Raw genomic sequence first — 72,089 nt, forward strand, 5'->3', positions numbered from 1 at the left:
TTTATAACAATCAAAATTAATGGAAGTTTATTTTAAATTAGTTAGCTTTCTCTGCATTGCAAGACAGAATAATCAAGAATTGGTAAGAAAAAAGTAATCTCTGTAAAATTACCGGGGGTGCATTATAGTGTTCGGTAACCGATCAAACTCACAATTTGGATTGAATGGCAAGTGATTTTTAAAATCTGGAACTCATTGTCAATTTTTTTTCTTCATTGTGTATTAATAAATTACTATGTTCATTTGCATGGAAGTGAAGAAAAATGCATGACATTTCATCTCAACACTAACACCTTTAACTGGCAACTCTGAATGTACTTTACAGCAGTGTAACAAAGTAAAGATCACTGATGTTTCATGAAATATTTGTTATAATTCTCAAGGAGTTAGGGAGTTTGTGCAAAAATGCAAATCACTTTGCGACTAAACACATTGTTTATTTCAGCTAATTTTAAGAAAATATGCTGAGAATCTCTCAAAAAAGGAAGCAATGATTTAGGTTTGCCTTCAAGCTCCTTATCTAATCCTGAACCAACAGCACATAGTTCAAAGAGCAACTAATTTGAGTAGCTCCAATTTACACATTTCCTAACAATGCTTAATTTAGTGGAATTTCTGTCCAATTATGGTAATTTGATGTAATGAAAGACAAAAGTTCAAAAAGATCATCCTTAATTTATATAGATGCCAAACTCTGCATTTTCTGAATGACGCCCAGGAACGTATTTTCAAAAACAAACAAACAATGCCAGAACCACTATTAGGTCATCTCTAGGCAGAAAGTGACTCAGAGCTTACATTACTCTCTCCCTGAAAGTATACAGTAGGCAGTGAAACTACTACCCTGAGTCTGTGCTATCAAATTCCTTAAGTTAGAAAGTTTTAAAACCTGTCTGTGTGGGAGTATTTCATTTACAGATAGAGATTTGGTTGTTTATACATTTTCATACTTGATTTTTAGGATGTAATAACTATGTTGTAAAATTCATGGTGGTTTTGAATACTGTTGGATAATTGTGCTAAAATGGTATATCGATTCCTCCTAGGAAACAGAAAATATACAAAGGTAGTGCTTTTCAAATCTGACATCTTTGAGTCATTGCAGTATCATATAAATGCAATAGGAAAAGTGTCATTCATGTTTATGATATTTTCTATAAATAAATTAGAATGTACTGGAGGCCTGATATAAAGTGGGATGCCTAAACTTCAGTAAGATCTTGTTTTCAATTCAAAATAAATTTTATTTTTTATTTTTTTATAATGTCCCTCAATTTCAGATAAGCAACCCCATAAGGTCCACTCTGTTTTTTTTTAAGAATTTATTTATTTTATTTGACAGATAGAGATCACAAGTAGGCAGAGAGGCAGGCAGAGAGAGAGGGAAGAGGAAGCAGGCTCCTTGCTAGGCAGAGAGCCCGATGCGGGGCTCGATCCCAGGACCCTGGGATCATGACCTGAGCCAAAGGCAGAGGCTTTAACCCACTGAGCCACCCAGGTGCCCCCAAAATAAATTTTAAATTGAATTATGCACCTCTAAGTTCAGAGACAATAAACATCAACCAACACAATTAATAAGTTCTATTTCTTAAAATTTCGGGAACATTGATAGTCTCATCTCCTGGAAGAACAACAGCTAAAATTTTTGGTCATGGATTCTTGCTAAAATATCACTTTCCCAAAGGAAATTAATGTTATAAATTTTTATTGATTGTTATTGATCATGAAGAATATAACAACCACGATAAAAAGAGTAGGAAAAACATGATATCTCATCTGTAAGAGCATGTGGAAAGTAGGAAATGATAATAAAAATAACTACCATTATTTCCTAAGTTAACATAATATAACAGAACAAAAATATTTCAAAACAATGTTTTCTTTTTTTCTTAAGATTTTATTTATTTTTTTGACAGAGAGAGATCACAAGTAGGCAGAGAGGCAGGCAGAAAGAGAGGAGGAAGCAGGCACCCTGCTGAGCAGAGAGCCCAATGTGGGACTCATTCCCAGGACTCTGAGATTATGACCTGAGCCGAAGGCAGTGGCTTAACCCACTGAGCCACCCAGGCGACCCCATAACAATATTTTCTAGGCTCATTCTGATAACTCTTTTCTACATTCAAATTTAAAGGTTGAGGCATGTGATATATATTACACAAAAAACATCCCAAGGAATTCGTTAAAAAAAAACTCTTAATAAAGTACAAATCCAAAGGAATTTCTTTTCTAATTTAATTAACAAATTATGAATCGACTTACCTATTTCATCACAGCGTATCAGGCACCAATAATATTTTTTAATCGTCACACCTGATGCAATAGTTACCATCTTTCAGACATACTGATCACGAACAAGCAAATAAACAAGAGCACCATAGCTTAAGATCTACCTGCATAAATATAGGCTACTTCAGACAATCTCTTCACCACAACATAGAAATGAATAGAAATCATACATGCTCTGTATGGACATACAGATGAGATAGAAGGGGATGGATGTTAATATATGCAGAATCTTTATTAATTACATTGTAAACCATAATATGGAAAAACAGAATACAATTTTAGAAATACCCAGGTCACCATCATTGTTTTATTTTTATATGTGTAGATAAGGAGTTTAATAAACAATCCATGACTATTCAACTCCTTATATTTTGAAAATTTTAGTAAAAGTAACAAACCTAGCACCTAGAAAATTATACTTATCTGCAAAATACAGCTTTGCCAGCATGGTAGAGGAAAAGCAAAACAAAATAAGTAAGAAAAGTTTAACATTTCACAAGAGTTTTACTTTTATTTTTTATTTATTATTTTTTATTTTTCATTAATTATTTACTTCTATTTTCTACTTTATTTTAATGAAAATGTCATGACCATAACATAAGAGTAGAATTAAACCAACATGAGAAATTATTTTTTCATAAGTTAAAATATACTAGCTTGGTGATTAATTCAAAATTATATTACAAACTTCAGTGTTCTTGTAGTAAGTATCACTGCATAAACAAATGAGTCAGGAGTCATAAACTAATGATGATTCTAAATGTTATTTAGAGAGACATTCTGTTCTTAATATATTTCAAATATTCTACACAAGGCAAAGTGGATCCAAGTAATCTGTAGGCAAAATAAGATTTTAGAGAAGTATATATTTCCAACAGTATTTATAAAATATTACCTTTATGTAAGGCATCATCCTGGACTTTGTGGAAAACACACAAAGGAGTAAGAAGTGGCCCTTCAAGAAACATATACAATATCAAGGTTTAACATGAAGCAGCATGTCTTCTCTAAGTAAAAAAAAAAAACATTGTACCAACTGACTTTACTGAAACTTTATATTTATTGCTCTCATTTTAGGTCATAGTGTCCTTCTGCATGCAGGCTGCTATAACGGACATGATATAGACTTAATAGCTTATAAAGAACAGGAATTTATTTCTCACAGTTCTAGAACGGAGAAGTTCAAGATTAAGGAATGGGCAGATCCAGGGAGAGCCCACTTCCTCATAGATGGCTATCTTCTCACTGTAAACGTACATGATGAATGAATCAAGAGAACTCACTGGGGTCTCCTTTAAAAGGACTGTAATCCCACTTATGACATAATCACCTCCCAAAGGCCCCTATGTTTTAATACTATCACTTCCAGAGTTAGATTCCATAATATGATTTTGGGAGACATAAACATTCACACCATAGTATATATAAACAAAAAAAGACACAAAAACAACAAACAAAAAAATTATTTTAACTACCTATTATTTTCAACTACATAAACTTTTAATTTGTTTCTATATAATATTAAATAACTCATTTGAGTGATTCACTTATATCCAATGCATCTGAGTGCAATTAAATTTGCTTACCCAGCATATCCAGAAGCATATTTCTTCAGACTATCCCATTCCCCACCTTACAGGATTTACCACAATTAGAAGACAGGGGATAGAGGATAGATAGATAGATTATACATAAACACACTTGTACATACACATATGCATATTTTTTCCTGTTAATGATACTCATGCAAATAAAATTTAAGCTCAAGGAAACCTGTCTTGTGTGTTACTTAATATCCAGTTTTTAGTCAACATCCAAAAACAAATAATCCAATAAAAACATGGATAGAAGACATGAACAAGTGTTTCCCCAAAGAACACTTTCAAATGTTCAGTAGATACATGAAAAGATGTCCATCATCATGTATCATCAGGAAATTGCAAAGCAAAACTAGAAAGAGATACCACCTCACACCTGTCAGAATGGCTAAAATCAACACTACAAGAAACAAAAGGTGTTGGAGAGGATGTGAAAAAGTAACACTTGTGGGGGCTGCCTGGGTGGCTCAGTGGGTTAAGCCTCTGCCTTCAGCTCAGGTCATGATCTCAGGGTCGTGGGATCAAGTCCCACATCAGGCTCTCTGCCAGGCATGGAGCCTGCTCCCTCCTCTCTCTCTCTCTACTTGTGATCTCTCTCTGTCAAATGGATAAAATCTTAAAAAAAAAAAAAGAAAAAGTAACAATTGTGAACTGTTGGTGGTGATTCAAACTGATACAGCCATATTTGAAAACAGTATGGAATTTTCATAAAATTTAAAAATAGAAGTCCTTTGTGATCCAACAATCCTGTTGGTGTGTATTTACCCAATGAATATAAGAAAACTTATTCAAAGGGATGCTAGCACCCCTATGTTTATAGCAGCATTATTTATAAAGCTAAGATATGGAAAGCGCCCAAGTATCCATCAATTGATGAATAAATAAAGAATAATTGGTATGTATATAAAATGGAATATTATTCTGCCATAAAAAAAGACTGAAATCTTGCCATTTGCAATAACATGGTTGGAACTAGACAGTATAATGCTAAAAGTGAAATAAGTCAGTCAGAGAAAGACAAATACCTTTACTCATATATGGAATAAAAGAAACAAAACAAACAAGCAAAGGGGAAATAATAAGACATAGAAAGAGAAACAAAGCAAGAAACAGACATTTCACTACGGAGAACAAACTGATGGTTACTTGAGGGGATCTGAAAGGAGTGATGGATTAAATAAGTGATGGGGTTAATTAGAGCACTTGTCATGATGAGCACTGAGTGCTATATGTTATATTGTACACATGAAACTAATACAACCATGTATGTTAACTAACTGGATTTCAAATGAAAATTTTTTTAAAATCCCAGTTTTTAGCTCACATTCTGGCTTACAAAAGGGATTTAGTCAGAAATTTGGAGATTAGTTAATGAACAAATAAGGGGTGAACAGGCAGTTGTTAGATAAAATTATTATCCTTTCTGGCATGATCTTATACCTTTTATCTAGAATTATTTTTAGCACTTTAGACACTTCCTATTTTATTTTGAGTCATTAAACAAAAATTTCCTCAAAGGACCTTAGACTCCATCCAATTTGAGCAACAGTGTGAGAGAGGAAATGGTGTCCAGGAGGAAAAAAAAAAAGATGAAACTACTTTTGCTTACTAGTGAATGCATAGTTCTTCCACAGAAGAAACTCTAAATGGTCAGGGCTCCAGCTTTATATGTTTTTGTCTTTTAGTTGAGACAAAAACAAACAAACAAACAAACAAACAAAAAACACTAATGAGCTTACTCTTAAAAGGAGGTAAACAAGAAACTAGCAAAGATTGAGTGTTAGGTATTGTCCCCCTCCTTTTTTTTTTTTTTAATTATGTTATGTTAGTTACCATACAATACATCATTAGTTTTTGAAGTAGTGTTCCATGATTCATTGTTTGTGTAAAACACCCAGTGCCCCATGCAATATGTGCCCTCCTTAATACCCATCACCAGGCTCACCCATCCCCACATCCTTCTCATCTTTAAAACCCTCAGTTTGTTTCTTGGAGTCCATAGATTTTCATGTTTTATTTCCCCCTCCAATCCCCCCACTTCATTTTTCCTTTCCTTCTCCTAATGTCCTCCATGCTATTCCTTAGGTTCCACAAATAAGTGAAACCATATGATGATTGACTTTCACTGCTTGACTTATTTCACTTAACATAATCTCCTCCAGTCCCATCCATGTTGATGCAAAAGTTGGGTATTCATCCTTTCTGATGGCTGAGTGATATTCCATTGTATCCATAGATCACATCTTCTTGATCCTTTTGTCTGTTGAAGGGGATCTTGGCTCTTTCAACAGAATGGCTATTGTGGACATTGCTGCTATGAACACTGGGGTGAATATGGCCCTTCTTTCCAGTAAAATAGAGCTAGCCTATGACCCAGCAATTGCACTACTGAGTATTGACCTCAAAGATACAGATGCAGTGAAAAGAATTAGGTATTGTTAAAGCACAAATGCAGGGGATAGAAGTTATGGTACAGAAGAGGGAAGGGCAACCATATGGCAGAGTAGAATAAAGTAGCTCAGGAAGAAATTAGTCATATCCAGATATTGTAAGGCATGTGGGGTTGGCAGGGAGAGCATGAGAAATCATGAGAGAAGAGAGAGAAAATGGACCAGGCAGGAGAGGTTTATAACATTTTAACATCTAAGGTAAGCATATGCAAAGCAGAATAGGGAAAGAAATAAAAGTTTTTATAAGACTCAATACATAAGGAATAACGTGGAGGACACTGGGAGATGGAGAGAAGTGTGCTGGGGGAAATCGGAGGGAGAGACAAACCATGAGAGACTGTGGACTCTGAGAAACAAACTGAGGGTTTTGAAGAGGAGGGTGGCAGGTGGTTGGGTGAGCCCAGTGGTGGGTATTAAGGAGGGAATTTTTTACATGAAGCACTGGGTGTGGTGCATAAACAATGAATTTTGGATCCCTGAAAATAAACTAAAAGAAAAAAAAGACTGACTACAGACATGGACCACAGTGTAACACAGATATGGAACTCACTGTAATACCAGCCACTTCCCACCGACACACACAGACTATGATAATAATAAATAATAATGCAATTAAGAAAATTTCCTGCCAAATAATTTTTCCTCTTTTTTATTTTTATGATTATTATTTTTATTTTATTTTTAAAGTTTTTATTTAAATTGTAGTTAGTTAAAATAAGGTTAATATTAGTTTCAGGTGTACAATATAGTGATCAACACTGCCATACAATGGCTTAAATAAAAAAATGAAAAAAATTTTTTTTAAAGATTTTATTTTTAAATAAAAACTCTACACCCAAGGTGGATTTCAAACATACAACCCCAAGATCAAGATTTACATATTTTACTGACTGTTCCAGCCAGGCACCCCAACAAATAAAAATTTTATAAAATTGTTGAGTTTGTGGGAGTCTCATTTGCTTAGTCAGTTAAGTGTCTGCCTTTGTCTCAGATCATGATCTCAAGAGTCCTGGCATCGAGCTCCATATTGCTCTCTCTCTCTCTCTCTCTCTCTCTCTCTGGCTTTTGCTCTTAAATAAATAAATAAAATATTTTTAAAAAACTTGTTGAATTTGTTTAACTAGTTTTAAACTAGTAGACAGAGATGAAGATAAAGTATGATGTCATGGGACGGAAAAATACAACTTACACGTTTTAAAAATAAAATGTGTAATGCAGGGGCGCCTGGGTGGCTCAGTGGTTAAGCCCCTGCCTTCGGCTCAGGTCATGATCTCAGGGTCCTGGGATCCAGTCCCGCATAGGGCTCTCTGCTCAGCAGGGAGCCTGCTTCCTCCTCTCTCTCTTCCTGCCTCTCTGCCTACTTGTGATTTCTCTCTGTCAAATAAATAAAATAAAATATAAAAAAAAATGTGTAATGAGAGTTACCTCACTTATTTTATCACCACACTGGGACTTTCCCTACTGAGTTGTTGTAATGTAAGGACCTATTTTATATTTTTATATTTTAGCAAGAGGCTTTCATTGAGATTAACCCTTAAACTGTCCTTGTTCCCCTTCCCCCAGGAAATTCACTTAAAAACAAGTCCTAGAAATCAGCTCCAGGTAACAAAGCCCATATACAAGGGTGGGTCAGGCCAGGTGGAGACATCAATCAGCGGGAGCGGGGGCGGGTTTGCATATTGTCTCCCTAGATACTAAGGAGTATGCCCCACTCCTCTGCCCTTTGGGAACCTTTTTGGCACTAATCCTAATCAAGGTGTAATAGGCTGGGTCAAATGTCTATACTAGGGTAAATTGAACCTCAATTGGTCACCTAGCCTCACTGTGGAGTTTCCTGTGTGTGTTAAAATCTCATTGGTCACCTGTGCGTGGCCAGGCCTGACTGCATGGCCTTTGCCCTTAAAAGCTAGACTGTGAAACAGCGAAGGGTTGCCTTCTCTCATAAGAGGTGTGGCCCCAAACGTTCGGTTAGATTCTTGATGCTTGGCATGAAATAAAGCTTTGCTTGATCTTTGCTTTACATCAGTCTTGCTCCTTTAATCATAGACCCATTATTGGGGCATAACAGTATTAATCTTAAAGTTATAAGTCCACAATGCATCCATCATCCATTCTACCCCTTAACATTCCTATTTGGACAGACCCATGATCTAGAACAAGCCTTATTTTATAGTGCCTTGTAGGAGATTTTTGCTGCTGCCTAAATTGCCTACTTTCCTCTCACCATTACCACGGAAATTGGGTCCACTGAAACAAAGGGGTAGTGTAAGAAATTAAGACTTCCATAAATCTCTTTAAATAATAAAGTATAAGATAGTGATACCTTTTTTTCTGCCACATAACCAATTCTTGCAAGAATAAAGTCATATAAGAGAATTTACAACACATGCTAGCATTATCCTACTGGACCCAGACCATTTGTATGTTTCTCTGTCTCTGATAAATGTAGTTATTTACATGACTGAAACCTAAAAATTGTTTGATATGACTACTAATATCACCTACATTATTTTAAAGCCTGTTTAAGGCTTCTGTAATACATAGGCTTTGTAAACACTTATTAAGCATCTTGTATATATCAAACACTTTAAAAATCTCTGCTTTAAAAAAAAAACTCTACCTCAATGGAACTTTGAGTCTGAAAAAGATACAGGCAATATACAAGGCAACAGATAGAATAATTACATATTTGATTATATACTCTGAGGATGTCACCTTAAATTGATATGAAAACGATCAGAAGGATCTGGATTTCTTGTCAAAATATTTTGCCTTAAAAAGAAATTGATATTTAGGGAAAGTTGTTACTGAAAGAGGTCCTGTGTCAACCAAAAATGTTCAACCATGATCTCGCTAAATTTTCCAGTTGTGATCATTGCTTTGTTTAGCTGTCTTCTATTAAGACTGAATTTAGTAATTCAGTCTCAGATTTCAGTAAGTCTTTTTTTTAAAGATTTTATTTATTTATTAGAGAGAGAGAGGGAGGGCCAGAGGGAGAGGAAGAACCAGACTCCTTGCTGAGCAGGCAGCTGATGCAGGACTGGATCCTAGTACCCTGGCATCATGACCTAAGCTGAAGGAAGACACTTAACCAACTGAGCCACCCAGGCACTCTAGACTGTAAACTTCTTAAAGGTAAAAAAGTTTATTCTTCTAGTAGTTCCACAGACATTTCTAACATCCATAAGAAAGCATGTACTGATGTAAAATGCCAGCAAATCAAATTATTTAAAAAAGAAAGAAAGAAAAGATATATCTGGATAAAGAGAAAAACAGAAAATCTAATAATACATTGAATTATTAGAGCAAAGAGTGGAGGAAGAGAAAATAAATATGAAATAGAGATTTTCACTAAAAAAAATTGAATAAGGCAGGAGATTTAGAAAATTATTATGACAGACTTGAGAAAAAAATAAAATAGGAATTTTTAGAAAATAGCAATGAATGAAAAGGTCAATTGTTCCTACCTTTATAATATTAGCTGTTTGTTGTTGTTGTTGTTGTTGCTAATTTACCTATTTAAGCTAATAAACAAAGAAAGGTTTCATTTAGGAATAAGGTTTCTATGTATATATATATATATTTTTTCCCCATTTAGGGATAAGGTGTATAATTATATATATATATATATATATATATATATATATATATATATTAATTTTAATTGTTAGAAAATGTGTCACATAAAGTGTTGAAACTTTAAGATACAGATGCAACATGTAACAAACTGCATTTTTTGAACGTCTAATTTTTAAGTGCTGTTAGAGGAAACTTGGTGGAAATGTTCTTATGTGATTGTGTTTCTGGAACTAAGTATATTTATTAATAAGGAATAGTCTAAAACTATGAAATGACCAGGAGTGGACAATTTCCCTAATCCTATCAGCTCTTTGCAGCTCTTTTAATAGCCCCCTTCAGGAATATCAGCTTTATTTATCTAATTAAATTTTATATTAATGTGCTTTTGACTTTTGGCCTGTCTCTTCCTTCTGTTCTTTTTTTTCCCCTAAATTACATGTTTCTGTTTAACAGCTACTATCAATTCTTTGATATGAATACTCAACATCAATTTACTAACTCCAGAGATGAAGGAGCATCAATATTTAGAAGCGAAGAATACAAAGCCTTGGGCATCTGGATGGCTCAGTCACTTAAGCATCTGCCTTCGACTCAGGTGGTGATCCCAGGGTCGTGGGATGGAACCCCAGGTTGAACTTTCTGCTCAGCTGGGAGCCTACTTCTCCCTCTCCTTCTGCCTGCAGCTCCCTTTGCTTGCGTTCTCCCTCTCTTTGTCAACTAAATAAAATATAATAAAATAATGTAAATAATACATTTATTTATTTATTAAAATGCAATTATTACACAATACATAATGTATTGCATAATTATAATAATGATTAAATAATTTATTAAATATTTATATTAAATATATCAATTTAATTAAATAAATATTTTTAGAATTTAAAATATTTCAAATTTAGATTATTAAATATTAAATCATTAATTTAATAAATAAATATCTAAACATAATTAAATAAATTAATTTATTTATTAAAATGAATAAAATAGTGTTGTCATTATCTGAGCATGTAATTTTAAATAGTCTAAAAAAAAACCATGTAGGGGCACCTGGGTGGCTCAGTGGGTTAAGCCACTGCCTTCGGCTCAGGTCATGATCTCAGGGTCTTGGGATCGAGTCCCGCGTCGGGCTCTCTGCTCAGCAGGGAGCCTGCTTCCCTTCCTCTCTCTCTGCCTGCCTCTCCATATACTTGTGATTTCTCTCTGTCAAATAAATAAATAAAATCTTTAAAAAAAAATAAATAAAAATAAAAAAAACCATGTAATAAAGTCTAAATACATTGAGTTTAGATATTTATACAAGTTAACCCAGACACTCAACCCACAGACAGTTTCAAAACTTTTGTTTTTATCTACTACTCAAAATACGATTTTAATGTATTTATTTGTAACTTTGACATAGCAAGGAAACTTGGAGGAAAAGGAGACATTTGCTTTTAATATTTGAAAATTATTTGGTGATTTAAAAAAAATAAAAACCTTAACACGTGAGCATTTCTTCTTAAATAACACTGTGAAGTTTCTGAGTCGCATTCTATTAAAAGTGCTGATAAAATGGCCTCAGTTACTCATTTAAATTATCAGCTGAATCGGTAACAAATGAAGTAGAGAGCTTTTTAATTATTTATGAATGTATTGCTTGTGGAAGGAGTGCCACATAGAGTTACCTCTCTTTTTGGCTTTGTTTTTTGAGCAGTAGTGGAATCTATGAATGAGATTAAACATAAGGACATTCACAGAAATTCTTAATGAACTTCTGGGGAAGGGCAATAAGTGCAAGGAAAAACTGCAGCAAGACTAATTACAAATTTCAAGTGGTCATCGCTTAATTATAGAAGCTTTTAAGTTCAAGTAATATATCATTTTTATGAGCCTATCATATTGTATTAATTACCACAAACTGCACTCTTGAACACTTATCTTTTCACATATTTCTTATTCTTAGTACTTAAAATTACCCTTATGATTGATAAGTAAATGGATTTTACTGACAATGCATTTATTTAAATAAATAAATAATGCTGTTTATATATATAAAAACAATTGAATATGTGTATGTGTTCAACGAATTTTTTTTTCAAATTAACATCTTAATTCTACCACATTAGTTACAAATAAATATAGACTTTATAGATTCATCCAATATTTTATTCTCAAATTTATATGTCCTTTGTGAAGTAAATGAAACTGTATATATTAAATATAATCCTATCACATGTAACAGTTACTAGTGCATCCCAGGACATACATAGGTCAGGTCCTACTCAAGGCATCACGGATAACTGGATTTAACTTTCTATCCTAGGAGTCTTCTGTATATTTCTGTGGCTTTTATACTACAATCAGGAGGAAGAATTCTTTTACTAAAAGCTTCGAAATGACTATGCGAGTAGATTATTTGGAGACTAGTGATATAATATTATTTAATATGTGAAGCATGATAAAATAAAATGCTATTGCCATATTTAATTTGTTCAGTAAAACATTCATTTAGTTATCAAGCATTCATTTTCTTTTTTTAAAGATTTTATTTATTTATTTGACAGACAGAGATCACGAGTAGACAGAGAGGCAGGCAGAGAGAAAGGAAGGGGAGCAGGGTACCTGCTGAGCAGAGAGCCTGACGTGGGACACTATCCCAGGACTCTGGGATCATGACCTGAGCAGAAGGCAGAGGCTTTAATGCACTGAGCCACCCAAGAGCCCCAAGCATTCATTTTCTTTATACAGAAGAGATAGAACAATATTATATAGTAGAAAATACAGTAAATAATCTAGAAACCTTGATCATGTTGTTTTGGCAATTTTAGAACATAACATTAGCTAAAGCTCAAGTGCAAGTTATATTTGGATCATAGTTGGAAAAGTTAATTAAATGTTTGTTTATTACCATAGTTTAACACTTCAACAAAATGATAACGAGTCCAAAATCAATGAATATATGAAGTATACAATAAAAACAATAATCTTGAGTGTATGTGACTCACTGTAGGTATTGATAGGCTAGAAATCAAAGGGAAAGTATCTATAGGGTTTGTTCAGTTCCATGCTCATCAGATTAATAGGCTTTCTCATATTGCTTCCTTCACCACATTAATTTGTCTAATGAAGTTTTCAAGAGTTAAAGACAGTGATAGGTTCATGGCTGGAGAGAAGGTACAGAATCTAAGATAGTTCAGCAGTGCTTATTATTTAAGAGAAAGACAGCATGGGAGGTGAGGGGTATATCATGCATCCTGTTTTCACTCCCTTTGTGGAGCACCTACCCTGGAGGTCATGTAATAATAACCAATGACCAAAAAACAATAAAAAAACCCAAACATCCATGTGGAAGTGCCATCCCTGCCTGGAGATGAGTAGACTGCTCAAACAGATCCTGGGCAGGCATCTCAGCCCAGGCCTGTGCTGGGGAAGCTGGTTCCTGGCTTTGGGCTCAATCAGGAAGCCAGCAAACTGACGGGAGAGTGCAGCCAGGGTTAACAGGACTGATGATCTTTTTGCAGCCAGGCCGCGGGTGGACACCCGCTCAAGGAGCCAGGCTAGGAGGCTGCCCAGCTCCAGCGCTGGCAAAGCTTGCAGCCCCCGGGGCTTCCCCCGCGCCCCAGCCAGGGCGTGGCCTCAGGAGGGAGGGGTGGGGAGGGGCAGATAAGGGCTTTGCTAATTGCCAAAGCGAAAAGTGAGCTCGCGGAGGACTCAGGAGGGAGGAGGGCGGGGGCGGGTGGAGGGCGGCGGGGAGAAGGCGCTTTGCTAATTGCCGAAGCTGGAAATGAGCTCACAGAGGATGTGGCTGAGAGTCTGGGAGGAGGTGGAGGGGCTGGCGGAGGAGGGGCGCGCAGCGCCGTGGTGCTGTGCTGCGGCCCAGTCGGGATGGCAGGACCCACCGGACTCGGCGCCCGTGCGCTCCCTTGTGAGTCCCTCAGACCTCCCTGGCAGCAAGAAGGGCAGGGAGGGATTCTTGGTTTTCTGCCCTGGCTCCTCCTCTCTCCCCATTCACAAGCCTTCTGGCTTCCCTTTCCTCTCCTCATTGTCAGTTTTCTGAAATGGTTTTCTTCTGCATGTTGACCCGAAGAGCTATTTCATGAATGAATATACACGAAACTGAGTCGGAGCCCACCTGTGAGAGCCCACCTATAGAGGCCTTTCATTAGAATGGTCTCTGGTTCTAGCCTCAGTTCAGAATACTGCATGTACCTGAGGATCGAGTCCAGATGTTTCTTTCATCTCTGACTTGAATTTGACATCCTCCTCAGACTTCAGCTTCCAGGATTTCTCCAGTCCTTGCTCTCCCACTGTCTTGGTGGGGATCCGCCATGAGTGTTGAACACAGGAATGAATGAATGATATATACCCCAGATTGCTGGGGCTTTGTCATGTTTTGCTGAGGTTGGAAAGGCTTGGTAGAGACCCCCTGTATGCAGATAGAGAGCTGCATGCAATTGCTTAGATAAACGTGTTCCCCACTTAATTGCTTGGGCATTGAACATTTCGCCCTTAACCTGTGGCTTGAGCAGTTAGGAGGAGACAATTTGGAGGTGAATCAGAAGATGGCTGAATCCACATGGTGGTGGTCTGAGTTTGGGAGATTTTCTTGGAGATTCAAACGAAAGATCTAAATTCTTCCAGTGGGGAGTGGTAAACATTTTATCGATGGGAGATGGAAAATAAATGGTCTGGTTAACCTTTCCCTCCCCCTCAAAACCCATTATTTAAAAATGCAAAAAGGGAAGTGAAGGGAGAAAACCTCCCACTCCCATCCCCACTCACCTCCATAGCCACCTCCTCTTCCAAGAACCTAAAAGACAAGGTGCCAAGAAGTGTTAGGTACCAGCAGTGGTCAGATCTCATTCAAGGATCATGGTGAAAGGCATTCAAAGAGATTGTGGGGGAACAAGTTTAAGGTTTGCCTGGTCCCCTAAAAATTAATGGCACTAGAGAAGATGAGCTTTGGGAACTATAGCTTAATGGATACAATGTGTAAAAAGCTTCAGTGAGTCATGGTGGGAAGAGGCTATGAGGGCAGCAAACACAGTCTTAGATGATGTTATTAATAGCACTATAGGCTCTAGATTTCCTGTGGTGGTGGTCTTGGCAAGACCAGCCCGGCCAAAGTGGATACTCTCAACTGGAACAGAGGGTCTTGGAGATGCCAGCACGTGAGGTATGATGAGAGGGTAAAATGATAGGAGGTGTCCTTTGGAAGGACTGACTCCTTGACTTTAAAAGGGAGAACCCAAATCTGTAGGTGAAATCTTTCTGGCTAAAAAGAGGGCCAAGGCCTCCTAAGGCCAAGGTCTCCTCGTCACTTGCAAAGATGTCGAAGAACATATTCAGACATTTCAAAGATGTCCTCATATCATTGGATCCCACTCTGGAATTCTATCAATAAGGTGAGAGTTCCTCTAGTTGAAAAAGAGATCTAAAAAGACTTCTCTTTCTCATGTAATTTCTGTAACCTCCAGGACACACCCACCTCCCCCTTCCAGCTCTGTAATGAAGCCACAGCTGGTGCCAATTTGTGGAACTCCTTAAAGGCTATTCTCCCTTATATACCCCCGGACCAAGTTCCCATGCTCCCTCACCTGATTTCCTGCACTCACTTCCCACCTGGTGTGTTCACACCTGCAAGTTCCTTTTACCAACCCCTTTGTCAAAAGGCAGCCAGAGTGACCTTTCAAAGACCTATCAGTTCCTGGCATTTGTCTCCATAGAAATCTGCACTGATCTTCTAACAAATTCTCAGTCCTCCAAAGGCACCCATAATCCTCCCATCAGTCTCTTCATACCCCTCCAACTGACTGATGCCTGTTCTGCCCCATCTCTCTGCCCTTCAACCACACTGCCTCCTTCTTCCTGTGGAGACCTCTCATGGCACCTGCCTCCAAGCACATGTGATTCCCATTGATGGGAAGACCCTCTTCTCTCCCCCATCTCCCCACTCCAGTTACTCCCACTTATTCGTGAGCTCACAAGCCCCATGGTACACACTCTCCATGCAGCCTGCTCTCTCTTTTCTAGCACTGGCCTCCGTTTCTAGCTGTCATTGTGTCATGGATGTCCCTCCCCAGCCAGCCTCCAAGCTCTCCTTCCCTTTAGCTCCAACACCTGACACAGTGCCTGGCACGTAGTAAGCCCTGGCTAGCTTCTAAGAGCCTCACTGAGGGACTGAAAGCATTTTAAAAATGTCACTACGTAGGTTCCAAACTGTAGGCAGAAAAAGCTTTGCCTGGATTGACATTTTAGAGACGTATTCATCAAGTTGGATGTGTTCACTGACTTTGCCTTGTAAAATTTAAAAAAAAAAAAAGGACCTCTGTATCGCTTCGCATCTAACGAAGGCGCATGTATACTATTAGACCACGTTATGAGCTTAATGGAAGGAGACAAGATGTTTTCGCTAAGAAAATGTATAAGACTGTTGTGGTCAAGTGGGAGGAAACAGTCCGTTTGTTGGAGCATTGCTATCTTACTGTATTACAGCCACTCATAAAAATCTGACACGGGGTGAGTCAGAATTCTCTGTCGGAGATGAGTTAGATCTGGCTCATGTTCCTACAGACATGAAAGCCAGAAACGAAGAAGGAGGCTTTGAAAGCGTGGGTTGAGGAGGCCGTGTGGTTCACTGCGATGAGCTAAGTGCCCAGGGCCACCAGCAGACATGCTGGCCTGTGTCCTTCCTTTGTTCTGGGGTCCCTCTTGCACCATGTGGTGAGGCTGGTGGCTGGGAGCAGCTCAGGACAGTACCTGGTGTCATCTTACCTCTCCCACCCTCCTGTGGGCTCCAGTGGTCTCCAGTAGGTCCCAAGGGACAGCCTGCCTTCCTTGAAAAGCCCAGTAGCAATGGGAGCAGAAACTGGGACCAAAGAGTGAACACCCTGTGTGACAAGCTGGACCAGCCACATCTTCTTCAGATGCAGGGGGAGCCCTGGCATGCTGACTCCTCCCTTCTCCCTTTCCCCTCTCCTCTCTTCCTCCCTCTTTCTTTCCCCTCTCTCCTTCCCTGGTGGTGCCCTTTCCCAATGCCCACTTCATCCCTTTTCCTTTCTACATGCCTGTCTTCTAGAGTTTCTTCTCTTTCCTCCCCATTACTTCCCTTCATCTGAATCTCCTTTTTGGTTCCTTTGTCCCTGCTCTCTGCTCCTCCTCCCCTTCCCTGGCTCCTGTTCAGCTCCATTGAGAATGCAGGCAGAGCTGGACTAACATGCTCACTTGCTAGCTCAGCCACCCTCCAGAGAAGTCACTCTTCGGTGGCCACCTTCCTGACCCCCTGGTCGCTTCTCCACTTGTTCAGATATTGCTCTGAAGTCTGAGGAGGACAGAGCGGGGCTGCCACAGAAGCAGGCCAGAGGAGAAACCAAACCATGTGTCCACACTGTCCACCAGCACTGCTGCTCTGAGAGCTTTCGGAGTCCTCAACAGGGTTAGGATTTAGGGGCTTCTTCAGAACCGGGAGTGAAAACAACCATAGGTCAAAAGGAAACCTACGGCCCCCACACAAAAATAATAATCACAAATGAAAACTATGTTAACTCTGAGTCCGAAAGTCGAAAAATTGCCTTGAATCTGTCACTAGAAAGCACCCAAGGCCTCACTCTCTGGGTTCTGGGTGCCCTGGGAATGGCAGGAGGCTCTGACAGGCGCGTGGGAGTGTCCAACTATGGGGGCTAACCTGCCCGCTGGCGGGGGTGGGGGGTGCCTCTTGTGGCGCTGTCCTGGCCCGACCCCCTGCGGACAGGGTGTGGCGTGGCGTCCCGGGTGGTCCTGGTGCCCTGGGGTTGGCGGGAGGCTGGGCCCTGACCACCCCACACCCTGCTCCTGTCCTGTGTTTTCTGCTTCAGGTGAGGGCGCGTCACGGTGTCACTTTACCTGTGAGCAGAGGGTCCTCCAGAGAAGCCATGGGGCGGGGAGGGGCAGCAGGCGGCCGGAACAGGACACCGCGGCGTCCAGGGCTAGGCTGCAGCGTGGGAGCGCAGGGGCAGCGAGTATGGTGTGTCCTGCAGTCCCGAATGGCCTGCAGCACAGCACCCTGGCGCTGTGCGCCCCTCCTTCCCGCCTGGGCAATTAGCAAAGCCCCTTCTTCAGGCCGCCCCCGCCCCGCCCCCGCCCCCCTACCTCCTGAGTCCTCTGAGAGCTCACTTCCAGCTTTGGAAATTAGCAAAGAACCTTCTCTGCTCCGGCCCCGCCCCCTCACTCCTGAAACCTGAGCCCTGGCTGGGGTGCGGGGCTAAACCCTGGCAGGCTACTGCATTGCCAGCGCCTGCTCTGGGCAGACTCCTAGCCTGGCTCCCTGAGCGGGTGTCCACGTGCAGCCTGGCTGGGAATAGATCATCAGTCTTAAACGCCGGCAGCACACTTGGGTCAGTTTGCTGGCTTCCAGATTGCGCCCAAAGCCAGGAACCAGCTTCCCCAGCACAGGCCTGGGCTGAGATGCCTGCCTGGGATCTGTCTGAGCAGTCTCCTCCACTCCAGGCAGGGATGGCACTTCGACCTGGATGTTTGGGGTTTCGTTTGTTTTTTTTGGTCATTGGTTATTACATGACCTCCAGGGTAGGTGCTCCACAAAGGGAGTGAAAACAGGACGCCTGATATATATGCATATGGTCATTCTAGAAAAATAGCTTGGGGTTCTCTCGGATATGCGGCATTGGTCCTTGCACTATGGTTTAATAGAAAAGGGATTATGCACCAAGTTACTTAAATGAGCATAGGTTGAAATCGTTTACTGAGAGTAAATATTTTAAATAGTTATATTTTAACTAAATCTATCATCAATCATAAATCTATTACACTAAGGTTACAGGCAATTTAAAAGCAAGAGCACTCTCTTCAGGGTTTTAAATAATCCCTGTCTGTCTTGGCACATGAGAATGCAAAGATAGGAAATGGTTTGTAAAAGATCATATAATAGCTTTTACTAATTCTATTTATTTGACAGACAGAGATCACAAGTAGGCAGAGAGGCAGGCAGAGAGAAAGATGGGGAAGCAGGCTCCCCGTCAAGCAGAGAGTCTGATGAAGGGCTTGATCCCAGGACCCTGAGATCATGACCTGAGCCCAAGGCAGAGGCTTAACAAACTGAGCCACCCAGACGCCCCCAGATGAAATACATTTCTGACTTAGAAACTTCAGATAGAATTATTTTGTCCATGATGACAACTGAAGAAAATGTGTCATCCCTAAACCTAACCTTAACCCCTACCAATGCTGAAACCTAAGCTGACCTTAAAGCCCAAACTAGAACCCTGAATCCCAAACCTGGAATGGAACCCAAAGCCTGTACCTGAGCCCTGGATCCAAGCCCTGAACCACAAACCCAAACCCTAAACCAGACCTCCAAGTCATGGAACCTGAACCCAAATCTCAGCATGAAGTCAAACCCCAAATTTGAACTTGAACTTTATCCCATAAGCCCTGAGTCTTAAAGCCTAAATCATAAACTTAAATCCCTAAACTATAACTCTGTTCCCTTGTCCTTCACTCTAAATCCTCACCCTAACACTAAACCCAAAGCCTGATCTAGAACTCTGACTCAAACCTGAACCTGAACCCAAATTCAAACCCTTCACCACACTTTGCTTATGCACTTGCCATTGATGGATATTTGCAGTTTCTACCTCTTGATTCTTGTGAACATTGTTTGGGTTGGGGGCTAGGGTTAGGGTCTTGTTTTAGGGTAGGGTCCAGGCTTAAGACCAAGTTGAGGTCAGAGTGTGGGTCTGCATCAGGGCCATGTTCAGTGACACTGTTTGGGTCAAGGACTTTTGTAATTCCACATTGTTTCCAATTCATTGTTCCTTAGCTATTTGGGGGGAAGTTGGGGGGTATTGGGCTCCATGCAGCTTGAATTTCCAGAATGAAATGGCTTCAGCTGGATCCCAGGAGGGAGCAAGACCTTCCACTGAAGGCTGAGCTCCCACAGTCCTGCACTGCCTTCCACCGCCTGCAGAGGGCGCCAGACCCCAGCTCCCGCCCTGAGCCCAGGCTGCACAGCCATAGCTGGGACCAGAGCCCCGCCTCGTCAGGACCCACTGTGGAGACTTCTGGAGAATGTGGGGCGCCTCCCACCCTGACAGGACAAGCTGAGGAGGGTGTGGCTCTGCATCGACACTGACCGGACCCGTTGTGGAGGACGCGCCCACACTGGCAGCAGTCCAACCTCCTAAGGACCAGATGCTGGAGGAGCTGAGGAGAAGCCGGCTGAGTGGACTGTCAAGGGGTTCGTGGTCTCAGGACCCCACAGAGGAAGGGCGCCCTGTGTAGACACTGGGGCTTCCGTCGTTTTGTGTGAGGAGACGTGACCTCCTGCTGTGCTGTGCCCGGGGCTGTGGGGTCCCCCCTTTCTGGGCTCGGGTGCTCCTCGGTCCTCGTCTGTGTTTGTGTGCTCGCGGATTCGGTTCCTGGGGCTCCTCAGATGGTCTGCAGTCAGGGAGCGTCTGCCTTCTTTGGTGCTTGTGCTCTCCCCACCTCAGCCCTGCGGGTTCCTTCCCGTGTCCACACCCACTCCAGGCTTGCGCCGAGTCCGGAAATTCGGGAGCCAGAGTGAGGACTCTGTAGACGGTTTTGGGGAGAGTAGGTATTTTCCCAGTGTGGGTTCTACCCTGAGCACAGTCCCTCCCCATCTCCGTGTGTACCCCTCCCTGTCTGTCGTCATTGTTGCAGGGCTGTCAGATGACAGGTCTGTCACCTTCTTGGTTCCTGGGTATCTTGCTGTCTTGGATGCAGGTGTAAATGAGATCGTTCTCAGCAGTCTCTTTTTGATGGTTCCTTCCGAGCACGTAGGAGTGCCACTAATTTGTGCATATTGATTTTGTTCCTTGCAAGATCTTGAATTTATTTGTTCCATTCGCCTTAAACTCAATCTGCCAGTTATTTGACCAGCAGCATGGATTTAATTGGGAAGAGCAGAGAATGGCAGTCTGGGCTGAGCAAGCTAAGGTCCCATCACAGGCAAGTGCGAGAAACAAAGGAGAGGAACATTATTTCATGGAGGAGGAAGAAGTTGGGAAGGGTGCTTGAAGAAAAGTCCCTTGGAGAAAGGCAGGGTGATGGAGAATTCTCACCAGCTGAGCTGCAAAGCTCCTACAAAAAGTCAGGAGATGAACCGCCAGCTTCCCGTGTGGGGCCTGGAATTGGTGAGTCTCTCCTGTGGGGGATTGCAATGTGGAGTCTGTAATGGGCACTGAGCAGCAGGCGCCCCCTTCCAGCCTCCCCTTCTGGCATCCCCAGTCCACTTTACTGGGGCTTCCCTTCCTGCTTTGCACAGTTCTAACCAGCTTTTGGTGGAACGTTGTGGAAAAACTGAAATTCCAAATCCACTGCTTCTACTGCACCTGAGATACAGGGGCCCATGATTTAATTTTCCCACGAGTCTCTTGCTAACATGTGTCCTCTCCATGTTGGGTGACCTGGATCTGGGAGGGCTTGGACTCCATCCCAAAGTCTGATGTTCTCTCTGCTTCCGTGTCGTCGTGCTAACATGGATGTTTGGAAGATTCATTTCCTCTGTGGTGATTTCAAAGTGCAGTCAGCTTGTTATAGCAGCACAAATACGTGCTGTCTCCACACTCAGATTCCCCAGCCATCATTTCTTTACCACGTTTGCCACTTCACACGGGATGCTTCAGTGTGTTTGATCCCACACCAGGACAATGTCCTGCAGAACCACCACATAACCTGAAATGAGGAGATCATTACAGAACCCATCCAAGGGTTAGTGTTAGGAACCAGGGACATGGCAGGACTGACCTGAAGACCCCATGGAGAGCTGTCTGGGTGGCTGAGTTGACAGTGGATGTGAGGGTGAGTGTCTGGCTCTGGCTTTGTGTCCAGGAGTCAGCTCTGTGTGGGTGTGTCCTCAGCTAGGCATGCAGATTTCTGCTCCTCTGAATCCTTTCCGGAGTTCCAAATGGCACAGTTTCCTTCTGGGCAGCAGGCTGAGTTCTCTGGTATTGCCCATGTGTCCCCAAATTGTAGGGCACCTACTGCAAGGCCTTTGGGGTCAGAATCCTGAGAACCAAACCAAACCAAAGGTTATGGTTAGGGCCCACCACATGGCAGGCCCGATCTGCCAGCACTCTGTCCATCTTTCTGGGGGAGGGGGCAGTCGAGGGATTTGTTCAGGGTGAGTGTCAAGCTCCAGGTTTGCATCCAGTGGCCTGCTGAATATGGGGGTGTCCAGAGGTAGGAATGCAGATTTCAGTTCCTCTGAATCCTTTCTGGAGTTCCAAATGGCATGGTTCCTTTCAGGGTGGCAGGGTGAGTCCTATGGTGTTCCTCACTGTCCCCAATCTCTGAGGCTTTGGAGCCAGGCCGTCGGGGACAGACCTCTCAGGACAGAATCTAGGCTTAAGAGTTTGTGCCTATGGGCATGGCGGCACTGATCTGAAAGCACTGTGGCGAGGATCACAGGGGTCTGAGTTGAGAGCATGGTTCAGGATCAGTATCAAGGTCTGGGTTTGTGTCCAGGGGACCGCTGAATGTGGGGGTGGTCTCAGATGTCCAAGACGATTTCCCCTACTCTGAATCCTTTCCAGCATTCCAAATAGCCTGGTTTCCTTCTGGGTGGCAAGCTGAAATCTCTGGGATTTCTCAGGTCTTGCCCTTGCCCTTGCAAGGGCAAGATACTTTTTACAGTAAAAGAATTCACCAGATGAGCTGAACAGCAGAAAATACACAGCTCAAGAGTTAATCAGTGAACAGGAATATCATGCCAAAACCTTCTTTGATAACACACTACAGAGCAAGGGAAGATAGGAGAGAAAGCTGAGATATAAAGGACAAACCCTCCAACTTTCCAACATCATTCCCTACTTGTTTATTTCCATTGCTGTCAGCTCCTTCCCAGTCAAAAATAAGTCACCTGAGCCAGCCTTTTTTCTTCCTGAGATTGGGGCACTGCAAAGCCCACCAGAGGGGCCAAGGGCACCCCTATACCTGCTGAGCTGAGGCCCATTTGTACCCCAACCGTGAGGAGGTACCAGCCTGTCCCCCTGGTGCTCCATGGTCTGTGGCAGTCCTTCCTTCTGGACCCTGCTTTGCTGCTCTTTTTTCGCTAACCCTGGTCTCAAGCTAGGGATTGCTCCTGGAAGAGGAACTCAGGGAGATGAGGCTCAGGAGGGTCTCCCTGCCTGGAATCTTCGTGTGAGGAGTGCACAGCCAACAGATTTTGCCCAGGGACTTGCAAAATGCAGAGAGGCAGATTTCTTTTCTCTCTTTCTCTCTCTCTCTAGCCTCATACTAACCAGGAGTTCTTAGAACTTTCTTCAGTGACTTCTAGGTGTAGCTTGGCCACTTTTTCACAGAAAGGCCACTTGAGCATGATGAAACACACGTATAAGCAATTACATTAAAAAAAAAAACAATAAGCCAATGCACACAGACCTTTGACAGCAGCACAGGACGCTCAAGGGACCAGAGTCCCTACCTTGGGCAATAGTGGTAGAGGCCGGGTTCTGCCATGCAGGTCCCTAGACCTTTGGCAGTTTCCACGATTGCAAATCCAGACATGCAGAATCCTGAGGCACAACCTACTAACTGCAAAAGAGCAAAAATTCATCAGGATTCAGAGAGTGGAAATCCATTTGTACTGGAAAAGAAAGAAGTAGGCTTGCTGTGAATCCAGCAGGGAGGACAGGCATAGATAAAGGCTGGTGTATGGGTCACGGAAACTATTGTTTCTCAAGGGTCCTGCTGTCTCTGTAAAATGCTATGAGGACTGTCTCTTGGGGACCTCCTGCTTTCCTACCAGTGACACCCCCAGATTCTGCTTTGCTAGTCCCATGGATTCCTGGGGATACCCAGTTGATAAGCTATGCTGTCCTCATGACAACACTTGCTAATGGACTGAATGTTTGTGTCTTGTCCCAATTCAGATGTTGAAGCCCTGACCCTCAAGGAGTGCCATCAGGAGGTATGGGCTTTGAGAGGTGGTGAGGTCATGAGATTGGAACACTTGTGAATGAGATAAAAGCACTTCTGAGAAACGACCTGAGAGATTGTTCTGCCAGCTGTCATCCATGCAAGTCTACAACAGAAATATGGGCATTTATAGATAATGAAGCAGTCTCTTGCTAGATATCAGATGTCCCAGGATCTTGCTTTTGGACTTCTCAGTCTCTAGAACTGCAAGGAATAGTACATGTTTTGCTGTTTCAGCCACCCAGTCTGTCATCATTTGTTGCAGCAACTTGAACTGAATAAAGCAGAGCCCAAGTCCAGGTTAATCCCTGCTTCTACTCATTTCCCCTCAGAAAGAGCTTCTAATCCAGAACTGACCTCTGCTTTCCATACACGTGCTTCAGACTCCTTCTGTGAGAGCCCAGACTTTGTAGAAGACTCCTCCCTCATGGCAACCAGCATTCTGTGACTCCTGAGGACTGTCCTCCCTGACTGTATTGAGTCAATCAATCTGATTTTGATTCTGGAGTCCCAGGATCAAGGACTGCATCAGGCTCCCAGCTTCATGGGGAGTCCGCTTCTCCCTCTGACCTTCTCCCCTCTCATGCTCTCTCTCTCACTCTCTCTCTCTCTCTCAAATAAATAAATAAAAATCTTTTAAAAATCTGATTTTAACAGACCATAAGCTTGTTCTTGCTGGTCTTTGGAAGATTAGGCATTAGCCCTTCGGAGAAAGTTCTGAATGGCTGCTTCATGAAGGGGTGAACTGTGTCCCCAAAGTCTCTTTTTGCTGCCTTCTAATCACAGATGCTGAGACAAATCCTCCCAGGTGCTGGTTTTTCAAAGCACTTAATGCTTTGGCTTTGAAGTTCCTCACTTGACAGTTCTGCTTTAATCAGTTTGTGACAAAACAGCCAATTGGTGGTGGATGCAAAGTGCACTGATAAAGTTAATATCAGGGAACAATTTTTTGAGTGTCATGCATGTGCACGTGTGTGCACACACATATCCATGTGCTAAGCATTATGGTAAATGTCTGACAAGAACTAAAACATCAAAAAGTCAGGATACCCCATTAGCTGATATTTTTATTATTCCTACATCCTAAACTATAAAAAACAGGGTCAGAGAATAAGAAGTGGCAAAAAGAATCAATATTTGAGGCAGTTCGATTTCTCAGCCAGCCTTGATCAAAAGGCATGTACACCTGTGTCTAGTTTCAGCTCTCTGTAACCTTGCCATAACCTTGGATAAGCCATTCATCTCTCAAGTTCAGGTTCTTGGTCCAAGGAGGGAAGGGGCACAGGTTGAGTACCTCCAGTGAGACTTCCTGGCAGGCTTGTTCATCCAAGCATTCCTGTTTCAGTTTGAGTAATTAAAGCCAGTCTTTGTTTTACCGAAGGCCAAGCTTGTCCAGTGTGTCCATGCCACCAGCCAACAGCATTTGTCCATGCCATGTAACAACTGAGCAACATTCATAGGAATGGGGGGAGGAAAAGATGTCCACAGTTGTTGACAGATGTTCTGCATGGAGGAACAGGAGCTGGGGCCATCACCTGCTGTTTCTAGTGGCCTTCTCTGTCGAGTTAAAATAAATGGCAATTATTTGCAATGACAGGGATGAAAGTAGAGGGTATTATGCCAAGCGAAATAAGTCAGTCAGAGAAAGACAATTATCATATGATCTCACTCATATGTGGAGTTCAAGAAACAAACCAGAATCATAGGGGAGTAAAGGAAAAAAATAAAACAAGATGAAGTCAAAGAGGGAGACAAACCAGAAGAGACTTTAAAAAAAAAAGATTTTTATTTACTTATTTGACAAACAGAGATCACAAGTAGGCAGAGAGGCAGGAAGAGAGAGAGAGGAGGATGCAGACTCCCCAGGGAGCAGAGAGCCTGATGTGGGGCTCGATCCCAGGACCCTGAGATCATAACCTGAGTTGAAGGCAGAGGCTTTAACCCACTGAGCCAGCCAGGTACCCCTCAGAAGAGACTCTTAATCACAGTAAGCAAACTGAGGGTTCTTGGAGGGGAGAGGGATGGGTGGATGGGGTAACTGGGTGATGGACATTAAGGAAGGCATGTGATACAGTGAGCACTGGGTGTTACAAAAGACTGATGAATCACTAACCTGTATGTCTGAAACTAGTATTATATGTTAATTAATTGTATTTAGATTAAAATTTTCTTTAAAAATAATTTTAAAATAAAATAAGTAACAATCCAATAATGATCAGAGTTATCCAGCAGGGAGTATCAGATCTAGATGTCAGTTAAATTTAAGGGGCTTGCCGAAGTTTAGGAGAGTCACGCTAGGTCATTTTCCTGTGTGGGGAAGTCTTCAGGGGCAGTTCCAAAGACAAAGATTATTAATATTTCTCCTTCCCCCATTCCTCCTAGAGCCAAAGATGTTTCCTCCACTCACCCACTGGCCCTGTATGTAGGTGTTGCTTTCTCTCTACCAATCAAAAAATCAGTGAGTAACTATAACTTCACCTTTTCCAATATCCCCCTACCCCCGACCTTTGGTCTTTAATGGCCATGGGCAACAGGGACAAAGACATTTTTTAAAAACTTACAGAGATCTATTATGCTCTACTACCTTGGCCCGCATGGGCCACTGCAAAGGGATTCTGTGAACCGTGTACTCAGATGAATGGTCATTATCTTCAAAAAGGCAGGGGCAGTGATAGACACAGGAACCAAAAAAGCAAGAGTTAATGGACCATCAGAATAATGGAGTACCAACACTTTTTTGTCCTTGGCTTATGCTTCTTCATCCATTTCCAATCTATTTTAATGTATGGTGTAAGGAAATGGTCCAATTTCATTTTCTGCATGTGGCTGTTCAATTTTCCAGACCCCAAGGCCAATGGCTCCTTCTCTACCCCAGCGGTGGCATGCTGTGCCTTCCCCACACTGGCTCCTGGGGAGCGCAGTGACAGACGTGTACAACCATGCTTCTCTCCCAGGCAGAGGGGATGCTAGGGCAAAGAGTACTTCGCTCCATGCGGCTATCTTCCACAGTGCTACGGAGACTAACTCAGGCAAGCAGCAGCATCCCCAAACCCAACCCTGGTTTCCCAACAAATGCTGTGCTTTCCCAGGGGAGATGCCCAGGCAAAGAGGCTTTCGCTGTATGCGGGTTTCTCCCACCCCGAGACTGGGCTCAGGCAAGCAGCAGCAGCCCGCACAACATTTCTCAGCGAATGCTGTGCTTTCACAGAGGCTTTGGCTTGGAGCGAACAGCACTTCGCCGCTGCTTCCGCAGCAAGGCTTCAGTCGCGTCAGGGAAGAAGAGCTGCGGGAGAGCTGGTGCCTCTTGCGCCTTGCTTTACCTGGCTCCATGTTCGTGTCCTGGGTTCACCCTGCCAGGCCGAACTCAGCAGACACAGTCACAACCGTGCAGTAGCGTGTGTAGCCTACGAAGGCACTCTACGCACCTTACCAACTCCCGGTGTAGGTATCGCTTGGCCATTTACTCTGGCCCTCAGGCAGACTCGCGGACTAAGCCAGTGCTTTCCCCACAGGAAAGGAGTGGTGACAGGATCCCTGCACACCGCCCGTGCACTGAATAGGGAGCTTTGGGGGACTTTCCCCACTCCTTCCCCTTAAACCCCGTGCCTCCTCCAAGCTTCCACATCCTAGAGGAAGACGGCATCTGATGGCCAAATCTTTCTGGGAGTTGTTGCTCGAGTTCAGAGTAGGTGCCTGGTGGCAAGCCCATGGCTCCACCACGGACAGGTGGCCAAGGAGCTGCTGTCTCCTTGGGCCCAAAGGCTCAGGACAGGCATGCTTTCTGCCCAGACTCCTTCCTCAGAGTGGAGCCCTTTCCCCTGCCCTAATCTTCCCCTCGTGTCTCCTTAGCAGCCCGGCTTCCTTCGCTCTGCAGTGACAGACGTGTCCCTTTCCTTAAGGCTCTTTCCACAGGCGCCACTGCGCTTCTATCTCAGGCAGAGGGGATGCCCAGGCAAAGAGGATTTCGCTCCGTGCGGGTTTATTACACCATGCTGTGGAGACTAGCTCCGGCAAGCAGCTGGCAGCATCCCACAGACCTGACTCTGATTTCCGAAAGAATGCTGTGTTTTCCCAGAGGGGATGCCCTGGCAAAGAGGCTTTCGCTCTATGCGGGTTTCTCCCATCGTGCTGCAAATACTAGGCAAGCAACAAAAGCAGCCCACAGAACCGACTCTGATTTCCCAGCGACTGCTATGCTTTCGCAGAGGTTTTCAGCTTGGCGCGAACCGCACTTCGCTGCTGCTTCCTCAGCAAGGCTTTGGTCGTTCGCTCTGTCACGGCAGGGAAGAAGAGCCACGGGAGAGCTGGTGCCTCTTGGGCCTTGCTTTCCCAGGCTCCAAGTTCACGCCCGGGGTTCACCTTGCTAAGCCGAACTAAGCAGACACAGTCACAACCCTGCAGCAGCGTGCATTGCCTAGCATGGCACTCTATGCCTATTACCATCTCCTGGGGTAGGTAAGGCTTTGCCTTTTGCTCCGGCGCTCAGGCAGACTCAGGGTCTAGGCCACTGCCTTCACCACTGGAGAGAGGAGGCGACAGGATCCCTGCACACGGCCCGGGCACTGGGATGGGGAACTGTGGGGGACTGTCTCCACTCCTTCCCTGGCACACCCCCTGCCACCCACAACGCTGCCACATTTTGTTGGAAGACGGCATCTGACTGACCATTTCTCCATGGGGTTGTTTCTGCGAGTTCCGGGTATGGCACCTAGTGGCAAGCCCAAGTCTGCCCTTGGGACAGGTGGCGCAGGAGATGCTGTCCCCTTGGGACCAGAGGCACAGGACAGGCCTGCCTTCTGCCCAGACTCCTTCCTCAGAGTGGAGCACGTGCCCCTGCCCTAGTCGTCCCCTCATGTCTCCTTAGCAGCCAGGCTTCCATCTCTCCGCACAGGGAGCGGGTGACACTTGTTTTGCCACCGGCCTGCTGTGTGTGCCGCGGCAGGTTACCCTGCTTCCCGACGTTTCCCAACTCCAAGGCCAAGGGTTCCTTCTCTTCCCCGGGGACAGTGTGCTGTGCCTTCCCCACACTTGCTCCTGGGGAGCGCGGTGACAGACGTGTCCCTTTCCTTAAGGCCCTTTCAGATATGCAACCATGCTTCTCTCTTAGGCAAAGGGGTGCTAGGGCAAAGAGGATTTCGCTCCATGCGGGTATCTTCCACCATGCTGCGGAGACTAGCTTAGACATTCAGCTGCAGCATCCCACACATCCGATTCTGATTTCCCAACAAATGCTCTGCTTTCCCAGAGGAGATGCCATGGCAAAGAGGCTTTCGCTGTATGCGGGTTTCTCCCACCCCGAGACTGGGCACAGGCAAGCAGCAACAGAGCCCGCAGAACCGACTCTGATTTCTCAGCGAATGCTGTGCTTTCGCAGAGGCTTTGGCTTGGAGTGAAGAGCACGTCGCCGCTGCTTCTTCAGCAAGGCTTCAGTCGCATCAGGGAAGAAGAGCTGCTTGAGAGCTGGTGCCTCTTGGGTCTTGCCTTCCCGGGCTCCAATTTCACATCCATGGTTCATCCTGAAAGGCCGAAATAAGCAGACAGAGCCTCGACCCTGCAGCAGCGTGCGTGGCCTAGGATGGCACTCTGCTCACAATGCCATCTCTCGACGTAGGCAAGGCCTGCCCTTTCGCTCTGGCGTTCAGGTGGACAGGGGACTAGGCCAGTGCCTTCCCCATCCTTGAGGAGACGTGAGAGGATCACTGCACACCGCCTGTGCCCTGGGATGGGGAGTAATGGGTAACTGTCCCTGTTTCCCCGGGACAACCCCTGCCTCCGCCAATGCTGCCACATCCTGGAGGAAGACGGCATCTGATTGCCCGTTCCTGCAGGAGGTGTTTCTGCGAGTTCAGGGCCGGGAGCTTGGTGGCAAGCCCTCATCTGCCCTCTGGACAGGTGGCCAAGGAGATGCTGTCCCCTTGGGACCAGCGGCACAGGAAAGGCCTTCCTTCTGCCCAGACTCCTTCCTCATATTGGAGCACGCTCCCCTGCCCAATCGTCCCCTCGTGTCTCCTTAGCAGCCAGGCTTCATCTCTCTGCCCAGGGAGCGGGTGACAGTTGTCTTGCCACCGGCCCCCTGTTCCTGCCAGGGCCGGCTCTCCAGCTTCGTGACCGTTTCCCGACCACAAGGCCAAGGGCTCCTTCTCTTCTCCTGGGGCAGTGTGCTGCACTTTCCCCAGACAGGCACCTGGGGAGCCCAGTGACAGACATGTCCCTTTCCTTAAGGCTCTTTCCACAGGCGCAACCACGGTTCTCTCTCAGGCAGAGGGGATGCCCAGGCAAAGAGGATTTCGCTCCATGCGGGTTTATTACACCATGCTGTAGAGTCTTGCTCAGGCTGCTATTTGTGATGACATGGATGGAACTAGATGGTATTATGCTTGGCGAAATAAATCAATCTGAGAAAGACAACTATCATATGATCTCCCTGATATGATGAAGTGGAGATGCAATATAGGCGGTTTCAGGCGTACGAAAAGAAAAATAAAAGAAGATGGGATTGGGAGAGAGACAAACCATAAAAGACTGAATCTCACAAAACAGACTGAGGGTTGCTGGGGGGAGGTGTGTTGGGAGAGGATGGTGGGGGTATGGACATTGGAGAGGGCAGGTGCTATGGTGAGTGATGGTGAGTGCTGTGAAATGTGTAAACCTGGTGATTCACAGACCTGTACCCCTAGGGATAAAAACACATTATATGTTTATAAAAAATTTTAAAAAATAATTTAAAAAATCCATCAAAGAAAAAACACATATTGCAAGCCCAGAGCTAATCTCATATTCAATCAAAAACGTTTGAAGGTTTTCCCCTTAAAGATCAGAAGAAAGACAAGTGTGTCCAATTTCACTACTCTCATTTGACATAGTACTGGATGTCCTAGCCAGAGAAACAAGGAACACAAAGAAATAAGAGACTCCAAAAAAAAAAAAAAGGAAGAAGTAAAATTTTCTTTTTTTGAGTAACATGAACTTACATGTTAAAAAATCCTAAAAACGTCACAAAAAAATTAGAATAAACAAATTTAGTAAAGCTGCCAAATACAAGATCAATATATAAAAGACAAGAATTTTGTTTTGTTTCATTTTTTTTTAATATGGAATGCTTCCCAGTTTGTCATGTCATCCTTGTTCAGTGATCACGCTAAACTTCTCTGCATCATTCCAATTTTAGTATATGTGCTGCCAAAGTAAGCACAAGACAGGAGCATTTTAACACTCTAATGATGAACTATCTGAAAAAATAAAGAAAACAATCTAATTCACAATAGCATCAAAAATAATAAAATACTTAGGAATAGATTTAACTAAGAAGATGAAAGATCTGTACTCCATAAACTATGACATTGATAAAGAAATTGAAGGATAGACAAATGGAAAGATAGCTCATATTTATGAATGGTAAGAATTAACATTGTTAAAATGTCCATTCTACCGAAAACCATCTGTAAATCCAATTCCTATCAAAAATCCAATGTTAGGGGTGCCTGGGTGGCTCAGTGGGTTAAGCCGCTGCCTTTGGTTCAGGTCATGATCCCAGGGTCCTGGGATCGAGCCCCACATCAGGCTCTCTGCTCAGCAGGAAGCCTGCTTCCTCTTCTCTCTCTGCCTGCCTCTCTGCCTGCTTGTCATCTCTCTCTGTCAAATAAATAAATTAAAAATCTTTAAAAAAATCCAATATTATTTTTTTTACAGAAGTAAGTAAAGAATCCTAAAATTTATATGAGACATAAAAGACAACAAATAATCAAAGCAGTTCTGAGAAAGAATGAAGAAGGGAGATTACACTTCTTGATTTGAAACTATACTACAAAGCCCTCATGCCCAAAACAATAAAGTATACTGGCATAAAAACAGACCAATAAACAAGTAGAACAGAATTGAGAGTCCAGAAATAAATCCTTTCATACAGTCACCTAGTATTTGACAGGGGCCAACATATGTAATGGGTAAAGATAGTCTGTTCAATAAATGATATTTAAAACTGAATAATCACATAAACAGTATGAAACTGGAACCTTATATCACTCATAAGTCTTAACTTGAAATAGATTAAAGACTTAAAGGTGAAGCATGAAACTAAATTTCCTAAAGGAAAACATAGGAAAAATTCTCCTTAACATTGGTCTTGCCAATAGATTTTTGGATACCAGACCAAAAACACAAGCAAAAAAAGCAAAAATAAATAAATGGTATTACATCAAACTAACGTTTCTGCATTGCCAAAAAAAGAGAGAGAGAATGAAAACACAATCCACAGAATGTAAGAAAATACTTACAAATCTTCTATCTGAAAAGAGGTTAATAACCAACAGATACAAATAGAAAAAAATACATAATTAAAAAAATAGCAAAAGGATCTCAATAGACTTTTTTTTTTTTCAAAAAAGTTATATAAATGACCAACAGGAGCATTAAAAAGTGCTCAACGTAAAAAACTCAGGGCAAAGTCCTTATGTTGTTGTTGTTGTTGTTTACCTCTGAAAAACACAGCAAGATATTAGAATATATACTTCCAAAAAATTGAAACTAACAAATTTTGGTAAATATTGTGGAAAATGGGGAACTTATGCACTGTGATAGGGATATAAGTTTGTATGGAAAACAGTATGGAGATTATTCATATTATTAAAAGTAAAATTACCATATGATTCAGTAATCCCACTTCTAGGTATCTATCTAAAGGAAACGAAGTCACTGTTCAAAGACATATCTGCACGCTTATGTTTATTATAAAATTATTAACTCTAAGCAAGAGATGGAAATAACTTCAGTATCCATTAATGGATGAATAAATAAAATAAGTATGGTAAATATATACTGTTGAATACTACTTAACCATGAAAAATTAAGAAATACCGCCATTTACAACAGCATGGATGGATCTTGAAGGTATTATACTAAGTGAAATATTTCAAAGATTTTATATATTTTTTTAATTTATGTATTATGATATCCCTTACATACAGAATCTGAGGAAAAGGAAAACTAATGGAAACTTAGAGTTGAGTTGACAAGGGGTGAACCTGGGGTGGAGTAAGGTGGTCCAAGGGTGCAAACTTGCAACTATAATATGAAAAAGTTTTGGGGATCTAATGTACAGCATGATGATCATAGTTAATAAAATATACATACTTTTTTTTATTGTGCTTCCCTTTATTAAACTTTGCATATATCACATTCTTACAAGTTGAAAGTTTATAGCAATCTTGTATAAAAGAGGTCTGCTGCCACCATTTTTCTAACAACATTTGTTCATTTTGTGTCTCTCTGTCACATGTTGGTAATTCTTGCAATATTTCAAGTTTTTTTCATTATTATTGTATTTGTTATGGTGAACTGTGATCAGTAATTATGACCCACTGAAAACTCAGAACTAGTTTACTTAAGGTATATACATTGCTTTTCTTTAAAAACATAATGCTTTTGAACAGTACAGTATAGTGTCTATTTTTTATATGCACTGGGAAACCAAAAAAAATAATAATTTGACTTAGTTTATTGAGATAATCACTTTATTGAGGCAGTCTGGAACAAAACCCACAAGACCTCTGAAGTTTATCTCTACTATACTATATACATAAAAGTTGCTAATAGAGTAAATCTTAAAATTCCTTACGATACATGCATAAAAAACAGTGGCAACTATACGAGATAGTAGATGTATTAACATTTTTATGTAGATTATATTGCAATAAAGATGTATACCAATTTATCAAATTGTACAAAATTTACACAATGTTAAAAGTTTGCAATGTTATAAGAAATCATTTCTTATTTTTACAAATATGTGGATTTTTTTCAATAAAGCTGGAATAAACTTTTTGTAGAATTAATCTATTTTTCAAAAAATGAAGTAAGGCAGTAGAAACTGCAACTAACTCTGAAATAATAGAATATAAAATCCATTTTCGTTATATACACTGTGACAAAAAGTATTACTTGGTTTACAATGGAGGAGTACTTATGAAGCATGAAGGATGGTCTATAAAAAAGGCTGAAAGAGCTCAGTTTTAAGGTTTAAATTTAATATCTTCTTTTGAAATACTAAACTGACCACCCAGTGTTCCAAACATCAATGTCTTAACTGCATGAATTTATTTCATACAACTCTATAATCTAGTTTCATAAGAAAGCAGCATGCAAATTTTGAATAAGACAGACTTGCTTAAGTTTCTTTATGTTCAACAGTAAAGGATACCTCCCTAAAAATAAATAGAAGAAAAATCAGCATATTTATTATGATAATTATTATTCATAAGGAGATTCATATTGAATTAGGGAATATATATCCTCAGAGGGGGTAAAGTAAAATGAAATTTATTTTGGTAAATGTGTCTATGAATAGTCAATACAATGCCTCAATATAAATGAATATTACCATTTTGAACAATTTAATTACTATTACTAGAATTATTATAAGTATAAAAATAGCTATCATTTTAGCATGGAATATGAGACTCTCATGCTCCATGCTTCATCAGATCCACACAACAACGCTGCATAATAAGTATTATCATCACCATTACATGGGTGAAAAAACTGAGGCTAACACATTTAGATAACTGGTTTATGATTACATGGCTAGTAAAGATGCATCACACTAATTTAGGCTTTATGATTTCAGAATTGTACTCTTTCCACTGCACATTCTATTACTCTGTAAATACTTGGCCTGTTTTCATTTGGTTCTTTAATATTATTCATGTGGTGATGGCTTAAAGCTTCATTTAAAGGAAGCTTAAAAATTTCATTTAACCAAAAGCTCCCAAGAATTAAAAATGCCATGGATCTAATGTAGACATGGATATCATTAGTTAATGGGTAACTATATATTTTCCACCCTAGTGAGATAACAATCAGAGTATTTTTCTAAGTTTTAGTCTCTCAGTGTTAAAAAGGACTTTGTTAAAATAGAAATATTTAGACAAAGGTGATCAAAAGTCTGAATCAGGTCACCTTAAGGTAAATATTAGGAAACTGAGGAAACAAATGGAGATTTGAACACTGAGCTATGATATAATGAATGGTTTCAAGTATTTAGTAGAGTATAGAAAAGCCCTTTAAAGCCTAATCTTAGCCTACATTGCAGCTTCTGGGATATCTGTCTATCTATCATCTATCTATCTAGATATAAATTTGAAAACTTTTTTAACTTAAAGATTTTGAGAAATAGAACATAATCAGCACCATAGAAGATCTGTTTATGATAACAACCTAGCCCCTCCTCCCAGTTTGTTAATATTCTCTCTTATTTAATGTAACATTGTGCAAATAGACCACTACTGATCTGCCGTTATGAATGAAATAGCTATAATCATCTGTTTGCATATCCTGGTGAAAATATTCATTTAGTTCCATGTTGTATTTCTAGGAATGGACCAAATTTTTATTTTTATTTTTAAGTTTTCTAAATATTGTCCAACTTACCTCAAATGTTTTTATTATGGGCACTTTCATTCTTTCACATTCTTGCAAGGCAATTTTACTGTTGCCCAATATGGTAAGTGTGTAATAGTATGTCATTTTAGGTTTTAATTTATTTTTAATTTAATTTAATTTAATTCCAGATTCATAATAAAGATAAACAGTTTTTATATATGAGTGGCCATTTGGATTACCCTTTCTGTAAAGTACATGCTCAAATCTTTTGATATCTTAACATTGTGTCATACTGACTTCTTTAATAGTAGATTTTCTGAATGAACTTTTAGCTGTGTAGGTCTTCTCTATTTTATTTTGAACTTGTTTTCATTTCAAAATCTTTATATTTATTTTCATAATCTGCTTTTATTTTGCTTTGTCTATTATCTATCTATCTATCTATCTATTTATTTGCAAGCAAGAGAGAGCGAGCAAGTGAGAGTGCAGGGAGGGATAGAAAAAGAAGAGAAAAGAATCTTAAGCAGGCTCCAGGCTCAGCACAGAGCTCAACTCTGGGCTCTATTTCACAACCCTGACATCATGACCTGAGCCAAATTGAAAGAGATAAAATAAGATTAAGGTATTAAAAAAAAAGGAAAAAGAATTGGAGGTTTAATTAAGTGAGCCACCAAGGCACCCCTGTGGTATCTTAAATTAGCTGTCATATCTTTAAAGTTCTAGAGTATCCATTTGGTTCATTTATAAAACCTTTCTCAATATCATTTTTAGTGTCAGTTTTTTGTTCAATTTGCTTCCCCTCTCATTTCTTTGAGCAGAGTAATCAAGCCATTTTACAATCTTTATTGATCATTTTAACATCATACTTAATCCCATTTTGTCTATCAAATCTTGTTAATGGTTTTTCTTTGTGTGCTTTGTTACATTTTGCTATGTTCAAGACATTATATTTGAAACTCTTATTGAGTAGGGATAATTAAGAGCTATAATAATGGTATGGTCCTCCTTGGTAGGATTTTCTCTTATATCTGAGACTCTACAAGACAATCATACTCCAAATTCAGTGATTGGCTTTCTCAGTTTACACAGTAGGCAAGGTAGGCTATAGTCTTATTTCTGCTTCTCCTTGTGCTTTGGGGATCTCAACTTAAATTTGGGTTGGACCAAAGTCCTCAAATTTGATTGCTGCTGGATTTGTTTCTCTAGTATCAAGAGTCTATGAACAACACAGCTCAGTGTGTTTTAGCAGTTTCAAATGCTCTCATAGCTAAAATGGCTTCAGGGCATATATCTCTAGGCTCTCATTGTATTTCGTATTTTGGCCCAGTAATCCCTCACTTATTTTTATAATCATTCTGATATTTTTAACTTTAAAAGCTATTTTGTCTGGATTTTTAGTTGTCTTAAGTAGGAGTTTTTAGATCACCATCACTAGAAGCAACAACAAATATACATGAAAATATCTGCAGTAGTTTGTCACATCTTTATGGCTTTGAACTTCCATAAGCTGAGGCATCCTTCTCTAATCACTTAGGCAAACTCCAATTTACCCTTTAATACAACACAAAAATTGCTGCATTTAAGAACATGTTCAGGGATGACTCTTCCCCACTGTTCTTACCAACATTCCCACACACTCTTTGCTACCCACACCTTGTTTATGAACTTTCGTTAGGTATATCAGCGTGACCAGAATTTTGCTCTATTGTATTTTTGTCCTTTAGAGCTTTAATTAAATATGAATTCCATAGAAAGTCTGTCCCTTTTCTTTCAAACCTGGGTTAGTTATTTCTTCTCATTCTTTGTCAGAAGTTACTTTATTAGAGAAACTTATAGCTCTATTGTGACTTTGGAGCCTTTACAGTTTTTCGACTGGAAAAATCACCCATCCCTGAGATTTTTACGCAGCTTCCTAGCTGATAAAATTCAGAAATCTGTTCAAAACAGACTTTTTCAGGGAGGCCCTTTTGGACCACTCAGTTTAAAAACCTCTTCTCAATCACTGCTCTTTTTAAAATGTGCTTATTTAGTTCAAATATGCATCTCTATTAAAGAAAAATCAGTACGGTTTTTTTTTTTTTAAAGTTGGCTTACCTATTATCTATCTCTCCCATTAAAATGATTCCTCTGGGCTGGGGTTTTGTTGTGCTCATCTTAGGCCAGGCACTCAATAAATTGTCTCTGAATGATTGAATTGTTTGACTCCCTTGCTAGATTCTCAACTTCATGAGGCCAAGGATTGTTCTATTCAGTCCTTCTTTATCCTCAATGTCTGTTATATTGCAGTCACTTACGTGACTAATGGGAAAAATCACAGAAAGAAAGAGTTAAAACTACAGATAAACCCTGTAGGTTCAATAACACAAAGCTTTCTAAAATTATTTAGCCCAGGAATTGAATACTGGCTGCACTTTTGATTTTTTTTAAATGGTATTGAATTTAATTTAAATGGAAATACTGGAATGGTAGAATAATAAAAAAATTATAAAAGCAACTTGCTCCTTAAAGTAAGAATTATATAGGGCATCTCTTCTAGAAGCAAAATTTTCAAATGTCAAACATCTGAAAGCATAGAAGGAGAAGTAAGAGTGTGAATTGTACTTCAATGCTCTTTTCTTTATATTCAGCAAACAGCTTCATTCACACACCTTTCCAATTTTTTCAACTCTTTTGACAAAGCCTTCAGAGGAGTTACTGCTGATGACAACCATCACAGGCTAAAAGAAGAAATTTTATAAAGAATAATAATAGCATGTTTTTCCCAAATTGTTAAGGATATGGTGAAGCTCTGTCGGATTCAAAGGAGGAATGTGCAATTCCATGCTATATATAATAATAACTTATTTTAATAGTGGCTTTGCAATTTTTCAGATCTATCCATTTACTGAAACCACTATCAAATAAACAAAAACAAACAAATGAACAGGGGTTCGAGACAGAAATTATCTAATCTAAAAATAGCACATGTTCACAGAATACACAACACATATCCCAAGTACTACTATAGGTTTCAAGTAATAGTCAAAACAATAGTAAAAATGATTCAGACCCTACCAGTCAAATCATAAATGGGACCTTAACTGTAAATCCTTATCTTTAGATCAAAGCGGGTAATTGGGGGCTGAAGATACATTATAGAACTAATATGTTATAGAACTCCTCTGAAATGAGTCATTTATTCCATCACTTTTCCTGCACAGCTGCTGACCCATGTTTTGGTTCCTGGAAATAGCTGCTACCCTGTCATACTTCTTAAAAGCACATATATTGATAACTCTACTCATTCCTCCATTCCTCTGTGACTGTCACTGTGTTAAAATGTGGAGTCAGCTGACTCACTTGTGATGGTAATAAAGTAGATGAGTTTGCAAAGTATTTTGTTATTTCTAAAAATGCAAAAACCAAATTACATTGAAATCATAAGGGGTGTTTCAGGGAGAGCTGTAGGATGTGGTTTCTTGTGTAATCCACAGAGATTAGCTCCAACACATATTTAAACTCTCCTCTAGGAGCAACCTTAGTGGTAAAGCAAGAAGATAAACAGATGTATACACACCCTGGCACAAAATTATCACTTATGTTTGGCTTCCTAGTCTCCTCGTGTTACTTATTTATCTTAACTTCTCTCTGAAAGCAGGGAACACAGAATCTCAATCAGTTGACATTTTTCTACTGAATTACCCAATAGTCCGATCATACCCCTAATACTTTTTAAAATTATTTCACTCATAATCCCAAATCTGCTTTGCTTCCTCATCTTAGTACACTGTAATTTGATTTCAAAATGAGGACAGTTGTCAGTAATGCCACATTCATTCATCTATTTTACAATTCCATGTGCTTATAACTATGAAGATATGTTAATAACATCCATTCCAATAAGCCACCCTAAATTTATTATCATGAAACAAGACCTCAAGAAAGAGAATTCAAAATCATCCATGTATTTGCAACTTATTGCAATAAAGCCTTTATCAATAGACTTCCCTGTGCACATGGTGGTCAAATTGCTGGTGAAAACCAGCCAGATCTATTACAAGCTTTCTCATGGCTTCTAGGTAACCCAAGTGAGCCTTTATTGATACTGGGAAGGGATAAAGCAGGGAAGGGATAAACAGTGCTGTAAGAATTGGCTAGACAAAAGTAAGGACTCTCATTACAAAGTGAGTATTTTAAAGCAAAAGAGCCTGTTGGGAATATTGTTTTATAAAATAGTGGTTTTTTTTATTAACTTTTTAAAATTCAATTAGGTAACATATAGTGTACCATTAGTTTCAAATGTAGATTTCAGTTACTCATCCATAGCATATAATAGCTAATGCTCAGTACTTACTGTTATAGCTTCTTGAAAGCAGAATTTTAACCCACTGAGCCACCCAGGCGCCCTTGAAAGCAGAATTTTAGATCACATTTTCTGATTACTTCCATGTCGTACAACACTTTCCTGCTAGCAACCTTCAAAACATACTGTTTGTTAGAGAAATTTCTTTAATAATAAATAAATAGGAATTCATTTAAATTTATAAATATATAAAATAAATAGGAATTTATTTAAATTTATTTAAATATTGCACACTGTTTCATTGTTCATAAATAAGGTGATGATATTATAGCCATTAGTTGGTAGCACTGATATATCACTTTCTTTTTACTTCTCAGTGCATTCTCTTTACACAAAATAGATATATATTTTAAAAGAATCTGAATCTGTGGCAAACTTATAAAAAGCCCTATACAGTATAGTTTATCATTTTAAGTAATCTCAATTATCTTCCTCAATTGTGATAGTATATCCTTCTATCTAGGCCAGATATTGTATGAGGGATTTGAAGAGACATACTTTTCTAAATTTCACTTTTCTCATCTGAAAAATGCTTATCATATCCTACAATAAAATACACTTACAATTTTTTGATGAAAATTTATTTATTTATTTTAAGATTTTATTTCTTTATCAGAGAGAGTGGGCGAGAGAGCAAGCACAGGCAGACAGAATGGCAGGCAGAGGCAGAGGGAGAAGCAGGCTCCCGGCCGAGCAAGGAGCCAGATGCGGGACTCGATCCCAGGACGCTGGGATCATGACCTGAGCCAAAGGCAGCTGCTTAACCAACTGAGCCACCCAGGCGTCCCTTTTGATGAAAATTTAATCTGTATAAACAATATATTTGCTGTAATGCGTGGTTCATGGAAAACATCTTTTTTAATTATAAGCAACAACAGTATTAGAAACTAAGTAAATGTGTCTATAATATTTAAAGTTTTAACACATAATTCCACTGCTTTGCCTTATTTTCTCAAATCCCTTTACCACTTTCACTGACAGAGTCAAATGTACTTTTTCTACTAGTAGCCAGCTCTTTGTCTTTTGTCAGAAAGATGCCCTTGTGAATTATTTATAATAGAGATATTAGCAATAATAATAATAATAATAATAAATAGCAATGAAAATGTTTAAAAAAAGTTTTCTTAACTAATTAGGGTTCTTAGACATCAATTAGAGGAACCACCTCGGGCAAGCAAATTAATCTGCAAGACATTCCCAGAATTAACAAGTCAGTCAGATACAGGGTTGTCCGTAGACTGTTCATTTTGTAGCAGAAACTCTAGAGATTATCTCAATCCATTGGAGTCACCCCGTTTATTAGCTTGCTATTGACAAAGTTATTTACAAACTGTAGAGCAAGAGGTTATAATGTAGAAAACTGATGGTAATGCACAGGATTCTTGTTAACAATAATGCAAGTTAGTGATTTTTCATTAGAAAACATAAATTCCATAACCCAAATTATGGGCCCAGAGCACTTCTGCTGCACAACTCTGCTTATATCCCAAATAACCATGTGAACTAGTTTTAATATCTGCTTCTCTTATTAATTTTTGAATAAAAATTCTTGACACAAGTATTTTATAATTGTGTGATAACCATGCATTTAATTTCTTGGAGAACAAAACACACTTTAGCATAACTAGGTTTGTTCACAGAACCAGCCTTGATAACACACTTCTATATGTTAGAAATGATGTAATAAATGTAGAATATTGGGCACTTGTTTGGTATTCTTTGCCATGTTTTGCACTATCTAAAAAGAGATCAGTGAACTTGGACTGGAGTTAGTAGACATGGAAGAAAATAAAATATTACAGAGAAGAATACTCTGTGGTCCACAACCTAAACGGGCTGGGATTCCCATCATTTGGATCCCTGTAGCTTTACAAAAGTCAATTAAATTTTTGTATCTCCAATTAAAGTTGATTCCCCAGTACTTTTTCAAACATCTCTTGCAAAGTATTGTTTCCCAGAAAAAAAGGGATTTTGCACATGTATCTGCCTTTGTCTCTGGTCATGATCTCAGTCAGGATCCTGGGATCGAGCCCCATATCGGGCTTCCTGCTCATTAGGGAGTATATTTCTCAGTCTCTCTCTGCAGCTACATCCCCCTGCCCCACTCATGCTCTCTCTCTCTCAAATAAATAAATACAATCTTTAATTTTTTTAATTAAAAATAAAATAAATAAAATAAAATAAAAAGTCTGGTCTTACTGCCCCATTTAGCTCCTTTTTGTTTTTTTTGAGTTGTATTTAAAGCAGCATGAGAGAACATGAGGCTCTCAAACTTTAAAAAAAAAAAGGAAAAAATTGAGTTTTGTTAGGATTTAAGATCTTGTCTGCTAGACAAAAACGTTGGCTTTGTTAACATGTGAAAACTAACAAAAGAGAATAAGATCGAATTCTAATAATTTTTGTAGAAATTAAAAATTTCCTCCAACCCAATTACATACAGACCCATTAAGTAAATTCATTCCAATGTCCCAAACCAACCTTTTCTAATAGTAATGCATCTGTGTAAACAGGGTCAACCCAAGGAATAAATAAATATTATTATTTTTTTTCCTGTCTCTTCCACAGTCACATCTGGGTATATTGGTAGCAAGCCAATTATCTATCTTATAAGACATGATATCATAAGGAAGGGTATTCTGTCCATTTGGAACAACTGAAAATCATTGTAATTTTATCTTGGTGCAGTAACTTGAGATGGCACAGTGTGGGTTATGAATATATTTTATTTTTTTTACTGGGAAGAAGAGATTATAGAGATATTGGTTATCCAAGAGAGACTGACAGGTGTTGATAGTTGCCAGGTCAATATCCATCTACTCTTTCCTTTAATATCAGAAAGCACTGAGGGATTGACAACAAGGAAACTTAAAACAACATCAAATATTTTATTGTCTCTTTTCTAGTTACATTGTAAACTTATGACAAAGTATCAGTCGTACAAGATATCATTCTCTTTTACCTCTATCTTTCTGCCAGAAATGTGGGCTTAATAGTGAGAACTCCAACAGCAATTTTTGCAACTGTGAATAAAAAGCCATGAAAACCTCTAAGATAGTTCATTTGACTTTCTTAAGACTCTGAACCAACACATTACATTTTTGCAACTGTGAATAAAAAGCCATGGAAACCTCTAAGATAGTTCACTTGACTTTCTTAAGACTCTGAACCAACACCAGAAAACACTCTCTGTAGTCTTCTTGTTAAATGAAAAATATGGTTAAACCACTTTTGACAGTCTACTACCTACAGCAAAATGTAAATCTTAATTGAAATATGTCCTCTCAGCTATGCTTAAGCAACTGAGTCCTGAGCTTTTCAGGTTTTCAGTCTGAAAGAGTGCACCTTAGGTGCTCTGAAAGGGAAGAGAAAGGACACCCTGTTCTCCATATAAATTAAAGAAGAGAAATCTGTGCATTTAAGTGGGCCATATAAAATTTATCAAGCAATTATCTCCTAACTCCTTCCTATCCAAATTACCTGATATGCTCTCCCTACTCCTTTATTCCACGTTACTGCCTTTTCCAGGATTCTGTATTACATCACAGCATGTCTTCTGTTATTTCCTTCTTGCAAGCTAGTTTTCTTTTCCCCATCTAAAAAAATCAACAATCATTGTGTACTTCAATTCCCATTTTCCTCAAATGCATTGATTCTTCTTATCTATTACTCTTTTCTCATACTCAGTGTCTTTGTCTTTATGGGGTTTGTACTTTGCTTTTCCCCATCCTTTACTGCCATTATATAATCAAATCTAAAAACGTCTTAGAGAAAGTTAAAAATTCCTGCATAGCCACACGTGAACACAAAGTCACTGATTTTTAGCAAACCTATGAGATAGTCAGACATCCATTCAATTTCTTTTTTTTAAGATTTTATTTATTTATTTGACAGAGAGAGATGACAAGCAGGCAGAGAGGCAGGCAGAGAGAGAGGAGGAAGCAGGCTCCCTGCTGAGCAGAGAGCCTGATTTGGGGCTCGGTCCCAGGACCCTGGGATCATGACCTGAGCCGAAAGCAGCGGCTTAACCCACTGAGCCACCCAGGCGTCCCTCCATTCAATTTCTTAACTGAGTCCCAAATGCATCCTGACTTCTAACCTAAACCTAAGCTCTACTTCTTACACGTTGTTATATGACCAAATTCTTTCAGTTCAGTATTTTGTAATATTTAAATATTAGTCTACTGATGCTTTGTTTGTGTATTTCTATGAAAATAATTTGAATACTGTAGATTTATTGTTATATTTCTAGATTTATAATCAAAGTTTCATCAGTTGAAGTTTTTGGAAATTTCAGATATAATGATTAACCTAAAATGATACTGCCTCAAATCCCTCTGATATCAAGGCCCAACACCTGATTATAGCCAAACCTGTGGTGAATAGTTCCATGGGAAATTGCAGTTACTTAACACTGATAGCATCTCATGTTCTCTCTCTCATTTTGGAATGTCTCCAACACAACCCAAAAGTGTAGGAGAGTTAATGTCCTCTGAGGACAGCTCTCAGTGAAGTGGAAATAAGAACCATAGGTAAAATTGTCAGTTTTCAGGTCTTCATGAGGACAACTTAAAGAAGTTTCTCAGGACCTTTCAGTAAAAGCAAGCCTTCATTTTCTATCCACAACAATTATATCAACAATGTACCTCTTTGACAAAGTTGCTTATTCACTGTATCACTTTCCCATTCTTTTCTACCTTGGATAATCTCCCAGATAAACTAACAGTACTCAAATCCTTTGTCCTACTCTTTGCTCTCAGGATAAATGGAGCCAAAAGACAGATTAATATCAAGTTCTGAATGGGATCTTAGAGCTATTTCTGTCCAGATTTTCATAAACATAGGGACCTTTGAATTATCAGGCTATAAATAAGTTCTAAATGGAGGGGGCAAAAGCAAAAAGTAGAAATTTTTATGTTTGATTTTTAATCATGATTAATTGACTTTATTGATTATTAAAAATACTAACATTATAAAAGTGTGGATCTTTGTAAAACAATGTCATATTGTAAGAAAGAAGTTGCATAGTCCTTTTGAGAATATGAAACCAAGTGTTCAGGTGCCATCTAATTTCTTGTTTAATCCAGAACTTTGGTGTGCATCATCTTGAGGAATAGGATTTTGAAGTCCAGACAGACTAAGAGAAAACGGATCCAAATGTGTGTGTTTATATTTCTGCTTTTGTTGTAAAAATCAAAGTGTGATTGCTGGTTTAAAATGGTAAAACTAATAATGTTCATGGACTCGATTATAAATTTTCTAATTGTATGGGAAGAATGCAATAAACATAGAATTAATTGATTTGCAAATCCTTTAAGAGCTACAGGATCAGGTAGTGGTATGTTCTGATTCAACAGCATCATAATGCAGCATTTTATATGTGTGGCTAATGGATATTTTCATGAATGTTTGCTAGCTAGTCAGCCAATACAGAGAAATATTAGGTAGGGTAATTACTCACAGTTGTGTTTAATAAAATGAGAGAAAATTATCAAATGACACTAATAATAATAATCCTATAGCAGGCTAAATAATTCAATGATAATTTCAAGTATTAATCTAGCTTTCTTCCCTGATTATGACTCTTCTCTCCTTTATCATAATGGGAGTAGCAGATTGTCTGCAATGAATTGTGAAAACGCAGCAGTGACTTTGGCAGTGAAGGCCTCCCATCAATTTTGATAGGTTAAAATGATTCTGGTTGGTCTTGAGCAAATGTGTCAATTTTTTTTTTCTGTGTGTGTCAAAAAAGAAAGAAGCAATAGTAAATTCTTGCTGTTATTCCATGGAGCCAATAAAATCGTACTGCCAACAAGAGGCTGTTGACACCGTAAGTGTAGTTAACTGTCTTGAAATACTAGGCCTGGAAATAAAATCCCAATATTTCACATAACCTCTTTTTTATAAAAGAAAAAAACAAAACAAAACAAAACAACTGTACTGCTTACATTTAGGGCCCTGCTCTTGTGTAACTATTTTTGAACATGTCTACTGTAAGTGTATATATATATATTTTTTTTTCTGTGCAATAAATTCATTTAGAGATAAATTTGGATTGCAAATTATTTTGGGGGAGGCATGGTATTTGTGGCTAGTCTCACAAGTAAAAAGGACTAAAAGAAAGAAGAAAAACATTTTTTATTACAGCATATTTACATCTGTCCAAAGTACTTATTTACTATAATACTGACTAATGTATAATACTGTACACAAAGAAAGAAGTTAAATGAGTTATAATTCAGTCAATGTATAGCTGGCCATTTTAAAACTTACCACTGAATCTTTCTGGTATGAAATGTGATATCTGGCAATCTGGTCCAGTTCATTACATCAGGTCATTTGTATGTTCTTATTACCATTTTGATAGCATAGCACATTTTATAACCCAGACATTTTACAATGGAACTATGATGCATGTATTTTCAAAAGTATAGACATACATGAAGCTATGAGGTCAAAACAGATGAATGTCCGTAGTACCATATAGACTCAACAAATAAAAGTGTCCAAGGGTCTGAGTGTGACTTATGAATATTGTATAAGATTAGGCCAACATGTGGTTTTGATATAAATAATCTGTTCTTAAATTAGAATTACAATCGTTGAGTACAGTGTTGAAAATGGCAGATAGATTTTAGCTATCTTTGCTCACTAGGGAAAATGGAAAAATGTTTAGTTTGGTCAGATTTTCACTTAACTTCTGAAAAATCTTACGTTTGAGAGAACCCTTCTGAAATAAGAATCCTTAAAGACATAACCCCTTTGGCACAAGTTTTCAAGAAACTTGTTTGATGTTGTAGACAATTCTATGGCACACGTACTGTTCTAGATGTTTCATGCCAATAATATGTAAGCCATACCAAGGCTACATATACATATAGAGATGTTTCTCAGCTTACAAGGGGGCTAAAAAATTGAAAATGCATTTAATACCCCTAAACTATCAAATATCATAGCTTACCTTAAGCTTATTTAAACATACTCAGAACACTTACATTTGCCTGCATTTGGGCAAAATCATCTTAAGCAAAGCCTATTTTATAACAAAGTATCAAATATCACATGCAATTCATTAAATATTACACTAAAAAAAGAAGAATATATATATTCTATATATATATTCTATATATAGAATGCTTGTAAGAATATCAGGTGTTCACCCCTGTAATCTTCTAGCTGACTGGGAGCTGTGGCTCACTGCCGTTGACCAGCATCACAAGATGGCACCATATAGAACAAGAGTTTCAGGTGGTAGGTGTTGTAAGTTTTACCCAAACTGACATTGGTCAAACTCGTTTTTGTCATCATATATGTCAAGTAGTTTTCTCAGGTTTATTTTTAGAATATCCTTGTATAATGAATATTTACACTGATATCTAGTATAAAAATCTTGCAATTTATTTTAGAAACATTAAGATATTGAAAATCAATCTATTTCTTTAATTCATTGAAGACATTTTTGGCTTGTTTCCACTACTTTCTTACTGGTTAAAAAGTGAATTTGAAGTAGTATGGATTTCATTATTATATGGCACTTTCCCTTTGATGAATACAAAGACGATATTCTATATTAGCTATCTGAGAAGAATTTATTTTTTTAATTTTATTTATTTGTAAGAGAGAGAGTGAGAGAGAGCACAAGCAGGGGGAGCAGCAGGATGAGGGAGAAGCAAACTCCCGGCTAAGCAGGGAATCTGTTGCAGAACTGAGTCCCAGGACCCTGAGATCATGACCCGAGCTAAAGGCTCAGGCGTTTAACTGACTGAGCCACCCAGGTGTCCCAGTCTGAGAAGAGTTCTGTATGCTATTCCTCTTAATATGCAGTTTAAAGTCTAGGTAATTAACTTAATATTTTAGTGGCTATTACATAGATAGCACTATGTTCCAGGCAGAGAGTAAGAAAGAAATATTAAATCAACCATATTCTATGCATTCTAAATGAAAATAATTAATCAATCATAATAAATACTTCTATTTATGGAATATCAACTTATAAGCTTTCCTCCATATGAACAATGCCAAATACCAGAATAAAGGGTCATCTAATACAAATAAAGGATAGAATTAAAGAATTCTGGTAAGCCATTTAATTTTGAAAAATGGTGTTCTATTGTTGCTGAGTTGTGGTTTTCAGTTACATAATATCTGATAAGTGTAGAAGTAACATGAGTGTTACGTGAGATGAGAAATGGTATATAATTAAGATATTTTTAAAAGTACAGATAAATACAAATTTGTAAACATAGCATTATGGAGGTGTAAAAATAAATGATAGCTACACACTCTAAAGTGAATAAAACTTGGAAAGCTAATAGAGAAGTAAAACAAGGACAGTGCAAAAAGTATGGTACATTTTTATGAAGTTCAAACAAATTCTGTGAAACCATAGATGGACTTAAAGATACTATTATGTATCAAATATTGTAAAAATTAAGCAAGGAAATAGCAAACATAAAATAACCAAAGCATACAAACTTGGGTAGATACAAGAGGTGTGATCATGCTCTACTTCATAAAGAGATGAGTTAATAGATAAATATTAGTAACTAGACTTTTTAGAAGTTAATAAAACGTTGCCTGTTATTTCTTACTAATATAAAATATATGGTTTTCTAACAAAAACGTTTATCTTAAAAATATTTAAAAATAAATTTCAGGCTACTCCTAAGGTTATATTTACTTTTCCACTGAAGGAAAAGCTGGTTGTTGTAGTTGTAGTTGTTGGTTTGTTTTAGTCTCCTCCTAGTTTTTATTATTATAATGTGGAATGAGGAATGTTAGATTGAAAAGTGAATTATTTTATAGACAAAAATCATTACTTCATTCACCTCCTGGTACAGCAGATGGAACTCCTGAAAATGTGCCCTTTTGCCTTATGGAAGAGTAACAGTTATGCTTACTTCTGAAACATACTTGGTGGTGGCCCTAAATAGTGACACCATAGTAAACATTTTGAATATTTGCAATTAATTTTTATAGTCATAGGGCTCCAAAAGGCACTGCAGGTATCTTAGCAGGTATTTCAATAAAGCTAAAAGTTGACTGACTGTTTAAAAATATTAGCAAGGCACAAAACATGGCAGAAGTATTGTCCTCAGATATTATTTTTTTCCATATGCTCCTGATTCCAGACATGACAAGTTATTTTTTCAAATATTTATTATAAAAGATTTTATTTATTTATTTGACAGAGATCACAATAAGGCAGAGTCAGGCAGAGAGAGAGAGGAGGAAGCAGGCTCCCTGCTGAGCTGAGAGCCCGATGTGGGCCTCGATCCAAGGATCCTGGGATCATGACCTGAGCCGAAGGCAGAGGCTTTAACCTACTGTGCCACCCAGGCGCCCCCATGACAAGTTATTTTTGATAGATGTATATACAATGTGTTTCCCAGTTATAAGAAAAATGGTTCTGCTATTTTTAACCTTTATTTAAAATTAAATGATTTTTTTCTTTAAAATTGTATTTTTTAATGTTTTACTTTTCTTTTCTTTTTTTTAAACATTTTATTTAATTATTTGAAAGACAGAGATCACAAGTAGGCAGAGAGGCAGGCAAAGAGAGAGAGAGAGAGAGAGGGAAGCAGGCTCCCTGCGGAGCAGAGAGCCAGATGCGTGGCTCAATCCCAGGACCCTGAGATCATGACCCGAGCCAAAGGCAGCAGCCCAACACACTGAGCCACCCAGGCGCCCCAATGTTTTACTTTTCAATATACTACTTAGAATATAAAACCTATTCCATTTGATAAGAAGTTTACCATTTAAAAAATGGTAATTTTCTCATTGTGTCTTCCCCTCACATTTCTTTATTTTGAATAAAAAATTTCACAATAAACATAACTGATGCTTTCCTTCTGATGGTCCCTCTGTTGGTCATATTGTATATGAGCCATGACAATTAGTTTTACAAAATTTATTGATGTTTATTGATATGTTTTATCATAACTAATTTTCCCTCCCTTATCTAGATTCCCCAGCTTTCAGACAGGTGGACACTTCAATAAACCATACCCAAGGGATGTATCAAGTACTTCTTAGACATTCTCTCAGATCCTTGAGGTCTCATTTTGCCTAGGGATTTGCAATAGGTTCTGCCAGAGGCACCACTGTGACACTGATGTCCATGGTCTATTTCCTGCTAAGCTCAAGAGGTCACTGGTTTCCAAGTTTATCTATACAATTAATGCATTCCAGCAAGTTCTTTTTTTTTAATATTAACAAACTTATTTTAAAGTTTATATGGAGAGGCAAAGACTCACAATAGTCAACATAGTGTTGAAGGAGAACAAAGACTGAGGACTGACTTCAAAGTTTACCATAACGATGGGGTGCCTGGGTGGCTCAGTGGGTTAAGCCTCTGCCTTCGGCTCAGGTCATGATCCCAGGGGCCTGGGATCGAGTCCCACATTGGGTTCTCTGCTCAGCAGGGAGCCTGCTTCTCCTCATCTCTCTCTCTCTGTCTGTCTCTCTGCCCATTTGTGATCTCTCTCTCTGTCAAATAAATAAATAAAATCTTAAAAAAAAGTTTACCATAATGATAATTGTAAGCAAGATATTGTAATACCACAGAAAGACTAGATTAGAGCAACAGAATATATATTATCAATTATATTTTATATTTAATAGAAAAGCAAAAGCAATACAAGAGAGCAAAATACAATCTTTTAAACAAATGGTTCTGGAGAAATGTAAAAATATAAAATAAAATAAAATAATAAAATAAAATAAATCCAGGCAGATATCATACACTCTTCACAAAAATTAACTCAGATTGGATTATAAACCTAAACATGAAACATGTAGAAGGTAATATAGAAGAAAATTTAAATAACCTTGGTTTTCACAATAACTTTAGCTACAAAAGCACAAGCACTGAATTTAAAAATGTCTACTCTGTGAAACACAATGCCAAGAGAATGAAAAGGCAAAGCACAGACTATGAGAAAAAATTTGCAAAATACACATCTGGCAAAGGACTGTTAATCAAAAATACACAAAGACCCCTTAAAACTCAACAATGGGGGAAAAACCTGATTAAAAATGAGCCAAAGACCTTAGCAGATACCTCACCAAAGAAAATATTACAGATGGCAAATAAGCATATAAAAAGATGCTTCACATCATATGTCATCAGGAAAATGCAAATTAAAACAAAAAAGAGACACCAGTACATACCCAGAATCCAGAGCACTGACAACAGAACACGAAATGTTGGTGAGGATGTGGAGCAACAGGAATGTTCTTCCATGTCTATTGAGAATAAAGAATGGAAAACAACTTGGCAGTTTCTTACAAAACTAAACATATTCTTGCCAGATGATTCAGCAGTAGCAGCTCTTGGTATTTATCCAAAGAAGATGAAATCTATACCCACAAAGATGTCTATAGTAGTTTTATTCATAACTGACAAAAGCTTGGAAGCAACCAAGATATCCTTCCATAGGTGAAAGGTCCAATAAAGTGTAGTACATGCAAACAATGGAATATTATTTAATACTAGAGAAATGAATTACCAAGCTATGAAAAGATATGGATATAAATATTTAATAAATATTTGATTTTAGGCTTCTAAAATGTCTATCAATAGTATTAGTATATTTTAACAGTGAATGCTCAGCATTCATGAATTTACCTAATAAAACATTTTGGGTTCAATATTTTAAATACTTCAACCTCTATGATTATATTCCTAATAATTTTGAATTGGGGTAAATAAACCTTAATTTTTTGTAACTTGTTTCTTATTGCAAAAGAGCTCAATGAAATTTTAGAAAATAAAAATTTACAAAAAAAAGTTTAGTTTACTATTGCCAAATAATTTAAAACTTTATCTTATATTCAAATACATATATTTTTCTAAAATGATTTATATGCTACTAATACCAAAAACTTTTAGTTATACTAGATTTCATATCCTGCAATCAATGCCAGAAATCCATCTGGCAATGATTTGTCTTAAATAGAGTTAAGATGGGTGTTATTACAATGAAAGATGGAAACAAAGATAGTATAACAATTGGTGTTACATAACTTTTCCGTTTTGATCAAGTTACTAATCTACAAATGGCTTTTATCAGTGACAGACTTGGGAATTTAACAAAACTTTTAAACTAGCATGTGCGACTCATTGCTAGAAAACAACACAATCAATAACACTTTATTTAGATTAAATCATGACTATTTCTCCATTTGAATAAAAAAGGTAGCAACCCCAATAAGTTTATTGAACATGAAAAGTTGAAATGCTATAATGCTCCTAAGGAATTAAATGATCCAGTCAAGAATTACAAAAAAAGGATATAAATTACCAAAGTGTTTGTATAATTGTAATGTACAACTGCCCATTATCGTTCCATAGTGTAGGCTTGTACAAGAACTCTATAAAAGAACTCCACTTCTAAAGCGTGGAAAATATGTTCCCTTTCCCCCTATATACAACTATTAAGCCATTCATTTAGCTTTTAAAATATCCAATTAATACAGGCTTTTTACACATTTGAACAGGCAGCAGGGCTCTATTCTTATCGCTTACATCTGAAGGATAGACTTCTAGCGTAAGAGGTAAAGCCCATAAAGGAGCCCAATAATAACAACAAAATACAGTTTAGTGAGCCCTTACAATCTGCCAGCTACCTTTCTGAGAATACTTCAATTAATAAAACATATAAAATACCTGACCACAAAGAGCTTACATTCTTTTGAAATATAATAGTGAAATAAACCAATAATAGAGGGGCACCTCGGTGGCTCAGTCCATTGAGTGACTGCCTTTGGCTAGGGTCATGATCTCAGGGTCCTGGGATGTAACTCACCAGCAGGCTTTCTAGGCAGTGGGGTGTTTTCTTCTTCCTCTGCGCACCCTCCCTATTCTCTCTCTCTCTGTCTCAAATAAGAAAATAAACCAGTAATAGAATAATGATTGATGGTTGATGGTGATAAGTGTTACAAAGAAATACAAGAAAGGTAAAAGCCATTGGAGAATGCTGGGATGAAAGTTAATTTTATTTTGTGTTGGGTGGTTATATCTCATTTATGAGATGCTATTTGCACAAAGACCCAGGAAGTGAAGGAGAGTGTTATACAAATATTAAAGGAAAAGATTGCTCTAGGCAGAGCAAGTAAGTATATAGACTTTGTGTGAACAGCTTGTCTGTTACTTTTGAGGAAAAGCAAGGAGGCCAATGAGGAGTTCATAGTGGTGGAGAGAGGAAGAACTTATTAATGTATGACCTTCTAGTACATTGAAACGCCTTCAATTTTTATTTAATATGAAACGGTAAGATACCAAAAGTCTTTCAACAGCAGAATAAAATCATCTGACTTGATTTTTAGGTTAAATTGCTGTACCAAAATAAATTTGCAGGGAGAAAGGAGTGCAGTATGTGTGGAAGTGGGGTTATCAATCAAGTCAATAATTCAGGAACATATGATGGTGTTTTTAGCATGCTGGGTGGTAATAGAAGTGGTGAGGTATGGTTTTCATTGTGTATATATTTTGATGGTGAATATTCTGGTGAACAGGATGGGGTATGTGCAGGACAGACATCAACATTTATTTTACCTGCACAAACAGAAGGGTGGAGTCTTCATTCCCTGATATGGAGAGAACTCTGAGTTCAAATGTTCTTTCTCATTAAATGGCATAGTGATGATGAGGATTTAGTCAGACAGTGAAAGAGAGCAGTAAGCATAGTGTTAAGCGGTAAGACATTATAATACATTTGAACATCAAAAAACGTTGTGTTGGATCATCTGTTTATGTGAGTAAATAAATAAATAAAGCTTCCTGGGGTTCTGATAGAGGTAAAGAAGACTGCTATATGATCCAAAGGGGCACGTGCACCAAATGTTTATAGCAATAATATCCACAATAGCCAAACTATGGAAAGAACCTAGATGTCCATCAACAAATGAAATATATATATATATATATATATATATATATATATATATATATATATACAATGGAATACTATTCAGCCATCAAAAGAAATGAAATATTGCCATTTGCATTGACATGGATGGAACTGGAGGGTATTATGCTTAGCAAAATAAGTCAACCAGAGAAAGACACTATCATATGATCTCCCTGATATGAGGAAATGGAGGTGCAATGTGGGGGGTTAGGGAAACAGGAAAAGAGTAAATGAAACAAGATGGGATCGGGAGGGAGACAAACCATAAGAGACTCTTAATCTCACAAAACAAACTGAGAGTTGCCGGGGGGGTGGGGAGGTTAGGGAGAGGGTGGTGGGATTATGAACATTGGGGAGGGTATGTGCTGTGGTGAGTGCTGTGAAGTGTGTAAACCTGGTGATTCACAGACCTGTCCCCCTGGGGCTAATAATACATTATATGTTAATTAAGAATAAGAAGAAGAAGAAGAAGAAGAAGAAGAAGAAGAAGAAGAAGACTACTATAAATCAAATGCTATGGTTTTCAGCATAGAGTGTGTAATCAGGCATATTTTATTAAAGTAACCAAGTAAAATGATGGTCGAAAATTGGAATAACAGAAAACATAAAAATCAGAGATTTTAAAAAGAGATATGGGACAGTGTAGAGAATATAGTCAATGATATTATAATAGTGTTATATGGTGATAGATAGTGGCTATATTTGTAGTGATCATAGAATAATGTATGGAGATATTGAAAACCTGAAACCAATGTAACACTGACTATCAACTACACTCAAATAAAAAAATAGTAAAAAGAAAACATTTTAATTTAAAAAGATAAAAAGAGGGACAAGAATTTGAAAAGTGAATTTCAAAAAGAGTAAAGATGAGGCTAAGACATACTCTGAACCTTGAGGAAAACACCATTTTGAAAATTCTTCCCATTTTGAGAAAACTCAAATGAATCAATACCATAAAAGAACCCATTTTAACTGAGAGATGTAATGAATGCTCAAGAAATAATTTTATGACAGGATAATTCTTCCCTATGAAACAGCATACAGAAACCCGGGGAAACACCTGGAAGCCAAATAAACTATACTGAAAATAAGAATTAGGAAAAAGATGAATGATGAAAAATAAGAAAATTAGACCTGCGACAGAGACCTAGTGAAGAGAATTTTTAGCTTGTGGTTTAATGTTTTTGAGGATAATCTAGAGTTTATAACTGCCTTGAGGCAGGCTGGTTGTAGGCAGTTTAGGCATACCCCTAAGAGAAGCCTACTTTGGGCAGGTGGTGTTGGAGGAGGCCATTGGGCTGGACAAAGACAAATCCAACCATTTGACTAAAGTGTCTGTGAAGATGTTGAAGTCAGATGCAACAGAGAAAGACCTGTCAAACCTAATCTCAGAAATGGAGATGATGAAGATGATTGGACAGCACAAGGACACCATCAACCTGCTGGGTCCTGCACACAGGATGGTCCTTCGTACACTATCATGGAATATGCCTCCAAAGACAACATACAGTAGTACCTCCAGGCCCAGAGGCCTCCTGACTTGGAGTACTGTTACAATATCAGCCATAATGCAGCAGAGCAACTCTCCTCCAAGGACCTGGTATCCTGTGCCTACCAGGTAGCCTGAGGCATGGAGTACCTTGCCACCAAGAAGTGCATACACCAAGACCTGGCCACCAGGGAAGTGCTGGTGACAAAGGACAACATGATGAAGATCTCAGACTTCAGCCTTGCCAGAGATATCACCACATCAGTTACTATAAAATGAGAACCAACAGTGGACTGCCTGTGAAGTGGATGGTCCCTAAGGCCATGTTTGACCAGATCTACATCCACCAGAGTGACTTCTGGTCTTTTGGGGTGATCCTGTGCAAAATTTTCACTCTGGAAGCCTCCCATATCCTGGAGTGCCTGTGGAGGTGGTTTTCAAGCTGCTGAAGGAGTCATTTGATGGATAAGCCAATAAGTGCACCAGAGAGTTATACACAATAATGAGGGGTGGCTGGCATGTGGTACCTTCAAGCTGCTGGTAGAAGACATGGATCATACTGTGGCCTTGACCTCCAACCAGGAGTACCCGGACCTGTCCTTGGCCCTGGAACAATACTGTCTATGCTTTCCCAACACCCAAAGCTCCACCTGCTCCTCAGAGAAGAATTCCACCTTCTCTCATGTGCCGTTGCCCAGGGAGGCCTATCTGCCGTGACACCCAGCCCAGCTTGCCAATGGTGGACTCAAATGACTAGTATCCCTATTACTCCTGTCCAGATTCCGTCATAAGCTGTAACCCTTACCCCCCACCCTCCCTGCAAGACTCACTGCCTTCTCCTTTGTCCCTTTCCTACTGGCAGGAGCCAGCTGCCTACCTGAGGCCTTCACCCCTTGAAGTTCACCTCTCTTCCCCTTCCTCTTCCTCCTCCTTACAACCTGCTCATGAAAGAAAGGAACAGAGAGGCAGGTACTTGCTCGTGGCTACTTCCTTCCCTCCCATATGTTGGACCAAGACCCCTCCCTGTCATCTGGTACTGCCTGGACGTCGAGGGAGTTGGAGATGAGGCATGCCAGTGAAAGCTGTCGGAGCTTTCCTGTTTTGGTTTTGTCTGCTTAGCATAACATGTAAGACTGAGTTCTGGTGGCAGGGACCTAGTCCTTGGGGCTATAGCACTAGCGAGGGGAGGTCAACTGCTCTGGGCCTTGGCTAAGAGCAAGCCCTGCTCCAGAGATATGGTGCCAAGGGCTTATTAATTTTGATACTAATTTGCTTTGCTGACCAAATACCTGGTATCCAAAGATGGGAAGGCAAAGACTGGAAGCAGTGTTGTGACCATGGGGTCCAGCCCCAAACTATGAAGAAAACACAAAGTGTATAAATCTGAGTAAGTATATATTTACACACCTTTTTAAATAGGTTGTTATCAAAGATTTAATCAATGGGTAATATGCTCTCGTGGCTAAGAAGCATCAGTTGCCATATATTAAAAACAAAGAAAAGAGGTGTCTGGGTGGCTTCCTCCAAGAAGTGTCCCTTCTTTTCAGGTCATGATCCCAGGGTCCTGGGATGGAGCCCCACATCAGGCTCTCTGCTCAGTGGGAAACCTGCTTCTCCTTTTCCCTCTGCCCTGCTTATAGTTCCTCTTCCTATCTCTCTGTCTGTCAAATAAATAAAAAATTTAAAAAAAAAACAAGAAAGAAACAAAATGTTTTTAAAAGGTCTTTTTTTTTTTTTTAATTTTCTAGGGGTGCCTGGATGACTTAGTTGTTTAAGCAGATGTTTGCCTTTGGCTGAGGTCATGATTCCAGTGTACAGGGATCCAGCCCTGCATGGGACTACTTGCACCTCAAGGAGCATGCTTCTTCCTCTCCCTTTGCACATGATTCCCCCTGTTTGTGTGCTTCTTCTCTCTCTCTCTCTCTCTCTTTCTTGCTTTCAATAAATAAAATAAAATTTTTTACTAAATAAATAAAAAAATAAATAAATTTCTAAACCTACTTTCAGTTTAGGTCCCTTAACAAATATTGCTACTGCTTCATTTAAAAAAAAAAAGATAATTTAGAAAGATGCTTCCAGAGTTAAAAAGCTGTTTTGTTTCTTTGTCGGGATTCAATATAGAAGTGCTTTAAAAAGTAAAAGAAAAAATATGCTATATTAACTCTAATCACACTATAACTTTGGTGGTTATATCAAGATAATGAAAAGTGATTTTAAAGCAAATTTCATTATCAGACATAAAGATCAAGTCAAAATTACAGAAGAGTAAAAGGATGAATTCATCAGGGAGTATAATAATTCTTGACTTTTAATACGTAACAACAGATTTATGGATATATAGGGAAAAACGAAGAACAAAAATCATAACTTCTACCTTGTACGACAAATGGAAAATAATTTCAACACCCTTATTTTAAGATTACATAGACAAATGGTCATCACATTGGTAAGATATGTAAGACTTGAACAAAATGATCAACTAACTGGATATGCATGATATTACATTACAGTAACTGAACTAACTGAGGTCAGTCTTTGGTGAATCACAGAAACAAGTGGAGTTGTCAAACAAAGGAATCTTAGTTTACAACATACAAGGAGATCTCAGGGAATAAGTTCCAAAGCCTTGACTGTTTGAACAGGAGAGAGATTTTTATTTAGTATTTAAGATGAATACTCAGAAGGGAGAGTTTTATTATCCCGTGTATGGTTGGTCATAAGGTTGTGGATGCATGCACATCCACATATGTATTTGTGCAATATGTATTGCATGTTCACCTGAATGAAACTTGTATTCCACCGAGGGCAGAAACTTCAACGTTAGAATAAAGCAGAGGTAACTGTTGGACAAGTCAAAGGGACTCTGCAGGCTTCAAGAGCAGATATAAACTAGATGGGGTCTTGGGCTCATTTTCTGGGACAAGGAATGCAAGGCCTTGATTGCTTTTGAAATAGCACTAGGAGTTTTGCCACTGATTTATTGTCTCAATAGCTTAGGCTATTTCCTGGTCTGGTGGTGACTGTTAGTTTTCCCATTGCCTTGTTCCCTCAAAATCCTTAAGGAGTGAGGTTTTTGCATTTCTTTGTAAGAACCTCCCAGGAAGTTTTGGAAGAAGTGTGCTTGGGCAAGTACACAGGTGGGGTATAGATCATTGAAAATAGCTGGGGACAAAAAATGACTTTTCTTATGTCAGGAAAACTATATCTCTTCTTTAATTTTCTGGGAACTTCTAACTCTTTCTTCTGATGTTACCAGCAGGCAACTGAGATATTACTGATTGTTCTCTTGAACCTAAGGAAAAGGAAATGTAGAAAGCAAAAGACAAAACTCTAAAATGTATCCTGCAACTCATCAATTCACTGCAGCCACCTCTCTGTCTTTCCCTTTCTCTTTTTCTTTCTCTTTCTCTCTCACTTTCTTTTTGTTGGCATATATCATGATACAACCACTTTGGAAAATAGTTTCAAAATTTTTTTAAATGAAAAATATGTTGCAGTTACACAAATAGCCATTTTGTTCTAGGCATTTCACCAAGAGAAACAAACCCTATGTTCATACAAGGACTTGTTTATGAATTTCATATCAGCTTTATTTTTAAAAATTGAAAACAGTGGAAATGTTCATCAATGTCCATCAATAGAGCAAAGACAATTGGAGATTCTCAAAGTAATGATGCTGAGAAAAGAAAAGCCAGGCAATGAATAGTATATACTGTGTGATTCCATGACTACAAAAAATCTAGAAAATACAAATTTATATAAAGTCACAGTCATCAAATATATGGTGTGATTTTAGTGCCTTCTTCTGTGCTCCCATAGCTTCCTACACTTGGATCTCCGAGCATTTGTTACACCATGTGAAAATATGAACTCTTTCTCTTTATTCTGTCTTACTAGAATAAGAATCCTTGAAATTTTATGGACATTTGAACTCTCAGTTATTAGCAGAAATTCTATCACACAGTAAGTTTCCAAATATAAAAGCCAGAGTTTTACAATGACTTCTAAGCTTTTACATGATCTAGCCACTCATTTAACCTCTGTGACCTCTTTCCCTGCTACTCTTCAGTCACTCACAGTGGCCTCCTTGCTATTCCTCAGATATGCCAGGCATGATACAACCTTATGGCCTTCAAGATAGCCAATTCCTTTGTCTGGAGTGACCTTATTGCTGATAGTTCTGCGCAAATTCATCACCTTTCCATACCTTGGTTCAATTGTCAGCTTCATTGTAACTACCCTGATCTTCCTAATAAAAATTTTAACCCCCCATCCCCTGCCTAGAAACCTTGATTTTTCTTACCCTGATCGAATTTTTCTTTTTCCCCATTGTACTCATCCTTTTTGAATGCACTATGCCATTTTTATTAAGGTTCATAGCTTTTAATTGCCTCACCCATTAAAATAAAAGTTCTACAAAGCCAAGTATTTCATTTACCAGTGTAGTCTGAAGTAATATCTGCCATATAATAGTTCAGTAGACAACTGGTAAATTTCAAAATGAATTAATGTTGAGAGTATACTGAATTTCATAAGTCATTTCAATATTTTTTTCCATAAAATAAACTATGTAAAACATACCTTAAATTTACTTTCATCATATTTTATAGCATATAATGGACAACATACATAAGCCTTAAAGAAACAATCCTATAATTAACCATTTCATACCTACTTAAAAACTGCATAATACCACACTCTTAGATCCTCTTTGAATGCTCTAAAATAACCCTTCAAAGGAAATACATTTTTAAAAATTACAGATTTTTTGGCAAATAATGTAATAAAACAAAAGTTTTATTCATCTATGTAGATCAAAATAAATGTTTTTAATAAGCATGAAATTATAACTCTGAATGTGCTAAAATGAAACCACCTGCTAAGGGTGAGAGAACAAAAGTAAACATCCTTTTTCCAAATAAGAGGAATTTATTACCTTTGAATCAAAGCATGTGGATTTGTTTTAACTGGCAATAAAGCAATATGGAGACACAAACCATAGAAAGTCATATTTTAGATTTCCAAAAGACTTCGAAGTAAAGAGTATACATTTTTTAATTGCTACATAATGCTACATAATGACAAGATGACAGGTTGTGACAAATAGCATTTTAAAAGCTCTACTCATACTCGAACGGAAGGTGTCATTTCCCATAATTTTATATATGTCTTTAATTTACTATATCTGGATACAACATATTACCAAACAGATGTTCATCAAAGACTAAATCATTTTTAATGGGACATAATAATTTGAACCTACATCTATTAATCATTTTTTTCGATCTAACATTTATAGTCTCGCTAAACATTTTATCAGTTGTTGACAAAATTCAAAATAAATAGGATAAAAAGTCGTGTTTGGAACAGTAGATTTCTTTTCAAATTGGCATTTAAATGAAAATATTTGCTGATATTTTTAAAACTTTAAATGTAATTTTATATATATCTGACCTATCAGATGATATAAAATTTTTGGAGAAAATATGACATATTTTTTGATCTTGGTTGAAGGTATTAATAAAGAGCAACTGTTTGTATTATTTGTATTGTGATATCTTTGTTAATAAACATGAATAACTGGTATAAAATATGTTTTTTTTTAATTTTATTTATTTACTTGACAGAGATCATAGGAAAGCAGAGAGGCAGCCAGAGAGAGAGGAATGGAAGCATGCTCCCAGCTGAGAAGGGAGCCCACTGTGGGACTCAATCTCAGGAACCTGGAATCATGACCTGAGCCAAAGACAGAGATTTTAAGCCACTGAGCCACCCAGGCGCCCTAAAATATGTTTTTTTTTTTAATATAGAAGTATAGTTCTTGCCAAAATATGGAACTAGTTGGAACTGAATGCCTCCTTCAAAGTCAGCTCTGGAGAATTATGCAAGTGTAATATGGAACTATTTCAGATATTAACCAAAAAGAAAGAAATGATGATAAACTCCTTAAAAGACTCAAAGTTGCCCTTGACTGGTATGTTTCAAGCTCTATTCCTGGTTTGAAGACGGGTTTTAACAGGCCTGTCACTGTAGAAATCCGCTGGATGTTTAGAGGCTATCAGAACTGTACAAAAACCTTGAAGGGGTAAAGACTTGAAAATTCTTTAGAGAGATTAGCTCCCTAAGGCATTATTCCTCCACACATTTTCCTCCAATCAATTAAGACTGATGGATGAGGGGCACCTGAGTGGCTCTCTCATCACGTGGGTGGTGGGTTAAGCCTCTGCCTTCATCTCAAGTCATGGTCTCTGGGTCCTGGGATCCAGCCCCACATCGGACTCTGCTCAAAAGGAAGCCTGCTTCCCTCCCTGCTTGCCTGCCTCTCTGCTTACTTGTGATCTCTCTCTCGCTCTCTTTCTCTCTCTGTGTGTCAAATAAATAAATAAAATCTTTTAAAAAAGGCTGATGGATGATAAATTATGAAAACTGCTCCCTCCAAATGATGCCTTTTCATAAGGATTTAAGAATTTAAAATTGTAAGAATTTAAAATTGAAACTTGATCGCAGGATTTATCTTATAGAATAACATCAAGTGAAGGCAGTTATTATTCTGATGTATTTGTGATTCTGAATTCTTGGCCTCAATAGTAAATTTATTTTTAAATTCTCCCATGGAGTGGTGATTGGCCTTCAGTCTTTCATTGATGTACAACTTTGGGTCAAATGAGATGTGTGTGCCCAGAACTATATATAATCTTCTTTGTATTTCACTGGAGATGGCATTTCTGAGTTTTGTTCAATTGAATTTGGACAGATGTTTTATTAGTCACTTCTAGAGTTGGCCCTGGAGAATATCTTCCTTTTTTTCTCTTCCCGATTCTCTGAAAAACCCTGATTAATTCACATTATCACAGTGATATCACAATTCAAGTTTTACCAAACACTATAGCTGCAAAATAGAAGGAAGCTACTCAGAATGGAATACTATTGTGAATGATTGAGAAAGAAAACATTATTATAATTAAGCTACCAGGTTTCAATGTATTTTATTGTTGCTTAGAAAATCCTAGCATACCCAGACTTTACAGAGATTTGATGATCCTAAGAGGAGCTGAACTCATGGACCAAAATAACTATGCACATAAAAAGTACAATTAATTACCAAAAAAGATGATGTGGTTAACTTTATATGGCAATCCAAGTGTTATTGGAACAGGAATTAAAAAAATAGCTTAGGGGCGCCTGGGTGGCACAGTGGATTAAGCCACTGCCTTCAGCTCAGGTCATGATCTCAGGGTCCTGGGATCAAGTCCTGCATCAGGCTCTCTGCTCAGCAGGGAGTCTGCTTCCCTCTCCCTCTCTCTCCCTCTGCCTGCCCTCCGTCTACTTGTGATCTCTCTCTGTCAAATAAATAAATAAAGAAAAACTTAAAAAAAAAAAAAGAATGACTGTTCTTTTAAAAAATAGCTTAAAAGGGGCACCTGGGTGGCTCAGTGGGTTAAGCCGCTGCCTTCGGGTCAGGTCAAGATCTCAGGGTCCTGGGATCAAGCCCCACATCGGGCTTTCTGCTCAGCAGGTAGCCTGCTTCCCTTCCTCTCTCTCTGCCCGCCTCTCTGCCTGCTTGTGATCTCTCACTGTCAAATAAATAAATAAAATATTTTTAAAAATAGCTTAAAAGTATATGATAAAATAATGATATACATATACAAGGAAAAGAAAGATACTATACTGTGAATATAAATTAAGTGAAAATTGTTGAGATAAAGAATACAATAAATGGAGACTAAGATGAGTATAGCTGTAAAATGAATAAATGAGTTGGGAAAAACAAACAAACAAATTAATGACTTCTGCCCAAATACAGCAGAAGAGAAAAAAAAATAAAGAAAATATTTAAATAAGTACTGAGATAAATTTTGGAGAATTAAAGAAAGATAAAAGATACCAGACTTAAAATGATGCCAAACATGAGATATCAGAAACAAAACAAAACAAAAACTACACACACTAAAAACCACTCATATACATTATGGTGAGTTTTAAGAATATCAAAAACAGAGAAGAGCATAAATGATGCCCAAGAGAAGAACAGATCACCTAAAATGTACAAGAATAATACCGACAGCACAATTCTCAATAGTAATAGCATATAAAGAGACAGCTGGGTGTTTGTATAGATGGAAAAGATATTTGAAACTAGGTATTATACATCAATCCAAATTATTGATTAAATTTGAGAGCACAGTAAAATACAATGAAGCATGTTAGGTCTTAGAACATTTATCACACAGAGACACACATTTTGCAAAACTTTCTTGGAAGACAGCTCAATTTAGATAGAGAAAACAGAATTATGTACTCAAAGGCACATTTTGAAGGAAGGATTGAATATAGTCTGCACTGCAAATATTCTTTAATCGTATGTTCTCAATTTCCTAAATTTAAGAAGTATTTGTTCAAATATTTACCTTTAAATAAATCCTAGGAGACTTTTTCTTGGATTCTGGAAAATCAGTCCATTTGGATACAAATCTTTTTGTCACTGATGGAAATTTTGATAGTCCTTAACTGTGGAATGCCTAATGTATTGTTACAGCAATTGTGATTTGCCAATACATGGGTGATGTGTGTGTGTTGTGTGTGTTTATTTTTATTTTTGATGGTTTTATTCTTCTATGAGATTTTTAAGTAGACATGATTTTAATAAATTATGATTTGTTGAAATTTATCTGAGGTTATATATAATACATTATATTCATTATTAAATTTGATAATATACAATAAAGTATTTATGGACATATGGAACAATATCAAATTCTACTATTAATTCATATTAATAATTACCATAAGAGGTAAAAGGGATATTTTTCAAGATGAAAATTAGCGAATTTTTCAGAATATGATATGGTGTTATTCACTGAACAGAGGGAACAAATGTCAAAGTTTAACACAGTTTACAGAATGTTTTAACATAAATTGAAATTTAAATCTGACCAAATTTCACAGTTTTAAGTAAAATGATAGCACTTTATATCCTTGAAAAGTGGTAAGTGACCCAAAACATGGCTTAGAAAAACAAATTTAACACTACACTAGTCTGAGATGGTTAAGTTATGGTACAACTTGCCATTGTGTATCATCAAATGGTATATTTTTTTCTTTTGGGCTTGTCATTATATTTTATTTTAGCCATTCTGGTAAGTGTGTAGTGATATCTCAGTGTCATTTTAATTGCATTTCCTTGATGTCTAATTATGTCAAAATATATTACTTTGATGTTTAATGCTCTGAGCTTTCTCAGTTCAAGACCATGAAGCCACTTAGGGAAAATACAGTTGCAGAGGCACTCATAGACCAACTCTTATTTCGAAATAAGAAGAAACATTACTACCCATTCCAACAAAAAATAGATTTGTTATGCAGCAGGGATTTTATAAATTACCTGACACAACTTATATAGTAAGATGAAATGGGACAGGCGGCTTCTTGCAGCTATATACAACATCATTTTAATTTCAATTTTCAGTATAATTTTTCCAAGGTATACACAGAATATATATTTAATGTAAATTGTGAACATTTTAAACTCTGTATATGGAAATTAATCAATTTTAAGTTTATAACAATCAAAATTAACGGAAGTTTATTTTAAAATAGTTAGCTTTCTCTGCATTGCAGGACAGAATAATCAAGAATTGGTAAGAAAAGAGTAATCTCTGTAAAATTACCGGGGGTGCATTATAAAGTGTTCGGTAACCGATCAAACTCACAATTTGGATTGAATGGCAAGTGATTTTTAAAATCTGGAACTCATTGTCAATTTTTTTTTCTTCATTGTGTCTTAATAAATTACTGTGTTCATTTGCATGGAAGTGAAGAAAAATGCATGACATTTCATCTCAACACTAACACCTTTAACTGGCAACTCTGAATGTACTTTACAGCAGTGTAACAAAGTAAAGATCACTGATGTTTCATGAAATATTTGTTATAATTCTCAAGGAGATAGGGAGTTTCTGCAAAAATGCAAATCACTTTGCGACTAAACACATTGTTTATTTCAGCTAATTTTAAGAAAATATGCTGAAAATCTCTCAAAAAAGGAAGCAATGATTTAGGTTTGCCTTCAAAATCCATATCTAATCCTGAACCAACAGCACATAGCTCAAAGAGCAACTTATTTGAGCAGCTCCAATTTACACATTTCCTAATAATGCTTAATTTAGTGGAATTTCTGTCCAATTATGGTAATTTGATGTAATGAAAGGCAAAAGTTCAAAACGATCATCCTTAATTTATATAGATGCCAAACTCTGCATTTTCTGAATGACGCCCAGGAACATATTTTCAAAAACAAACAAACAATGCCAGAACCACTATTTGGTCATCTCTAGGCAGAAAGTGACTCAGAGCTTACATTACTCTCTCCCTGAAAGTATGCTGTAGGCACTGAAACTACTACCCTGAGTCTGTGCTATCAAATTCCTTAAGTTAGAAATTTTTAAAACCCGTCTGTGTGGGAGTATTTCATTTACAGATAGAGATTTGGTTGTTTATACATTTTCATACTTGATTTTTAGGGTGTAATAAGTATGTTTTAAAATTCATGGTGGTTTTGAATACTGTTGGATAATTGAGCTAAAATGGTATATCCATTCCTCCGAGGAAACAGAAAATATAGAAAGGTAGTGCTTTTCAAATCTGACATCTTTAAGTCATTGCAGTTTCATATAAATGCAATAGGAAAAGTGTCATTCATGTTTATGATATTTTCTATAAATAAATTAGAATGTACTGCAGGCCTGATATAAAGTGGGATGCCTAAACTTCAGTAAGATCTTGTTTTCAATTCAAAATAAATTTTATTTTTTATTTTTTTATAATGTCCCTCAATTTCAGATAAGCACCCCCATAAAGTCCACTCCGTTTTTTTAAAGATTTTATTTATTTTATTTGACAGATAGAGATCACAAGTAGGCAGAGAGGCAGACAGAGAGAGAGGGAAGAGGAAGCAGGCTCCCTGCTAGGCAGAGAGCCCGATGCGGGGCTCGATCCCAGGACCCTGGGATCATGACCTGAGCCAAAGGCAGAGGCTTTAACCTACTGAGCGACCCAGGCGCCCCAAAAATAAATTTTAAATTGAATTATGCACCTCTAAGTTCAGAGACAATAAACATCAACCAACACAATTAATAAGTTCTATTTCTTGAAATTTCGGGAACATTGATAGTCTCATCTCCTGGAAGAACAACAGCTAAAATTTTTGGTCATGGATTCTTGCTAAAATATCACTTTCCCAAAGAAAATTAATGTTATGAATTTTCATTGATTGTTATTGATCATGAATAATATAACAACCATGATAAAAAGAGTAGGAAAATCATGATATCTCATCTGTAAGGGCATGTGGAAAGTAGGAAATGCTAATAAAAATAACTACCATTTTTTCCTAAGTTAACATAATATAACAGAACAAAAATATTTCAAAACAATGTTTTCTTTTTTTTTTTAAAGATTTTATTTATTTATTTGACAGAGAGAGATCACAAGTAGGCAGAGAGGCAGGCAGAGAGAGAGGAGGAAGCAGGCACCCTGCTGAGCAGAGAGCCCAATGTGGGACTCAATCCCAGGACTCTGAGATTATGACCTGAGCGGAAGGCAGTGGCTTAACCCATTGAGCCACCCAGGCGCCCCCATAACAATATTTTCTAGACTCATTCTGATAACTCTTTTCTACATTCAAATTTAAAGGTTGAGGCATGTGATATATATTACACAAAAAACATCCCAAGGAATTCGTTAAAAAAAAAAAACTCTTAATAAAGGACAAATCCAAAGGAATTTCTTTTCCAATTTTTTTTAATTTTTTATTTTTTATAAACATATATTTTTATCCCCAGGGGTACAGGTCTGTGAATCACCAGGTTTACACACTTCACAGCACTCACCAACGCTCATACCCTCCCCAATGTCCATAATCCCACCCTCTTCTCCCAAGCCCCCTCCTCCCAGCAACCCTCAGTTTGTCTTAATCTTTTCCAATTTAATTAACAAATTATGAATTGACTTACCTATTTCATCACAGCGTATCAGGCACCAATAATATTTTTTAATCGTCATACCTGATGCAATAGTTACCATCTTTCAGACATACTGATCACGAACAAGCAAATAAACAAGAGCACCGTAGCTTAAGATCTACCTGCATAAATATAGGCTACTTCAGACAATCTCTTCACGACAACATAGCAATGAATAGAAATCATACATGCTCTGTAATGAACATACAGATGAGATAGAAGGTGATGATGTTAATATATGCAGAATCTTTATTAATTACATTGTAAAACATAATATGGAAAAACAATACAATTTTAGAAATACCCAGGTCACCATCATTGTTTTATTTTTATATGTGTAGATAAGGAGTTTAATAAACAATCCATGACTATTCAACTCCTTATATTTTGAAAATTTTAGCAAAAGTAACAAACCTAGCACCTATAAAATTGTACCTATCTGCAACATACAGCTTTGCCAGCATGGTAGAGGAAAAGCAAAACAAAATAAGTAAGAAAAGTTTAACATTTCACAAGAGTTTTACTTTTATTTTTTTATTTATTATTTTTTATTTTTCATTTATTATTTACTTCTATTTTCTACTTTATTTTAATGAAAATGTCATGACCATAACATAAGAGCAGAATTAAACCAACATGAGAAATTATATTTTCATAAGTTAAAATAAACTAGCTTGGTGATTAATTCAAAATTATATTACAAACTTCAGTGTCCTTGCAGTAAGTATCACTGCATAAACAAATAAGTCAGGAGTCATAAACTAATGATGATTCTAAATGTTATTTAGAGAGACATTCTGTTCTTAATATATTTCAAATATTCTACACAAGGCAAAGTGGATCCAAGTAATCTGTAGGCAAAATAAGATTTTAGAGAAGTATATATTTCCAACAGTATTTATAAAATATTACCTTTATGTAAGGCATCATCCTGGACTTTGTGGAAAACACACAAAGGAGTAAGAAGTGGCCCTTCAAGAAACATATACAATATCAAGGTTTAACATGAAGCAGCATGTCTTCTCTAAGTAAAAAAAACATTGTACCAACTGACTTTACTGAAACTTTATATTTATTGCTCTCATTTTAGGTCATAGTGTCCTTCTGCATGCAGGCTGCTATAACGGACATGATATAGACTTAATAGCTTATAAAGAACAGGAATTTATTTCTCACAGTTCCAGAACAAAGAAGGTCAAAATTAAGGAATGGGCAGATCCAGGGAGAGCCCACTTCCTCATAGATGGCTATCTTCTCACTGTAAACGTACATGATGAATGAATCAAGAGAACTCTCTGGGGTCTCCTTTAAAAGGACTGTAATCCCACTTATGACCTAATCACCTCCCAAAGGCCCCTATGTTTTAATACTAGCACTTACAGAGTTAGATTTCATAATATGATTTTGGAAGACATAAACATTCACACCATAGTATATATAAACAAAAAAAGACACGAAAACAACAAACAAAAAAATTATTTTAACTACCTATTATTTTCAACTACATAAACTTTTAATTTGTTTCTATATAATATTAAATAACTCATTTGAGTGATTCACTTATATCCAATGCATCTGAGTGCAATTAAATTTGCTTACCCAGCATATCCAGAAGCATATTTCTTCAGACTATCCCATTCCCCACCTTACAGGATTTACCACAATTAGAAGACAGGGGATAGAGGATAGATAGATAGATGTATACATAAACACACTTGTACATACACATATGCATATTTTTTCCTGTTAATGATACTCATGCAAATAAAATTTAAGCTCAAGGAAACCTGTCTTGTGTGTTACTTAATATCCAGTTTTTAGTCAACATCCAAAAACAAATAATCCAATAAAAACATGGATAGAAGACATGAACAAGTGTTTCCCCAAAGAACACTTTCAAATGTTCAGTAGATACATGAAAAGATGGCCATCATCATGTATCATCAGGAAATTGCAAAGCAAAACTAGAAAGAGATACCACCTCACACCTGTCAGAATGGCTAAAATCAACACTACAAGAAACAAAAGGTGTTGGAGAGGATGTGAAAAAGTAACACTTGTGGGGGCTGCCTGGGTGGCTCAGTGGGTTAAGCCTCTGCCTTCAGCTCAGGTCATGATCTCAGGGTCCTGGGATCAAGTCCCACATCAGGCTCTCTGCCAGGCATGGAGCCTGCTCCCTCCTCTCTCTCTCTCTACTTGTGATCTCTCTCTGTCAAATGAATAAAATCTTAAAAAAAAAAGAAAAAGTAACAATTGTGAACTGTTGGTGGTGATGCAAACTGATACAGCCATATTTGAAAACAGTATGGAATTTCCATAAAATTTAAAAATAGAAGTCCTTTGTGATCCAACAATCCTGTTGGTGTGTATTTACCCAATGAATATAAGAAAACTTATTCAAAGGGATGCTAGCACCCCTATGTTTATAGCAGCATTATTTATAAAGCTAAGATATGGAAAGCGCCCAAGTATCCATCAATTGATGAATAAATAAAGAATAAGTGGTATGTATATACAATGGAATATTATTCTGCCATAAAAAGAGACTGAAATCTTGCCATTTGCAATAACATGGTTGGAACTAGACAGTATAATGCTAAAAGTGAAATAAGTCAGTCAGAGAAAGACAAATACCTTTACTCATATATGGAATAAAAGAAACAAAACAAACAAGCAAAGGGGAAATAATAAGACATAGAAAGAGAAACAAAGCAAGAAACAGACATTTCACTACGGAGAACAAACTGATGGTTACTTGAGGGGATCTGAAAGGAGTGATGGATTAAGTAAGTGATGGGGGTTAATTAGAGCACTTGTCATGATGAGCACTGAGTGCTATATGTTATATTGTACACATGAAACTAATACAACCATGTATGTTAACTAACTGGATTTCAAATGAAAATTTTTTAAAATCCCAGTTTTTAGCTCACATTCTGGCTTACAAAAGGGATTTAGTCAGGAATTTGGAGATTAGTTAATGAACAAATAAGGGGTGAACAGGCAGTTGTTAGATAAAATTACTATCCTTTCTGGCATGATCTTATACCTTTTATCTAGAATTATTTTTAGCACTTTAGACTCTTCCTATTTTATTTTGAGTCATTAAACAAAAATTTCCTCAAAGGACCTTAGACTCCATCCAATTTGAGCAACAGTGTGAGAGAGGAAATGATGTCCAGGAGGAAAAAAAAAAAAAGATGAAACTACTTTTGTTTAGTAGTGAATGCATAGTTCTTCCACAGAAGAAGCTCTAAATGGTCATGGCTCCAGCTTTATATGTGTTCAGTCATATGTTCAGAAGTAGGTAACACTATCAAAAAATAGAAAGCATCTGAGATTATTTTCCCTTATTTGAAAGCTGGTGTATGAGTCTGCCGTAGTTTCTTGGGTGTTGATAGAAGACGCAGACTAATGGTTCAGAAATAATATAGTTTATTATTCACAGCAATAGAGGTAGCCAGAATATTAAGAGTATTTGTGTGTGTGTGTGTGTGTGTGTGTGTGTGTGTAGGGGTGGGAGTTATATATCAGTTCTGAGCCTCAGTTCCCACAAGAAGAATCAAAACAGAGGCAGAAAATATTTGCAAACACAACAGGTTAAGTTAAAAAAAAAAGATACTATTTCTGTCTTCCAAGTCTATTCAATACAACCATCTTCAAAGGATGGCCTAGAACAAATAATAAATGCAGAAATGTAAGCAACCAATTGAAAAGTGTCTCCCAAGAAACACACTTTGAGAGTCTTCATTTGACAAAAATACTATAGGATATTACATGGATCAGGTGCATTGAATACTGGAAGGTTAAAATTACAAGGGACCAAATATTTTTAAGAAGTTCTGGCATCCAGTAGAGTTCAAATAGGTTTTATAAGATTGAGGAAAGAAGCCATCAAAACCTGGGCCCAGGGTCACCTGGGTAGCTCAGTGGGTTAAGCCTCTGCCTTCGGCTCAGGCCATGATCTCAGGGTCCTGGGATTGAGCTCTGCATCAGGCTCTCTGTTCAGCAGAGAGCCTGCTTCCCCACCCCCTCTCTCTGCCTCTTTGCCTACTTGTGGTCTCTGTCTGTCAAATAAATAAATAAAATCTTAAAACAAAACAGAACAAAAATCCTGGCCCCAATTTTTCCAAAAGTATAATTCTGATTCTAGTCTCTATGATGTTATCCCTTGAAGACAATGTCTCTAATTGAGTTGAATTAGTTTACTAAAGAGCATACCCCCATTTGTTGTAGGAGATGAAGAATATGCAAGAGGCAAAATGCCACATGGAAGCCACCTGGTCTTCAGTGGAACATAGAATCAGTTCCTTTGGGATGAATTTGTTCCACATTTGACTTCCCACTTAAGGGAAAATAAGAGTGCCTTCTAATAGATTTTAAATAGGAAATGACAACGGAAGCTTATACAAGATTATAAAATGGGAAATTTCATTTAGATAAGCAATCATTTCAAAGTCATCTTCTTAATATTACAGACTCTTCACATAATCATAATTTTATTTTGGTATTATATGGTAATTTCAAATATAGTAAATATAAAGAATTTACCTCTGTAATTATAGCGAGTCTGGTCGTAGTTTAATGGCAACAAAACTTCAATTTAGAAGTATGGTCTACCAATTATTAATACATTTGGAAATGGTGTGTCATCTTCACTCCACTTGTCTCACTAAAACAGTGAGCCAAAAAAAGTAGGTCCAAGCTATTTACTATGGTCAAAATGGGTTGCTTTTGCACTTGGTAAAGAAGCAGTCATATTTTGGAAGAAGAAACTGAGGCTATTAATATTTTCAACTTATTTTCAGAAAAGGAAAGAGGGCGCCTGGGTGGCTCAGTGGGTTAAGCCGCTGCCTTCGGCTCAGGTCATGATCTCAGGATCCTGGGATCGAGTCCCATATCGGGCTCTCTGCTCAGCAGGGGGCCTGCTTCCCTTCCTCTCTATCTGCCAGCCTCTGTCTACTTGTGTTCTCTGTCTGTCAAATAAATAAATAAAATCTTAAAAAAAAAAAAAAGAAAAGGAAAGAAAGGATAATCTAACCTAAAGCCAAAATCTTACACAAGGTGGCAGGAGAATGATCTTTTCCCAGATAAAGGGTTTTTCAACTTAGCCATGTTAGGA

The sequence above is a fragment of the Mustela nivalis genome, assembly GCF_964662115.1.
Source record: "Mustela nivalis genome assembly, chromosome: X".
Taxonomy (NCBI): Eukaryota; Metazoa; Chordata; class Mammalia; order Carnivora; family Mustelidae; genus Mustela; species Mustela nivalis.